Source organism: Amphibalanus amphitrite, unplaced genomic scaffold (assembly GCF_019059575.1).
Source record: "Amphibalanus amphitrite isolate SeventyFive unplaced genomic scaffold, NRLGWU_Aamphi_draft 000395F_arrow, whole genome shotgun sequence".
NCBI classification, from domain to species: Eukaryota; Metazoa; Arthropoda; class Thecostraca; order Balanomorpha; family Balanidae; genus Amphibalanus; species Amphibalanus amphitrite.
The window spans coordinates 1-66,793 of record NW_024881889.1 but is presented as its reverse complement, the minus strand read 5'-3'; the positions used below and the strand labels follow the sequence as shown (position 1 = coordinate 66,793).

General features: G+C 47.2%; 3 protein-coding genes across 3 annotated transcripts; all 3 read right to left on the bottom strand.

Moving 5' to 3' along the window:
• Window positions 1-6,170: 6,170 nt before the first annotated feature.
• Window positions 6,171-7,502, bottom strand: LOC122390420 (glutamate receptor ionotropic, delta-1-like). Its single transcript, XM_043383343.1, has one exon. The coding sequence runs from the start codon at window positions 7,500-7,502 to the stop codon at window positions 6,171-6,173; it is 1,332 nt and encodes a 443-aa protein (XP_043239278.1).
• An 11,278-nt stretch (window positions 7,503-18,780) lies between these two features.
• Window positions 18,781-27,813, bottom strand: LOC122390404. Its single transcript, XM_043383310.1, has 6 exons — window positions 27,198-27,813; window positions 26,728-26,873; window positions 25,780-25,915; window positions 25,248-25,420; window positions 23,801-23,986; window positions 18,781-19,908 (listed from the first exon to the last, which is right to left on the bottom strand). The coding sequence occupies exons 1-6, from the start codon at window positions 27,800-27,802 to the stop codon at window positions 19,460-19,462; spliced, it is 1,695 nt and encodes a 564-aa protein (XP_043239245.1). The 5' UTR covers window positions 27,803-27,813; the 3' UTR covers window positions 18,781-19,459.
• A 1,806-nt stretch (window positions 27,814-29,619) lies between these two features.
• On the bottom strand, window positions 29,620-46,607 carry LOC122390403. Its single transcript, XM_043383309.1, has 13 exons — window positions 46,262-46,607; window positions 45,835-45,877; window positions 45,136-45,436; window positions 42,075-42,493; window positions 41,627-41,853; window positions 39,322-39,427; window positions 38,789-39,067; window positions 37,611-37,812; window positions 36,128-36,246; window positions 35,725-35,824; window positions 34,072-34,304; window positions 30,017-30,238; window positions 29,620-29,807 (listed from the first exon to the last, which is right to left on the bottom strand). Exons 1-13 carry the CDS (start codon window positions 46,349-46,351, stop codon window positions 29,635-29,637), a joined length of 2,514 nt encoding a protein of 837 aa, XP_043239244.1. The 5' UTR covers window positions 46,352-46,607; the 3' UTR covers window positions 29,620-29,634.
• Between the last annotated feature and the right edge of the window lie 20,186 nt (window positions 46,608-66,793).

The following is a 66,793-nucleotide window of genomic DNA, read 5'->3' as shown; positions in this document are numbered from 1 at the left end:
CTCGCCCGTTCCTCGCCGCGTCCCATAACACGCCGGTGGTGATTGCCACTTGCACCTTACTCACTCATGTGATCGCTAACGGCGATTCAATATAGCATACATGATAAGAGTTTGCCCCCATCGCGCCCCCCCCCCCTAGCCGAGGCCGGGCGCCGTGCGCCACATTACTGACCATAACGAGCCCTACCAGCCACCAGGTCAGGTCAATGACCCGAAAACCGGGAAAATCGGGACCTGTTAGAAAGTCGTAAAGTGTGGCTGCTATTTGGTTTTCCGGGGTGCTGATCACGAATATCGTGTTAGTTTTGATCAGAGATGATGTCTTTAAACATTTAGACCAGGTCGGGTCAGGTCAGGTCAGGTCAACCGGTAGGGTTTGTGACGGGTATTCGTAATACGTGTCAACCGCCTCTGACAGCTTCGTAACATGTTACAAAGGCACCAAAACTACTTCGTAAATGATCAAATGGTTGCTAAATTCGAATTCAGCTCCAAAAACTAGCCTCACCAAACATGTAAAACTCGAAAAAGTGATCCGAGGTCACCCGAGGTCACCAAAGGTCAATGACCTGACCTGACCTTCAGGTGACCTTGACACCCACCCTGATGTATGGGAGCAACATCAAATCACATATTTGAACGTTTGAAACCACGAAAAGCTTGCAAACGCGTGGCTAATGCGAGCCGACATACGCCGAATCGCGATTCCGGCCAAACATGGTCTCGGAAAAGAGGTCACATATCAAAGGTCATTTGGGTCAGGGTCATGAAATTTTCAGGGTAGGTGTAAAATTGATCAATGCGAGGGTACTGAAAGTTTCGTCGCAATCGGCCGTTTTTTACGCGAGTTATTCGTGAAAAACCTTAGGGGGTTGCATCAACTGTGCCGGCGAGGGTTAAGCAAAGTTTTGTTTCGAGATTTAAAAAAAGCTCATGGGCGTGTAAAGACTATTTTAAAGTCATGCAATATTTTAACCCGCGCCCCACTGGGGGGGGGGGCTATTTATAGCCCCCCCTCCCGTTTTTCTGCAATAACTTCCAAACCGTTTGACGTATCGACGCCAAAATTTCAGTACCTTCGGCTGCATCAATTTGACACCTTGTGTCAAAATTTGAACTTCGTACCTACCATAGGTCGGCCGGAAATGACGTCAGAGTGACGTCATGTTCGGCCGATTTCGACGCAAAACATTGAACCACGGCAATCGCTCCCAAGAGCTCAGTTTTTAAGCTAGATCCAATTTCTTTGCATGAGAGGACTCAGAATAGACTGCGCTATCAAACTGCTATCTCGGATTTTCGAAATTTTGAAAATTTCGAAAATTCTATATAATAATATTCAAAATTTATATTTTTACATTTTTTTCAAAAACGTTTTGACTTTTCGAAAAAACCGGAATATATGTGATAGAACGCATTATTATGACTAACTCTAGCAAGGTTTAGCCCAATATCTTCAAAAATGACCAAGTTATACGCATTATTGCAAAAAATTAACAATTATTAATTTTTCAAATCAATTTTTCAGCACGATTTCGACGTCGTACGCCAATATAAATAGCACCATCGTGTTCCTGAGATCAAACTGCATCCAATAGACACCTTTTTTGTTGAAAAATTTCAACTTCAAAATTTGACCTTTTTTGACCTGAAAGTGACCTGACCTAAGCTAAATTGGACTCAAAATGACCTCGAATGACACAGACGACATCACATTCGAAATGTTTGGCCTAAATGGACCATAAAACATGTGTCACGTGACCGACGGATGACATAATATTTTCGTGACCTGTGATGACCTGACCTTGACCTGAAAATCAAAGTACAAGTTTGGTACCCTCAGAGTATCTAGAGCATCTGTTCACGAGTGTGTGAACCAAAAATGAGCCTGATCTGACTTGTAAGACGGCGGCCAGAGCCCAAAACGTGAAGAAGCCAAAATGCTAATAACTTTTACTTTGACCTGACCTGTGACGTCATCGGTGACCTCGAGGTCAATGAAATTAGGTTTCGCTCGACAGTTTTTCCGGGGCTATCAGACGCCGTTTGAATTTTGACGATCGGCCCAGTAGTTTCGGAGTTAGGAGGGGGGGCTATGAATAGCCCCCCCCCCCCCCAGTAGGGCGTGTTATACGCAGACCCCAGTGGGGCGCGGGTTAAGGTTCCACTACACTTCCCAGTTCCCACTATCAGTTTTCTTTTATGGCTGCAGCCGAGTGAACGGTGCATCTGATCTGCAACCTCCCTTTTCTGCCGATGGTGCCGAGACGCTCCATTTGTACCTGTCCGACGGAGCGTCGTTCCGCATGACAGGAACACTAGCTCCGAAGGCATTCCCCACCGTTTCTGTAATCGAAAACCTTCTCTGATGGTCTGAGATGCGCCTCGCTCATCTTTGACCGGAGTGGATCTTGAGATCTCAATAAGGTTCGAGTACGTCATATGGAACTGTGGAGATTCGACTCCCAGCTGCATAGGCAGAGACGGAGATCAGCTACCTTCGGCGCAGCTTTCGGTCGGACGCGCGCCATCTCCGCGACGATGGTGCTCGTCTACGCCCTGACGCGTCTACGTCTCGAAATGCGTCGCTTTGAGCGACAGAGCGTCACTTTTGCGACCCGATCAATAGGTGCCTCTGCCGGCAGCCGTGCCACTGCTCGCCAAATATGACCATGTGGTACTGCAGCCAAAATATCCGCAACTGCGCCACGTTTGCTATGCGTCACGGACGAGCCAGCATCAGCCACTAAGCTCACTAATGTTATATACTAGCCTGTAGGGAATTCGGGGCCATCCAACATTCCTGGTGGCCGACAGACGGCCGTGGCGGCAACAGGCTGGCCGCCGGCCCTGGCGGCTGGGCGGGAGCGGGGGAGGTGGGCGGTGGCGGCGGCGGCGGCGGTGGCGGCGGCGGCACCTGTGTGAGCGCCGCTGCGGGGTCAGAGCTGGCCGGGTGAGGCCGCCGGTCGATACGGCAGCAGGAGACACCGGGCCCGGACACTGAGGTGTATCGTCACACGGAGCACGAGCAAAGATCGGTCGGTTGGCCGCGAACGGAGGGGAGGGAGAGAGAGAGAGAGGAAGGGAGTGGTGGAGAGAGGGAGAGGAGGGACAGAGAAAAAGAGTTAGGAAGGGAGCAATGGAGAGGAGACAAAGGGAGAAAGAGAGAGAGAGAGAGAGAGAGAGAGAGAGAGAGAGAGGAGGGAGAAAGAAAGTGAAGAGAAAGCTTAGATAGTCGAGCAAAGATAGAAGTCACAGCAATTGACGAGAAAGCACGTGACACGGGTTTCTGACGGCTGACGATGCAGTTTAATTAGCCTTGTCATAGATCTTTCATTCAAAAGGTTCGGGCCAAATTTATATTCAAAAAGGGGAGCCGAACCAGGTTTGGCCGGGTTAAACCCGGTTTGACCGGCGTCTTACACGCAATCATGGTCAGACAAAACAGAGGCTAATTTCGGTTCAAATATTTTTATTAACTGATCTTATTGTTTTTAGCTTACACGTATTTTCAGCTTTTTAGCTTTTTAGCTTTTATACTTGTAGCTTTTTTAACTCGAGACTTCATGCACAAAAATGTGGCATTCGTTCATTTTTCCTCATCGTCTCTTAACGACAATTGATTTGACATTAAAGACCCATCTTACCAGCAAAAAAAAAAAATCACCTGCGTGATAATTATTTGCCTACGCAAGAAACGCCAGCCGGTCAAAAAAGTGGCGAACGATACGATCTTTCTATTGCTTGAATTATATTCAATGAAGATTTCAGGAGACAATAAATAATATTTATCCTTATAGCTACTGGGCGCCCGGAGCATTCCCTAGCATTCCATTGCCAGCTGCATTAACAACATTACATTTGTCATTTGCATTACTTTGGGTTCATCATAATTGACAATTGACCATTGACAGTAGATGAACCGGCCACAGTAAACCCATGCCTCATTATCCTTCCAAGCAGCCAACTGCCAAGCTAACTGGCCGCCCGGCCCACCACCGCGATATGGAACAACGCTGGAGTGCGCCATTTGCCTGCGGCAGTGCCCCACCGCGCCGGGGCTGTTTGACAGGTCACCCGCACCGTGACCTCGACACCTGCCCCCCGCCCCGCCCTCCTCCCCATCGGACCCAGCTCGGTAATGACCTCTCCTTGAATCTCACATGGACTCGACTGAGGCCCAATGCCATCTACATAGTTACGTCTGGAGATCCTTACTAGATCCACTGTAGGTATATACGTACGCCGAATTGGGATTCCGGCCAAACATGGTCTCGGTTAAGTAGGTCACACGTCAAGGTCATTTGGGTCAGGGTCGTACGTAAAAATTGAAGAGAAGGTGTAAAATTGATCAACGCGAGGGTACTGAAAGTGTCGTCGCGATCGGCCGCTTTTTACGCGAGTTATTCGCGAAAAATCTTAGGGGGGTGCATCACCCCCCCCCCGTGGTGCCCCCGGAGACCTCGGAATGGTGCCCCCGGAGACTAGATTTCGGGATGGTACCCCGGAGACTTCGGGATGGTGCCCCAAACCTCGCCATGGTGCGCCCGGAGACCTCAGGATGGTGCCCCCGAACCCTCGAGATGGTGCCCCCTCCGACCTTGGGATGGTGCCCACGGAGAACTCGGGATAGTGCCCTCGGAGAACTCGAGATGGTGCTCCGCGGACCTCGGGATGGAAATAGCCCCACCCGAGGTGAGGGACAGAAATGGGTCTCCGGCTCCGGGAGACCCCGAAAACGGTACCCTATTCCAATAGATCTTCTGGATGGTGCCCCCTTAGGAGACCTCTGGGTTGAAGCTCCCATCAGTGACCTCCGTGATGAATTAAAAAAAAAATATCCGTGATGGTGCCCCCCGGGAGGCTCAATGGGGGGCTATGGCCCCCATGCTCCCCCCTCTGGATCCGCCACTTCTTACGGTTTGGCCCACAGATGGCGAAAATTACCCAAATAAACGGCTTTTCCTATTTTTTTCGTAATACCTCATTCTTCTTACTAAGAAGAATGAGTTAAGTTCTTACGAATTGGTTTTACCACTTATGTTAGTAAATATTACGATTATTGGTAGAGGAAAGTAGGGTAAGACTGGCACCTTAGCTTTGTAACCATTTTTCGGCCGGTTATATAAACATTATAGAAACGGGAAACTGAGTGAAAACCTTTTTTAGACATTTTACTTCCATTTGCCAGAAGATGAGACTTAGAGCTGATCCAACAAATAAACTACAGCTATTTTTGCAAAACCTTGCAAAAACCCGTCTTACCCCACCCCATGGGGTAAGAAAGACGGTCACATGGGAAGGGCAAGACGGCCAGCTTCTTTCACCAACCAGCGCAGCTCGCAACAAATGCCCGAGATTAGCCGCATTGATACAGTCGCTCGTTGGTCTCAAGTGCTTCGGAAGAGGCAGTACATAGACGAAATTCGTGCAGAAGGCGTATGCTCGTATATAGGCCCTAGTTCAGAAGCCTTGTAGAGCCGTTTTTCACATTCATTATTTGAGAATAAACTGTGCCGAAGGAATATTGCTAACATATGATCATGTCTGTGAGTATCGAAACCGAACATATTCTTAACAGAACTGCTTCTTTTTTTCCTATACAGCAACAAAAATATTTTCACCATTACAGACCCAGTGGATCCATAGTTGCCCGTCTTACCCCAAACTCAATGTCAGAAGTTCAGCACGATTTTTTTCTGTGGACAATTTGATCATGCAGACAAAGCAAATCCGCGGTAAATGAACACTGGTGGCAATGTGTGTACCACAAGTGATTGCGAGTTTTTAGCTCTATAGTGCTGCACACAAAAGCTTGCACAATATATGATGTTTTCAATGAAATGAGTGTTTTTAAAGAAATCAAAATAAAAGATTATTGACTGAACACAAATTCACCAGCCTTCAATGGTGGTGTGGTGGGAAAGGCAATGCTGGTCCTAATTTTTCTCGCTCGTAGCGCTATTGGTTTGGTCTGCAGAAGGGGTGCCCGTCTTAACTACCCTGACCGTCTTACCCCACTTTCCCCTATTATTCTGCAATATACCTAGCCGTGCTTTACACGAAAATTGTATAGTTAACGTCGTGTCTCGCTCGCCTTACATGCCCCATGTTGGTGCCTTGCTCTCGGTCTTCCGACCATACGGGTATTGTTGCCATACCTGGGAATTTCACTGGCACTTGGCCCAGAGCCACTCCAGCATGGAGAGGCCCACGCTGCAGATAATGCCCAGGGGGACCAGAACGAGCACTGCCAGCACATCTCCCAGAGAGAGCTCCTTGAAGCCGCCGGACGCAGGCGCAGCACACATATCCTGGCCCCATGGCAGCCACCGGGCCTTCAGCCGGGAGATCGTCCCCGCCTGGTTCATCACGCGCATCACCTGGTTGATGGCACTGTGCAATCGCTCTCTGCCCTTCGCCATCACGATGTAGGCATTGGCCTTGGCCGGCAACCGATCCAGCAGAGGGACAGTGATGCACGCGTCGTCCCCAAGCGTAAAGAGCAGTCGCTTCACGTCGATGTAGACGAGCACGTTCGGCTCGATGGACTTACGAAAGGCCTCATCGCTGCCATCCAGCTCCAAGTAGCCGTCCCTTTGTGAGACGCGCCGGAACAGCTCGCGTTCGTACGGGCTGCTGCTGACCTTCCAGTCGTTGAGGGTGCCGACGCCGCGCTCCAGGGCGAACTTCCAGCCGGACTGTTCTGAGAACTCCTTGAGGCTGCTGATGGGCTTGTCCACCGTGGTGACGGTTAGATAGGAGATGAGGTTGGCCGTGTAGTTGACGTAGATGAGGATGCCGAGCACCCAGCTGAAGATGGTGGCCGTGCGCGCCGCCAGCGAGTCCGGAGTGCTCGCCCAGCCCTGTCCGACTACAGACATGAAACTGGACAGGAAGCAGGTGCCCCAGGTCATGTCAGCCACCGTCTCGCGTCGCTCAGCGCGCTCGTGGTTGTAGCGCAGCGCGATGCGCAGCACCCACGAGACGACGAACATCGAGGCCAGCAGGCTCCACCATACGTTCATGTGCAGCGGCTTCAGCAGTGAGCTGAACATGCCGGGCGTGATCTGGGGCACGGCACCGGTTCCCTGACGCACGTGGAACGTGTTCTGGTACTGGTCCACGGGTACGGCCGCCACGTAGTCGACCGCCTGGGCGCGGTCCTGGCGCAGGCTGACCCAGGTGAGCGCCACGTCCGCGCGCCCGTACGCCAGCTCGCCGATGAGGCCGTTCCAGGTGCCGTTCTCGTCCATGCTGCCGTACCCCACGCCGGGCAGTGCCACCAGCCGGTAGGTGAGGCGCAGCTCGCGCGCAATTGTGTGCCACAGGTCCATCAGGTAGCCGTCAAAGTGGTAGGATCCGTCGCCCTGGCGCACCACGGAGATGTAGGGTGGATCGTGGATGGCCACCACGCGCAGTGGCTCCGTCATGCCCTCGCCGCTGAACGGTTCCACAGACCAGGTGCGGCCCACTGACATCAGCTGCCCGATGGCCTGCATGGCTGACGACCTTCTGCCAACCTGCTGAGGAGCTGCCACTGACTTGCTGCGGACCCACAAACCTGCTACGAGTCACTGCAAATCTGCAGCCGACCCGCTGACCTGTGCTTGACCCGCTGCTGACCCGGTAGCCAACACAAGTGCCTTGGTTATGGGCTGAGAACAAGTGTTCTTCGAGTAACGTTTTCTTTCGCTGACAGCCCGCTCCAGGAAGCTTCTGAGGTCACTGATCACCAGCTGATCATTTTGCGACAAACACCAGTGCTGATCGTCAGACTGTATCTGCTGTGAGCACAGCAGCTCGCTCTGTGAGAGCCAGGACAGGTAGGGCAGCTCACCCGATGAGAGCGAAGCCGGCAGACTGTGAGCAGCACCTCACCCGGCACAGAACTGGCCTTTTGGTGCCTGGGGCAGTCGCACTTTTAGCGGATGCAATCTGGATCGATATTAGGTTTGAATGCTCTTTACGCCGACCCGCGGACTGCTTTGGTGCCCATCATCCTCATACCACTGCACCATTATGCACAGTCGACACCAAACGGTGGAAACGCGTGAATGTGTTCGGCCTAAACGGCGCTAGAGTGACTGTCCTAATGGCGGAGGTGCAGCGAAGCACCGGTGATTTAGGCTCGCGCCCATCCTTTGTGTTTTATAATTACAGTCAGTAACGCCTGCCTAGGTAGTCATAACACACCACAGCACAGGCACTTGCACATTGAACGCTGGCAACAGTGGTGACCCTTAAAACCCTCGCGGGCCCGCGGGGGGGGGGGCGCGTAATATTTGCGATAGCTCCCAAACACTAGGAAAGCGAATCTTTCAGTACCCCTTCTCCCATCAATTTGACATCTTCTGAACGAAAAAATGAAGTAAAAAAGTAAAAACAAATCACAGGGTCGATTTTTCTAGACCCCTCTTAGTCCTCTGGGCGAACGACGAACCGGAGCCACCAGATGAGGCAGAACGGACCGCCTCCGTCAACCTTCACGTGCCGTGTGGCCTGGTACCGCAGTCGACACAGCCCGGGATAACGAGACATGAAGTGACGACGCAGGCGGCGATGCCAAGTGATACAGTTGAATACGAAACGACAGCGCCGTGTGAAGTGTCACCACCTCGACCTTGCCTGCGGTCCCCACGACAGGGTAGCGAACAGGAGACCCAGGGAACGTCACGGTCACGCGCTGAAGGATCTCCGCCGCGGCAGGTACGATTCCAGCTGCCAGCCACCACCGAGCCTTGCGACAATGGTCTGCGCAGATCTTCGCGAACTCGACGGCCGCCGCAGTGGCTAAGCGACAACGAAATGTGAGGCGTATTCAGGGGCACGTCTGTGCGTATAGTGTACACTGTACATACCGTACCTATGTGTTTTGATGCTTCGTTGTATGTGTTCAGAGGCGGCGTTGGCTGGCGGGGGGAGATGTAACAGAGCAAAAATGTTTGGTTCTTTGTTTCCAAGCCGTCTTTGTCACTGGCGCCGTGCGCCAGTGGGTATGTGTGTCGGAGTTTGCATCCCCACTGTCCCTTACCATGGCGACGCCGCGCGACGCGGCGCGGCGAGAGACGCGGCGGAGAGGCAGTCGAGCTTGGGAACCCGCGGGGGATGTTGTCGTGGTTTAACCTTCGCCCCAGTGGGGGGGGGGGGCATATGTTACCACCCTGTCGCGTTTTTTGCGTGTAGATAAAAAACCGCGGCGCGTAGCGCCGCGCCGCTTGGGGTAGCTTTTGGTACATCAATTTTGGACAATGTGTGAAATTTTTGACCCCAGGTCATGTCAGGTCAGGTCACCAGGTCAAGTTAACTGACAAAGCCTAAAAAAGTTTGCAATCATGTCCAGCCTGCAGTGTTTGTCAGAAAGGTTTTAAACTTGGTGGATTGCATGCTGTTATGGGCGCCTACAATTCGTATATCTCGGATTTTTTATATCCCTGACCTAAGGTCAGGTCAGTGGCGTGACCTTTCCATTACAAGTCAATGGAGAAAAATGAAAATGCCTCTAGATCCGTGTGTACGCATCGGAACAGTCCAAATATTTCAGAATCACAATGATTTAGTCCACTCGTGATGACCAAGGTGTCATTTTTGCTGATAGCCTCTAGACAGGTCATCCGAGGTCACTTGAGGCTACAAACAGTTTTTTGCCAATAACTCGCGATTGGAACGAGATAGAACGCTGGGGATGGTCTCATTGTGTTTGTCTTGTTGAGATGCATCGACTGATATGCAACATGACCTTTTCCGGTAAGGTCATGACCTTGACCTGAGGTCAAATTTTCAAGTTGACCTTTCAAGGTCAAATTATAGTTCATTCGACGCGTCGCGGCGAGGGGAACACGATTCTGGCAATAGAAATGTCGTGACTTTTTGTAGTCGAAAGTTATTGTCGAAAAACACTTCGTAAAAACAGCTATTTTTTGGAGTTTTTGCCCTCTGGGGCTAAACCGTTGACCTGAGGTCAATATTGATAATGACCTTTTCAAAAGAAGAGTTCAAAAGCTATCGATTGTTCTTCCATCCGTTTTTCTAGCTACCATAGTTACTGAGATAGCGGCATGTTTTCTGAAAAATATAATGACAATTGGCAAATTTTGACCTTTGATGACCTCTGGTGACCCCAATATTGCTCTAAGGTGAAAAATGACCGAAATACTTTCAAACGTACGCATTGAGAGCTATCGACTGCTTTTTACTGCGTCTTTCTAGCCCTCTTAGTTTTTGAGTTAGAGGTGGGTGGTAACATATGCCCCCCCCCCCCCCCCCACTAGGGCGAAGTTGGCTGAGACCGCCACTGGGGCGCGGGTTAAGTGGCAATACAGTTTGTTGCCGTTAATCGAGACTCTCGAGCTGGAAACCGGAAAGTAAACGCGACCAGTAACAACGTGACCGACCTGACCTCATGTGATCTTTAGGAAATATCCTAGAGGTACTTACAAGTTGTGAGACTTCTAGAAGATGCACGTACCTACTGTAAGCTTCATCCCCCTGTAAAAGCTCCTCTGGGACTGAAGGCGTTGCGAAGTTGCGGCATCTGCGGACCGTCCACTTATGACGTCATAGGTCAGTAACCTGACCTGACCTGAAAATCTGGTTGGTGTCACAAGATCCGGCTTGAATCAAAGGTCAGGTATCCTAGTTTCAGCTCTCTGTTGCTGGCGTGTTCGGAGTTATCGCGTGAAAAAAAAACTAGGTGGGGGGGGGGGGGGGGAGGATTAAGCTAGGCTGGGTTGGGTAAGTTTAGATCAAGTAGTAGCAGGGGCCCGGGAACGATTTTCAAGTTGGGGGGCGAGCCTAAAATACCTGACATGATGCATATGAAGCAGTGGCGTAGCTAGCGGTCTAAGGGGACACGTATGTACAGTGAATCTAGTAAGGATCTCCAGACGCAAGTAGATGGCGTTGAGCCTCAGTCGAGTCCATGTGAGATTCAAGGAGAGGTCACTTCCGAGCTGGGCCCGATGGGGAGATGGGCGGGGGGGGGGCGGGCGGCGAGGTCACGGTGCGGGTGACCTGTCAAACAGCCCCGGTGCGGTGGGGCATTGCCGCGGGCAAATGGCGCACTCCAGCGTTGTTCCCTTCCATATCGCGGTGTTGGGCCGGGCGGCCGGTTAGCTTGGCAGTTGGCTGCTTGAAAGGAAAGGATAATGAGGCATGGGTTTACTGGGGCCAGCTCATCTACTTTCAACTATGATGAACCCAAAGTAATGCAAATGTGATGTTGGTAATGCAGCTGGCAATGGAATGCTAGCGAATGCTCCGGGCGCCCAGTAGCTATAAAGATTAAGATTATTTAGGTCTCCTGAAATTTTCATTGAATATAATTCAAGCAATAGAAAGATCGTATCGTTCGCCAGTTTTTTGACCGGCTGGCGTTTCTTGCGTAGAGTGCCCTTTGGCAAATAATTATCACGCAGGTGATTTTTTTTTTGCTGGTAAGATGGGCCTTTAAAGGGACAGTATCACCATTTTGATGAAATTTGACATTGCATAGGCCCCACCTTTCTGGTCCGGGGACTGAAGACCGATCCTCGAAGCTCCACACCGTTATCCCGCTATCGCCGCTCAAAGTACGAAAGGTGTACTACACTTTGAATCGTGCTTCACTATCTTCACTGTTTAAATGTTTGCGCCGTTTTGAATTGGCCGCCAGTAATAAAACTTTTACCCTGGTCATTTCATCAAATTTTATAAAGCCAAAACGTTTTTCGCACTTATTCATCACCGTTAAATTCATTAACCCGGCAGGCGGTGGGCCTACCAGCCACCTTCCGCGCGGTGGGGGGGGGCACTTTTTTGCCCCCCCCCCGTATCTCCGAAACTACTGGACGGATCCGGAAAATTCAAACGGCGTTCGATAGCCCTGTCAAATTTGTCGAAGGAAACCAAATTTCATTGACCTCGGGGTCACCGATGACGTCACAGGTCAGGTCAAAGATAAAATGTTTCACCGTTCACGGGGCTTCTAGGGAAAGCGCTATAACACCGAGTAAAACGCATTTTGTCGAAAATCAGCGATAAGGCACCAGTTGTCTAGTACATATGTTGCTATTAGAGGTCACTGGTCATACCAGGTCAGGTCACAGGTCAGGTCACCAAAGGTCACCAAGGGTCACCACATGAGCCCAACTTTACTAAGGTTATGCGATGCATGTTTTATGGCTAGTTTTTCATTTCCAACTCAATGGTGTTGGTTATAAGACCATCAGGTACGGTTTAGGTCACTTTCTGGTGGAGGTCAGGTCAAGGTCAGGTCAAAAAAGGTCAAATTTCAAAGTTGATATTTTTGCATAAAATGGGTATCGATTCGATGCAGCTCGTCACGGGGAGTCTAATGGTGGTCTTTGTTTTGCGCTACGAAGTCTAGAATTGCTAAAAATTGAGTTTGAAAATTTGACGTCATCAATTTTGAACAGTTTTTTCGCTATAACTTGGCCAAAAAAAGAGGTATCGATCTCAAATTTGGTATGTAGATAGAAGGCGGTAGGGGCTATCACATATATTCCGGTTTTTTCGAAATTCAAAAAACTTTTTGGATTTTTTAGCTATTATATTCAAAAAATCTATTTTTTGATTTTTGGGGGTCAAAATCCAAAAAATTCGAAAAACTCAAATAGCAGTTTTGTAGCTCTTTTAATTCCACACCTTTTATGTCTAAAACATTTTTCTGTATCTCTAAAGCTGTAGGCCTGACAGCTCTTCCCGCGAAACCTTTTTTTGGGTCGAAAATGGGAAAAATGACGTCACTCTGACGTCATTAGCGGCCAACCTATCGTAGCCTTTGGAAAAAATTTTTGGTCACCATGTGCGCTAGCTGCTCCCGGGAGGGTACTGAAAGTTTGGTGACGATCGGCGCAGCGGTTCTCGAGATATATCGAAAAAACTAAAGGGGGGGGGGGCAAAAAATTGCCTCCCCCCCACCGCCTGGAAGGTTAAATAGTCGTAGGCAATTTCCGCTGTTTCCTTCGGATTCTAGCGGCTCAACAAAAGAATTCCTCCAGCTTGAACCACAATCTCCCTCCAATGTATGACGTTTATCACGTGATTGTCACGTGATATTTTATCCCAGTGTCAATTGTCACGTCCAATTGTCACTCCCTCCAATTGTCACGTGATATTTTTATAGGCAATACCTAAGGCTACCTCTCCCTAAGGACAACTCAATCAGAAGAACGACCGCGATTATTAACCCGCGCACCGACGGGGGTCTGCGCCAACTTCGCACCGACGGGGGGGGGGGGCGGATGACCGCCCCCCCCCCTGAGATCTCGAGAACGAAGCAAGATAGCGACAAGCGGTAAACGGCATCGGATACGCACGGCCAAGATCTACAATTTTTACAAAGGTAATTTTCAGGTCAGGTCAAAGATGACGTCACAGGGGTCGAAAAAGTCAAAATGGCGGCGCTAGATATGGAGAGAGTTTTTCTCGAATAACTTTCGAATTAGTCAAGATAGGAACAAACTAAGGGCATCATCGTGATCCTCTCGTCAATCCGCATCGAATGATATATATGTTGACATCGAAAGGTCAAGGTCAAAGGTTGACCTCAGGTCACGTGACCTCGAGGTCATCATGTATATCATTCGATGCGTCTTGACGAGCTGAACACAATGAGACCATCCACGCGTCTGTATCTTGTTCCTGTACGGAGTTATTGGCCAAAAACCTTTGGTGACCTTTGATAACGTCACATGACCTCACAGCTGCCCAACAGCAAAACTGACCTCAAGGTAGTGAAGGTTGATCGTATATGAAGTCATGTAAAGTATATGGGGCCATTCCGACCCGTTTTAGTGGTAAAAACAGGGAGTTGATTTTTCCCCCATTGACTTATAATGGGGAGGTCGCGAAATTGACCTGACCTTAGGTCACCGATATCAAAATTCCGAGATATACAAATTGTAGCTACTAATGACCTAATAATATCCTGCGACTTTCAAAGGCCTCCGACATCTACTGTAGCTGTGGCACGGTGACAAAGTTGCAAAAAAGTGACTTGAGGTTGGGTCATTCAAAGTGACCTGGTGACCTGACCTTAAAAGGTAGGAAGTTCAAACTTGCACACCATGTGTAAAATTGATGAGGTTATAGTCATACCAAATTTCGCGGCGCTACGCGCGCGGTTTTCCCGCTATTCGCGAAAAACCTCAGGGGGGCGGATATCCGCCCCCCCGTCGGTGCGCGGTTTAACGAAAAGAAGAGCGCCAGTTCTGTAGTAATTTTGCATGCTTCCAAACTGGCGGCCATGCTTGTATAGTGGTGATTCGCTCATGAAAATGAATCATGAAAATGAAATGTGGTTGCAATATTTTTCACCAAGTTCGGTCCTCAAACTATGTTTTTCTGATTCAGAAAAATAAGAAATGCTAGTAAAAAAAAATCAGCTCCATACATTGATTTTTTTTTCGATGATACTGTCCCTTTAAGTCAAATCAAGTCGCTATACGAGAAGATGAGGAAAAGTGGACGAATGCCACATTTTTGTGCATGAAGTCTGGAGTTAAAAAAGCTAAAAGTTATTATACGTGTAAGCTAAAAACAATAAGATCCGTTAACCCTCGCCGGACCTATTGGTTTTCTACATACGCGCCGGCCGAGGGAGGGGGGGGCGGGTACGACCCCCCCTCGCCGTTTCGCCCCTGGTGGAGCTAGCGCGTCGCGGAAAAAACGAGCGTGTGCGCCGTTACGAGACGCAGAGATTGGTACCCGATTTTAAGGTCCTAGGTCAACCGGTGACCTCTGAGGTCAGGTCAAGTGCCCCAAGGTACGGTTCAGTTTTTGGTAAATAACTTCGCAAAAAACGGCCGCAGAGCGCCGATTTTGGCAGCATCGTGTTCGTTTCGCTCAGGCGCGTCGAATGATATACTTTTTGCCCGGGTCAGGTCAACTTGGGGTGTTGACCTCAGGTCAAGGTCAGGTCAGCACCCCCAGGTCACGAAGTTGGTCGAAAGAGGTCATGTCGCATATCATTCGATTCGGCAGGTCTTCCTGAGTCCATTGGTGGCTTTCCCGAACCGCTAGCTCAATTTAATCAAGAGTTATTGACGAAAAACTAATATGACCTTGATGACGTCATAAATGACGTCACGCAAGGTCAACATTGCAAAAGTGACGCATCTTACCTTGCAAGGAGTGCATCAAATCACGATTCTGTGTGCTTGAGATAGTTGGAGATCGTTCCCGGCGCCAGAATAGCAGTTTTCATTTTTCCCCATTGACTTATAATGGTGAGGTCACGAAAATGACCTGACCTCATATGACCTTTAGGAAAAATCCGAGATATACAAATTGTGGGACTCATAATGGATACTAGATCCTGCAAGTTTCATTTCCCTGTGACATCTCCTCTGGCAGTGAGGGCGTTGCGAAGTTGCGACATCTGAAGACCGTGCAGAGGTTCACTTATGACGTCATAGGTCAGTGACCTGACCTGACCCAAAAATGCGGTTGGTGTCAAAAGATCCGGCTTGGATAAAAGGTCAGGTATGCCAAGTTTCAGCTCTCTATCGCCAGTGTGTTCGGAGCTATCGCGAAAAAACCCTATGGGGGGGGCGGCACCCGCCCCCCCCCCCTCGGCCGGCGAGGGTTAATAAAAATATTTGATACGAAATTAGCATCTGTTTTGTCTTATCATGATTGCGTGTAAGACAACAGTCCAACCGGGTGCAACCCGGTCCAACCTGGTTCGGCTCCCCCTTTTTTGGCCCGAACCTTTTGGAAGAAAGGAATCACGAAGATCAAGTCCAGTAGCGCCGGAAGTGGAACACCTTCAATTAAAGGGACCCTCCCATCTTAAAGGGACTATCCCACCTTCTAAAATGTTGTTAAAACCAGTTAAATTGTGCCCGACTTTATAGATTGGATGACCAGGAACACGGTTCTGGCATTTATTTTTCATTAAACATCTTAGGCTTCCCATATTCCAAACACAAAGTTTCAAATATGTGACGTCACAGCCCAAAGTTACATCCTTCCCCAGGCCACATTACTGTCATAAAGCTGATTCTTTTTACTCTGTAGGCACCACAACAAAGTTCAGACCAAGTTTTAAGCGACTTTTCAACGAACAAACCCATTTAAATCAGAATGACTAAACGAGGTGACGTCACACTAACGGTCGCTCCATGTTGAAGATAGGGCCTTGTACAAGGCCCATTTTCAAATGAAGGGAACGAATTTCTTTAACACCAAGAGGCCGCGGGGGTTGAAACCTAGATAGATAGTGGTTTCTGAACCTCGCCGCAAACTTGGCTATCTCAACTCAAACCCCATGTTAAAGGTGGGATAGTCCCTTTAACATTAGATTTGAGTTGAGATAGTCAAAATGGGGTCCCTGGCTCACAATTACCGGTTTTGGCACTCACAACACCGAGAAATGCCTTAAATCGGAAATATTGAGTTTCAAAATTGCAGCATTTTGATCCAGAGGGGCTAATGCATTTAAATACCCCTCTGAATGTGTGACGTCAGCGCAGATCTAACGATTTTCAAATGTTTGACTAAAACGTTTTGTAGCACGCGTTGATATATGCTGCTTTGCGCGCAACGAGTGCCGCACTTTCAGCTGCCAAACTATTGCTTCCAATTAAAGTCGCTAGGAACAGCGGAGATCCCAAAAAGTAAACAAAAGTAAAAGCCTAATATCTTGAAAACCGGTGAATATTTTTCGGTGAAATTTGGTAGATATTCGTTTTCGGTCTTTCTGAACCGAGCGACATCACTTTCATGCCAATTCATAATATTTTTTGAAGGTGAGAGGGTCCCTTTAAGGGGGGAGGCACTGCCGACTTTTGGTCCCATTCTTTCCATGCAACGCCCATAGGGCTAATTACGAGCGAGCGAGCGCAGCGAGCGAAGTGAGTCTTTTCAATATAACGGAAAAATCTCAGTATGAGCGGCCCGGCCCGGCCCGGCCCGGCCCGGCCTGTAACGCTTTTGAGAGGCTTATATCTCAGCAACCGCTGGACCGATTGGCCTGCGGTCTTTTTTGTTGGGTAGCCCCATCCCTTCTACCCCGTAATTGACTACTTTTGATACATCTCAGTGACCGTCGTGGCACGTGCCACGTGAAAAGTCAAGGGTGTTCAAGCTGTTTTGCAAAAGTAGTGATTTTGAGAGGCCCATATCTCAGCAGCGGCTTGAGCGATTGTCTTGCGGTCATTTTTATAGGGTAGCTGCATCCCTTCTACCAAAGGTCGGATACTCTTCATCTATGTGAGTGACCCCCACTGCACGTGCAAAATACAACAATAAGAGGTGCCAAATTAGTTCCCATTTCAGTAACTCGGTAATTACTGGGGCGATTTCGCTGAAACTTGGCATACAGGTAGGCACCCACCAGGCAATGCATTCCCATGTGTTGCGGTTAGGGTGCTACTGCACGTGCGCACGTGCAGGGGGCGTTTCCAGATCTCGAGAACGGCTGGGCCGATTGCGCTCAAATTTGGTACACGGTTGGGGACCAGTTAGTAGGGTGCCGTGCAAAAGTCATTTTGGACCCCGTTTGCACGTGCGCACGTGCAGAATGCCGCTTTCAGATCTCAGGAACGGCTGGGCCGATTGCGTTCAAATTTGGCACACCGCTAGCGACCAGTTAGAAGGGTGCTTTGCGCAAGCCCGTTGGAAGCACCCTCTCGCCCTTCCGCACGTGCAGGGCTCACTATCTCGCTCGCTCGTTCTTCGCCCAAAAGGCGTTTTACTGGTGTTAAAATTCCAAAATCAAAGGGTGGCACAGTGCCCCGATGCCCTCCCCGTTCCGCCGCCTATGACAAAGTCCCCGCTAAGCTGAGCTTGTTGCGTTGACCCTGCTCTCTACCGGTAGAGATTCGGAGGGTATACCCTCCGATCAAGCAATTCCTGGTCTATGGCAGAATTAAGAGTCCAAATTTTAACGTGCGCACATAGCCGCGCACGGCTGGTCCCCTCACTGACTTCGCCTGGCAGCGGCCTGCCACCAACCACAACTATACCCGTCAGGAGCCGCTCAAAAACGTCAAGCACACGTCGCGTTTCGAACCCGGACTTTTGCTACCGGGACGTGCGCTCTCACCACATGGCACATGGAGTCCAACGCTCTACCGACCGAGCTACCGGGGCGGACATTTACCTTGGGGTTTCGCCTCGTGACATTGACAGACGTCAGACACTTTGGCCGAACTTTAGCCGAAACACTGAGCAAGCTGCGCAGGGCGATAGGTGCTTGTAGCGTTGAGGTTGGGTAACCTGTGAGCTGAATACGATGTCGTAAGTTCGAGCCCCACTCCCGGGTCTGGTTTTATCTAGACACAAACCAAAACCTTTCCCTCTACTGCAACACAGATAAGCATGATGACATCTTTCCCCAATATCCTCTCCAAAAGTCAAAATTAATGCATATAAATGTTTAGCTAAGTTTCATTTTTAAGAAAATATTTTTGGTCATTTGTCTGGAGCCATTTCAACTCTTTTTTCTAATTCTTTTCGACCCGATAATTGATAAAACCCACCAAAACCGAACGTGCCAAATGAAAAATATCTAACTCAAATAACATTTTAGAAAAGCCTCATCTTGCATCATGAAAAGCATCATGCAACTATCGACTGAATAGTGGCATGCTATGAATACGTCCTAAGTAGATTTCAATTATCATTGTTCAACATTTTGGCTGGAACTGACGCTGCCTCTGGCTTGCCCGTTTGTTTGAGATAATGATTCCCTTCAGTCGCATTCGACTTGCCGGTTCCACATGAACAAGATACCACCATCCAAGCAGTAAATCCAAGCAGTAAAAAGTCAAAAAAGTAAATCAAAATATATTATTTTTTGATCATTTGCTCATGAACCATGGCATTACGAGAACACGATAAGTTCTTTTTTCCAGCGAGATTGTAGCTCATAGAATGATAAATGCATTTGTAATACATTTTATGAAACATTCTAAATGAATCCTAGCCTTGGATTTGTGCTTTGTTGTTAATTCTTGACACACAAATGGATTCCATGAAATATGCGAATAACCAGAAAATAGGCACTGAGGGAAGCGACTTTTGAACTAGCCGTACGTCCGAAATCAATGCATTTAAAACGTTTGACTACGTCAATTTGAGCACGGCTTCATTGATAGCAGCCCGTTTATGGATAACCTGTCGGAGGGCTGACATGTAGGCAGATGTATTCGTATACATTAATACCACTCAACCGTACGGCTCTGGGCTCGCATATCACTTCTATCAGTTAAGTCTTCTCACTCGAGAAACGAATATTCGATCGCATCGTGCTTGTATCACATTCGTCGTTATCGCTTCGTCCAAGCTCTCTGTCGACTTATCAGGTGTCAAGACATTTGCGCTCCCCATATCTGCAACACAGCTTTCTTTTCTCGCTTCGCCATCCATGCTTCTTGCCGTTGTGTTGCCTCCGATCCGCAGTGCCAAAGCTGATCCAAATAGACATCAATTAACTCTGAACCGGCGGCAGCTATGAACCGGATGCCCTGGATCGCCGCCTCCAGAGCAGCGCGCCGGCACAGATGGAGCTCAGCGCCGCCAGCACGCCCGCCGACGCGCCCACGGCCGTGCCCACCGCCACGCCCGGCTCAGACGTGGTGGCGTTAGCCGGCACCTCAGTGGTCCCATTGTCGGCCGGGGGGATACCCTCTCCGTCCCCCATCCTAGCCGTGCCGGCCGGGAGAGCCTGCTGCTTCGGAAGGTCACCAGATCGGTCACCTTTCCCGACCGTCTCCCGCCATCCATCGTCTGAACCACTCAACGGGTCGACGTTTGGTTGGGTCTGCTGTATTGTGATGTCCGGAGGCTTTTCGTCGCTCTTTCCGACCTCGGCCTCGGCCTTTGCGCGCTCGGCCTCAGCCTTTTCCGTCTCGGCTTTTGTTCGCTCAGCCTCCTCTTGCTGGGCTTCTTGCACAGATTCTGTGGGAACGGGGTTATCGACCGGGTCAGATAACAGAGCGCAACAGGTTTTGTCGCCCGTGTCGGCGATAGACCGTGAGTGGAGCAGTGGCATCGTATTGCCGTTAAAAGATAATAAAACATGCTGTACAATGAGTGCTGACTTCCCTGTACCAACTGAGTATTACTGGTACTTCAATATCAAATCGATACTTGTAAACTGCGAGGTAACAAACTGGACACTATGTGCACGTTCCAACCCCTCACGTTCTCACGTCCTAATATGTAAGGCCATTCCGTGTGAAACCGTGACACTTTGGATGTCAGTCATGTGCGCCCATCAAAGCTGGTCACGGTCCATCTCATTCAACTAACAGCAACTGCCGTTGTGACTTCTTCCACCAACCATAGACCATTTTTGTCAGGCACCTCATATATCGAGCGACGGAGCAACTTGATCTCCGGCTGTCACCCGGGATTCCAATACCCTACCTACTGAGCAACGGGACGGACAAAGCCTTTGTTTGATGTGTCCATTTGAAGCTCGGCACCTTCAATATAGCCCGCAAGCATGGTGAAAACAGACTCATATTGAAGTTGACAGCCGATTCATTAGGTATTCGCCGGGCGCATTGATGTGTTGGTGTAAATAACACGGGATCAATAGAGACGCCGAGAAGAGCTGAACGTGAAGCGAACTGAAGCAGGCTGGGTTTGCAGCGTTATCGTTGCCAGCAAACTCATTATTTTCAACACAGCCTTTTGTCTGGGTACCTAGGCTAGCAGGCTGACATTAGAGTCATGAATCAAGGTTGTTAAGGGCTGATATCCGAGATTTTAAAGATGTCTTCCAGGAAGAAAGTTTTGTCCCAGTTTTATATGTTTTCGAATGTAGCGCATAAGAGATCAGGCTCCTAAAATTGATCGGCAACCATGAAAGAGATGTTACAACTTTCAGCTCTGTTGCAATAAAAGAACATATTTCATTACAACACACATCACGCTACCAATTGCATCATATCGCGCTTTCGAAGTTCGTATTAGATTCACGTTTCTTCTGAAAACGTGGCAACTTATGTTGAAATGAATTCTTCCTATGTAATGCTACCTCTCCCTTATAAACATCAACCCGGCAATAACGTTCCACATATCCTTACACCTCTTGTCTGACGAAATCCGGGAGCCACGCAGTACATTTCTCCGTCCCGCTGCGCTTGCAAAGACATGACTGGTGGATACGGGTCTATGTATTCCTGACATTTACCCCAAGTCATGCTCTTTGGGTGAGGGTAACGCCCCCGTGAGGTACACATCAGGGTAACAATATACATAGCCGGGAGCACGTTCACAGTGCTACAAGATAAACGAGACAGGCGGCGGCGGGGTGGCGGTGGACAGAACACATATTGTCACGTGGCACTGCGGGCGCTCACTGAGGCCTGAGGGCCGGTGGTGCTCACGCCGTGCGGTAGGTGTCGCTACAGGCTACAGTTTGCGCCCGCGGGCAGAGAAAGGCTTTGCTGCGCGCCACTGTTAGTCGCGCGCATCAAATACATTTCTCCGTCCCGCTGCGCTTGCAAAGACATGACTGGTGGATACGGGTCTATGTATTCCTGACATTTACCCCAAGTCATGCTCTTTGGGTGAGGGTAACGCCCATCCACGGGAAGATAGAAAAACCGCGACAAAACTACTGTCAGCGGCTGTGCCGTTAGCGGAGTCAGGCGTGCAGGGCCGGGGTCACCAACCGGCCGCACTGACGCGCCGCCGGAGACGGGGAAGCAGTACAACGAGACGGCCGCACCGGGCCGTAAGAATAGGCACTAGATATAATCCCGACAAACGGGAAGGACTCGCCTGTAATTGAAAAGCGGCGCACCGCACTGTTGGTGCGCACCAGACGCAAAGGAATTCCGAAAGCACACAGAACACATATTGTCACGTGGCACTGCGGGCGCTCACTGAGGCCTGAGGGCCGGTGGTGCTCACGCCGTGCGGTAGGTGTCGCTACAGGCTACAGTTTGCGCCCGCGGGCAGAGAAAGGCTTTGCTGCGCGCCACTGTTAGTCGCGCGCATCAAATACATTTCCCGTCCCAGTCACTATACCACTAACACACCGCCCTCACATCACAATCTAGCACCTCGCTTCCCGTGTCTCTGCACAGCCACAGTTCCCCAGGTTCATCCCTGCCCGTATCTCGCCACCGCTCATTAGAAGCGGCCCTAATAGGGGCCTCTCGGCAGGGCTGGGAAAAATGCTGAATCTGCTACATACCAGATATTACGAGAAACTCTTATTAGCTACATTGCCACAAATCGGTTCCTCACATCATTTCTGCTAAAGAAAATGATGTTACAAGTCAATAGAAATTCTGGACAGAACTTTCCACTACCATTTTCTATCTTTTCTCAAAGTGAGCTTTAAATGTTTTGATTTAGTTGGCTGCACGCACAATAAAAGATACAGTGTCTTGCTTCTGCCCCCTGTGAATGTTCTTTTTCTTATTTCTTACTCATTGTAGGAAGCATCAAATACCAAAATAAGGTGCTGTGGGGTTTTCTCAGGGCAAGTTCCATCACCCCCGGAGCACCAGGAAGCTCCAGTGAGCCCAAGAATTTTCCTATCAGCATCCCAGCACCTTTAGGATTCAGAGGTATTAGCCTACTCAGGCAGAAAGTATTTGGAAGAAATCAGGTTGATTTGGCTAATCAGTCTGGTCAACAATTTACAATCATTGTGCATGCCGAACCGCTGTACAAATGTTGCCAGTTGTCACTTATCAAGGTTTAGAGGTAACATAATAATTGAACATTAAAGAAGTAAATAAAATATTCTTTTCTGAGCGTTACTTGATCAATATTTCAATCAGATCTCACCTGCGCAAATCCGATCATATCTCCCTATATCTTCACCTCTTGCTTTGCGTGCTGGGCGGCTACCTTGCTCTTTAACTGGGTACTGCACGCCGCTATACGGACAGTTGTCATTACGGCACTTGAAATTAGGCCTGGAACATCCCACTTCCCTAAACTAGAGGCAAAATGAAAGATACACTTGCCGAAATGATGCAAAAACACCCAGAAACACACTCATCAAAACCCATCAAACTACCCACGCGAAACGACAACTAGAATGGTCTCTAATGCGCCAGAACCAACGCATAAACCAAACACACAAACATAAATGATGCTTTTGTATATTTTTGTAAATGTTTCTTAATGTTACTTACAAAAGAAGGTTAATTGGTGCTTTGGAACTCTAATTCTATTTAGATATGTATAATTCAAAGAAAAAATACACAAGAAACTGACAAAAATATTGTATGACGTCATCAAAAAGAATTAAAGACGTTGCAGGATGCTGCTTCATAAAAGATGGCTTTTTAGAGCTGTCATAGGCAAAATGAGTTGATTCTTTTCGTATTTTTATTGCTCATTCAACAATTCCCTTTTTAAGACAATTTGTTTTGTTTCGTATATATGTTGCTGCAATATTTCACAAATAATAAAATTTATTTTAGCAATATTTATAAGAAATATAGCGCATAAAAAGGCGTAGCAGATACCTTTAGCTACACGACTCAGAGTATGAAGAATTAATGATTGCTACACTGGAAACTGCTACAAAGAGCGGCCAGATTCGTCATAAAATGGAGCACAAAGCTGACGTTTTGAACTTGTGTTGGCTTTACAGATGTTTTGTTCATATTCGCCGACGAGATCACTGACCGGTGGTACCTCTATTTCGAAAATGGGCGAATTTTGATGTTTTTATTGTATTTTTCTTTATGATCTACGGAAGAGAGAAATGCTGATTTTGCTACAATTGATGGAACAATAAACCGATATCTGCTACCTACTGGGGTATGAAAGTATGAGGGATTTCCCAGCCCTGCCTCTCGGCAACACTCACTGGTGCGGAATATGAAGGGCCGGGAAGAGACGAATCCGGCATCATTGACGAACATCAGCTGGACGGCGTATGTTGTGTTGGGCTGCAGGGGACCGTTACAGCGAGGGTCCTCCGACAGGACAGGAGTCGTAGAGGTGGAACAGGATGTGTTACCGCCCAACACAAACTCTGTGGGTTCGGTCGCGGCTGGGAAAGGAGAGTTGACATAAGGATGGCTTCATTTTGGCCTGAAATTGGTTATTGGCAAGAGACATTTTGACATAACGTTTCACAGCTGGAACAATGAACAGCCATGAGCCAAACTGAGTCCTTCTAAAGCCTTTGAAACATCTCATAATTTAACCCTATTAGTGGCAGGGGGGGGGGGGGTTGTTTTTATCCACCCCTCAGGTTTTTCGGGAATATCTCCGAAACCGCTGAAGCTACGATGCTGAAATTTTCTGACTTTTCCTAAAACTAAATTGGGCACATTCCCTGAAAATTTCAAGTTCATAACTTTACCAGGGGCGGCTCCAGAGCACTGGGAATTGGGGGGTCCTATTCGTGAAGCGAGTCATTTGGGCGAAGATCACGATGCTGCACCAGTTTTACGAACAGTGAATAAAAGGTATCATGTGATAACATATACAGTTATTGTGCATCCTCTTTTGACACGTTTTTGCTATAATAGGCGGACCCAGGCGTCCAAAAAGGGGGGTTATGTTTTACCTCCCAACATAGGTGCCCTGACACCGCCTATGCATTACCAATACAATTTTAGTCGTTCTCTCATAAGAAAATTATAACATAACAAGACCATTACCACCCTTTTTAGAAAGAGTACCAACAAAAACCTTATTTACTATACTTTTTGTGTACCCCCAATCTCAATGATCTGTATCCGCCTATGATTTTTGAAAATGCATATTTTTAGGATCCATGTGAATTCCTGGTTCATTCTCTATCGATCGGCAAAAGTTGCGTTAAGATTGGTTCAGAAACCTGGCCGTGATAAACAGTCTAAAATGTATCTGCAATTTGCCCGTTTTTACCCCCCTCTACCCCCCCTATTGACATTTTTTAATTTTTATTTTTTAGAAATGTAGATCACGTTGAGCGAAATCGAATGCCGTTTGAATTTTGAAAATCGGCCCGTTAGATCTCGAGATATCAAGGGGGGGGTCGTAAACAGCCCCCCCCCCCCCTGCCACTAATAGGGGGTAGCCAGGAGCCTGCCACTAATAGGGTTAAGTTGAGGGAAATACGATCATCATCCTATACTGACCGACATGAAATGCATTAGCTTAAGTCTTTCATTCCAAGACAAGCTAAAAGCCACGCAAATAATGATCGGTTATTTCACCGAGGCAGGCTATTTTCAAATCAATGGTCTAATTCTCTGCGACGCTATGCGTTCCGATGAGATCTCATCACCGATTGATGGAAACTCGAGGCACTCGCCACTTACCGCTATCTGGTATGAATGCGGGAGGCGACGCCAGGTAATGACTGGTCCGATTGAGCTCGAACTGTTGCCAGGTGGTCGCCTGGGGCAGCTGAGTGATGTTGCCAGACGGCGGTGGAAGGGGGCTGATGTCGCTAGTGGCGGCGCCGGGCTCGTAAACCACCACTCGAACTTCCCTGCGGGCGTGTCAGACTGTTGGTGATGATCTTACTACGTAATTTGAGGCTTCTAGGGATCCTGTAGAGTGTAGAGTGTAAATGGCTTGTATGGAAAATATGATATGCATGGTATTTATATTTTGCAGGTCGTTTAGAAATTTAGATCGATCGCAAATAGGTAGGCTAAAACGAGGGAGCTCGTTCCAGCCTAGACTGATAAACGTGGATTTCAGAATTAAAGATGGAGTACATGAAAAAATAATACATGTTTTTTTAGGATGCAGTAAACAACAACGAACAGGCTTCAGCAACAAGCGCCATGTGCCTCAGACGTTCTAACACATATGAGACCTTACATAAGATCTTTATGTCCTGACCTGAGAATTCCCGCCGCTGCGTCATACATGTGACTCGGCAGTCGCAGCAGGTACTGGCGGGACGGGTCCAGGTCCTCTCGCCAGCCGGACAGCGTCTCCAGCTGCTGCTGAACGCTCTCAGAAGGAGGCGACGGAACTGCGGACACCCACTGTACAGTTTTTTAATGCTTACACGGCACACCTAAACGACTACTGATGCAGTGCTGGCATATCATCCCAAATGGCTAACGTGTAATTAAAAAATGTTCGTTGTATTTCGACCTGCAATCCTCGAGGGATTTTTTATTTACAAGCTACTTGGATTTCTTTGATGCATCATGCATATTGCATTGCGTCAATTGTGTTTTCGGATGTCAACAATTGAGATTGAAATGAGAGGGCATGAAATGAGAGAATACCTGATGTAACATTAAATAGCAACGTTCCGTTTAATCTCTTTCACCCTTTTGCTAGAAATGTTTTATTTTTTAGTCTACCTTCACAAAAGAATTACGGCCACCCTCTGCTTTATTATTCACCAATTCGTGCTAATTGTCTCAGTTTCAATCAACAAAGCGCCGCGGCCTTTGCATGGAAAACCGGGGAGCTCCCCAAAAGCAGACCACATCGGGCTGGTGGTGTAATGAACTGCTGGAAGACAAACGATTCTCGGACAGCGGCACATTTCCACGAAATGGAGCCACTTGGCACATTCTCTCGCCGTGGCTGGTGTTCGTCTGCAGTCCCAATAGACTTCCCGACTGGTTTAACATCTCAGAGGTGGTAAACCAGCTAGAAAAGCCGAGACACACACACACACACCCCCACACACCCCACACACACACACACACACACACACACACACACACACACACACACACACACACACACACACACACACACCACACACACACACACACATACAGCCCGGGTTCAGTGGGGGAAAAACCAGGTGTCAGAGCCACACACCTCGAGCCGGAGACAGGCAGCGACTCTTCGCGGCAGGTCCGACATGCGGTGTGGAGTACACAGACTCTGCCGCTACCTCAATCACGTAGGTGATGTCGCCCTCCACGCCCGACCACGCGGCACGGCACCGGCTCTGGTCACACTGGCTGGCAACAGGCGTGTTTGTTTGGCGTCACATATCGTATCGGGCAACACTATTTCTGGAGGGTTTGTCACCTACCGATAAAGATATTACAGTTTTAGCCAGCCTGGATAATGAAATCGCCGTTTTCATTTTCTTCTGCAAGCTAATCAAAAAAGGAAAAAAAAACATTTTCAATGAAAAGCTAAAAAGAAAACACACATTTGTACGATTTTCTCCCAGTCCTAGGAAGTTCAGGTTGTAATAAATTATGTGCAGGCTTATTATTGTTAGGCGTCAGATAAAGCCAAAATCCAGTACTTACATTGTCCTGAAAACGACCACCTACCTCTCTCCCAGAGTTTCCTGGACGAACTTCTCCATCTGACCGGTATCTCTCGTACTCCGCTGGACATTCACATGATACGCCTTGGTGGGCACCTCCACAGGTCTCGGCACGTCCCAGGACAGGGTCAGCGTGTGACCCTCACAGCTGACCTTCAGGTCAGTGACCTTGGCCGTGTACTCTGGCGTCCGACACACCGCCAGGGCTGTTTCCCCGCGCTGCTGGAGATATTTCGACTCCGCCTGAACCGTCACCTGACACTCACTCCCGGGCATCACGGGTGCGTCAGTCGCTTCCCGCAGCTCGCACGTGCAGTTGAAGTAGTAGGTCCGCTCTCCCATGAAGTTGAACCGCTTCACCGGGTAGTTGCAGACGCGCTCGCAGGCGCCGCACTGGTCGGAGCGGGCCTGGGAGGAGGCGCAGGGACACTGGGTGTGGTGGCAGCTGTGCCAGAACTTGCTGACCACCTGGTGACCCGTCACAGGGTGATGGCACTGATACTGGCTCCGGTAACTGACGATGCCGAATGCGTTCTTGGTCGGGTTGGCCCAGCTGAACGAGAGGCCCAGCGGCTGGGACGAACAGTCGGCCTTCAGGTGACGAACCATCCCCGGAGCTGAAACGGGAGACAGCGACTAAAGCGCAGGATGCACTCGCATAAACTCAGCAAATTTGTAATATTTTTATTTTAGAATGCAGTGTTAGCACCAAAAATGAACAGGAAATGGACTCGGTCTTATCTCGTTAGCCGCCAGTTCTGAACCAGGGAAATATCATGCGTGGTAGTTTAATAATACATAGATAGCGTTATGATAATTACAATCATAACGCATAACGAAAAGGCTTGGAAAAAAATACCATGTGAGGCCTTAGAAGAGATCGGAGCTCGACTGGCAGCGGCTCTTTTCCAATATCCTGCGACGCCTAACTTTACATAGATCGGAGCTGGGAGTGAGGCACGTTCCGCCGTACACGGAAGTCATGCGGCACAGCATCATTCAGGCGCCCGCTTGGGACGCGAGCGTGCGGCACTGCGGTAGGCACGCAGGCAGATATCGAGTGCAAGACTGAGGTGGGAAGGTAGGAAAGGGATCGCGGGAGCGGGAGGGAGGGAGAGAGAGGGGAGGGAGGGAGAGAGAAGGACCAACTTGAAAAATAATATAACCAATACATCGATGATCCTAATTACCAGTTAGCCAGGGTTCCAGTTCCACTTCCCTAAAGTCCCAATCTATAGAAGACTGAAAGAAAATCCACTTAGTGCCTCGGTCAGGCCCTTGACGTCAGGGGCACGCTGCTTATCGATCATTTGATCAAACTGGGCGGAGTGAAGACCCAATAATGATCCTTGATTGGTCCTGACGAACGTGCTAAAAACAGCACGGACGGACCTTTCAGCAGCAGTGAAGTGCACTAACTCGACCCCTCCCCGCCACCCAGGACTTCCCCCCACCTCTCTAACACATCATTACGGACGCCTCCCGACAGGCTTGACATTTCGTGCCGCCTCCGGCTAGTGCGCTTTGTCGGCGCCACTCGAAGCCACCTCGGTTGGTGAGGAGTGTGCCACTGTGACACGTCTGCTCTGTCGTCGCCCTGTTATCCGCTCTGCAGCTCCTTCCTAATCACTACAGGCGTGCCGCGCGGCCGCGGGGCCGCTGGCTTTGCCGCGGGCGGTTAGCGACGGAGTTGGTTTGATCGGTCACGCCTGGCAGCGTGCAACAGTGGTCACCTGACCAAGCGGACTGACTGGACGAACGTATTTGACTGAACTAAGGAGCAAGAGAGAAAGAGAATAGAAATATAGGGTGAAAGAGAAAAGAAATAGTAAGAGAGAGAGAGAGAGAGAGAGAGAGAGAGAGAGAGAGAGAGAGAGAAAGAGAGAGTAAGAGAGAGAGAGAGAGGGGGGAGAGAGAGAGAAAGAGAGAGTAAGAGAGAGAGAGAGAGAGAGAGAGAGAGAGAGAGAGAGAGAGCGAGAGAGAGAGTGGAGAGAGACGTCCGTTGATCCACGGTTGCCGCTATAGCGTGCGTGACTTCGCGATAGTTGGCGGTCTTTATGGTGCTAGTTATGTCGTTGGCAGAGGCCGAATACGTGTGACTGTTATAAAAGTTTGGGAAACGGTCAAAGTTGGAACCTAATTGATTCCACTCAGAAGCTGATGGTCATAAAAATATGATTATTATTTTATTGGTATCTTTCATTTTACCTTCATGGGATCTTTATAACATTTCCAAGCTTCGCTGTTCGGTGACTCTCAATTGCGTTTATGTAGCTGCATGAAGAAGCTGTATTCGTGAAAGCATAAGTTGTATCCACCAAAGCCCAGTTATCTTTTCAAGCTCTCAACGAAATCGACTCCTGACGTGACCTGGCGTAAAGTGCAGCAAAAACCCAAACACAAACCATCGACATCTTCAGACTCCATATGCCTATACCACGTCACAACTCCAGCAACTCACGTGGTACGGTCATGGTAAAGTTGACGGGACCACTGGACGCCTGAGCCGTCCCCTCTTCATCAGCGATGTCGGTGTGCGCCACGATGCGGACCCGGTAGTTGAAGCCGGGCGTCCACTTGCCGTCAAATACAGAGAAGGTGATGTTGCGCTTCCCTGCACGGTGAACCACGAAATTAAGTTGTCTGCTTTTGTGATGATTGAAGTCTGACACGAAAAGAGCTGCCTTATCAGGAAGTCTGCCACACGACAAGTTTATTACATTGCTACCGGGAAAGCACACTGATTCAACTTGCTCGAGTAAAACTCCTGGAATTCGTTACGTAATGTAAAATCATATCAGCCTGGAGTTCGTACCAACTTACCTGAATAGAGCTGACGGATCTCGTCGGGTTTGAGCATGGCTGCCCGGACAGTCGACTGGTAGCCGGCCAAGAAGTCGACTCTCTCAAACTGCAGACGGTAGTCGTGCATGCCTGGATAGGGACACGGTGGGCGGAGGGATACGCTCACCGAAGTCTGTTCAGCATACCCGGGTATCCTCTTCACTTGTGGCGTCACAGTCACGTGACTTGGCGGCGGCGGCACTGGAGGCAGGGGATCGAAGAGATTATGTGGTTGCAGATCAATGGTGAGCTCAGCGTGAATGTCTCTGTCTGTCTGTCTGTCTGTCTGTCTGTCTGTCTGTCTGTCTCTGTGTGTGTCTCTCGCTCTTCTCCCTCCCCTCTCTCTTTCTCTCTCTCTCTCTCTCTCTCTCTCTCTCTCTCTCTCTCTCTCTCTCTCTCTCTCTCTCTCTCTCTCTCTCTCTCTCTCTCTCTCTCTCTTTCTCTCCCTTCTTATGCCTTCTCCGTCACAGAAGGCATAAGAAGTCTTTCTCATATTATTCTTCTCCGTCACTCTCTATTTTTGCTTCTTCCCTTACTCGTTTTCATAATCCAGTTATAAATCGTTTCAGCTAAAACATATGCAAGAGCACAAAAGAGCATCCCTCTAATCATTTTGCGACAATTTGCAAAATCTCGTTTCCACAGCTACTGCTCAGTAAGTTATCAGAAATGGCCGTTGTAAACAAGACGTCGTGTACTATTTCTAAGTCAATGCATGCTCTTAAAAATAAAAAAGATAATAAAAAAACTATATGCTTAAAACAACGTTGTTTGACTTTGCTGTGGTGTGCACTTGCTTTAAGATGTTAGAATTTTGTTCAATCGGTGAGCCATTCCCGAAAGACTCCGCCGTCAAGTTCCTCAATACACCATTCAATTCATTGAGATCGCAGTGTACCGATCGAGGCAACTGGATTTTCACCCCGGCGGCAGTGCCTCACCACGGTTAAAGGTTAATAACGCCGACTTGACGTGCCGCCTCTTCAGCCATGATGATTGAGCGCATCCTAAGCCGACGGCCCAAATTACCGCGGCAAGCCTCTGATCTTCATTACTGCGGCGAATGTCACGCAGCCGGGCCCAGAGCTTCAGAAGCTCAAAGCCGGGACACGTCAGCGCTTAGCGATCACGCAACTACATACGTTCCAAATAATACGGGCAAAGGCGGGTATTGCATTCCTTTGAAGTTTATTTGCTATCTCATATTCTTAATAACTAATCGTCACTCAAGATTGTTTGAATAATTGTTTCTGTCTAAAAGTGTTGCTTTTAAGCTGCGCATCTTATTATCAAATAGTTACGGAGCGAGCGAAGCGAGCGGAGTCTTACGTAGAATAACGGAAATTTCTGAGTATGAGCGGCCGGCCGGCCGGCCGGCCGTGGTCACGATTCTGCGACGCTTATATCTCAGCAACCACTTGACCGATTTACATGTGGTAATTTTTGTAGGGTAGCTTCATTCCTTCTACCAAGTATTGGATGATTCTCGATGCATGTGGGTGACCCCTTATGCACGTGCCAGTTGCCACGTGCAAAACGAAGAGGTGTCACTTTTGTAATAGTTGCAATATCTCGGTAACTACTGGGCCGATTGCGCTGAAAGTTGGCATGTAGGTAGGCACCCACTAGGCAATGCATATCCATGTGCCAGAGTTGGGGTGCTGCCGCACGTGCGCACGTGCAGGAGTCGTTTCCAGATCTCGAGAACGGCTGGACCGATTGCGCTCAAATTTGGAACACGGTTAGGGACCAGTTAGTAGGGTGCCGTGCACAAGTCAGTTGGGACCCATTTTGCACGTGCGCACGTGCAGGGTGCCGCTTCCAGATCTCGAGAACGGCTGGGCCGATTGTGCTCAAATTTGGCATATCGCTAGAGATTGGTTAGTAGGGTGCCGTGCACAAGTCAGTTGGAGGTACCCCCTCGAAATTTTGCACGTGCAAGGCCCACCCTCTCGCTCGCTCCGTTAGTCGCCCCAAAAGGCGTTATACTGGTATGTAGATGCATACATACAAGCATGCGTACCTAAACGTACATGCCTGTCTACAACATATACCTATGCATAATATAGACATTACACACAAAGCACATGTCCTAGCAGATAACATAAGATCAGAATTATGTTTTTGGTGCTGACATACTGCATTGATGGCAAAGTTTTGGAGGTTCGAAGGCACTGATTAGGCGTCACCAAACGTAAATTTTGTTCTACATGTTTGCACTTCACGATTAAGTATAGTGTAACGCTTCGCTAATAACATGTCTGGCTACTTGGATTAGTTTCAAGGCAACTTTGCCAAGTTAAACTTCTTACACCAATGGTGATCGAGTCTTGGCAAGCTTGCACTCTCTGTAATGATCGGATGACCTTACACCTTTCGAACTCAAATTAGGACACATCACGCCGAAGTGGAAAACGATATTGGTAAAATCCCATTAGCAGTATTCTCGGAAAATGTTCTACCTAAGCTTCTCACGTGCAGCATGATACCAATGCCACCACTGTGTAAGTACAATGAATCTTACATCCTGGCTGCGCTAGACGTTCATGAATTAGCAAGTAAGCGCCCGACAGTCGGATCAATACCTGCACTGCTGTGCAGACGACTGTTTCCAATTCCGTCGCCTCCCTGACGGAGACCGTTTCAGGGCAGACTCCGCCTCATTAGCCGTAAGCCATCTGTAATGCGCGCCCAGCCGACACGTCTGAACGTGACTGAGAAGTGAGAAGCCGTGACCCCCGCGGCGGCACCGGTTGACCTCTGAACCCTGCACTGTGGAGGTCACCCGAGTGGTCACAGCTAAAGGTCCCATCACCTAATGGCTGCTGCGTCCTGTTGGTGGTCCCAGGACTCTGGGAGCCGGATCCTCATCCATCTGTATGAGGATCCATTTGAGAGACTTTCGTCAGATGCGCGGCAAAGGAAGGGCGTAAGCAAAGTCTGCACCAGAAAGTAAGGTAGTGGTCAGCTGTCAATGTGTGTTTGGAATTTCAGAAGCTCTGATTATTTCGTGACATTATCGTCAAATTCAAAAAGGGTCTATCATTTACTAAATCTAGCGAAAGAATTAGATGCAATCACCTATCGAACGGTGTTCAATGGTCATATGGACTTCAAGGAATGAGCTTGTTCTATGTTTTCTTTTCTATCCCGGTGCATCTCGGGAAGCCGCCAACTACACAATGCTGCAGAATAGTCGGAAATTCGACGTACAGCTTTTACGACGAAGCTGAGAGTATTAATTTTTATTCTATTGAGGTTAATCTACCTGGGACATCTTCAAGCAAAGTCACAACATAGAATGAGTCTGTGCTCGAAATGGATTTTTCTTTTTTCAAACAACACCTATTGTGCGTTGAAGCCTCCTGCTTTCGAGCTTGATGCGAGATTTTACAGCCAACAAAGTGTTCTCTAAAACTTTCACGAAGACAACAAATGCCATATAATCCGAGGAGCAAAGAGCAGAAGCAAGAAGTTAAACCGCAAAAAACAACGGATGTTTCCACAACTGTTTCAGAAGTGCTGCCTTAGCAATTGCTGACCTGCTAGTAAGGCACGCTATGGGTTTTAAGTAATCTACAAAAATAGAAGATGAAAACACACAGAATAAAGAGAGTCAAAACACATAAAAGTGCAACTGCTCTTGGATTTCTAAAATTACTGTCTTCATTTCGAACAACGATAAATATTTTATTTGTTATTAGTTAGTCATAGTCATTAATTAGAAAGGTGCTTAAATTGTAAAGCAAATACCTACAATTATTTCATGAAAAGCTTTCAATTGAAACATTCTGTACCAAAACTATAAAATTAAAGCTCGCGATCAATAACTGAACCTATTCTTTTCTTATCCACCTAGTCCTTGAATTCATCCGCGATGTTTCCGGTTTCCCGCTCCTTCGAGCTCAGTTAAATGTCTTCTTTTCAATTCTCACCTCCCACTCGAGTGTCGCCGTTTCAGTTCTCACCTCCCACTCGAGTGTCGCCGTTTCAGTTCTCACCTCCCACTCGAGTGTCGCCGTTTCAGTTCTCACCTCCCACTCGAGTGTCGGCTAAGACGGGCCGACAGAACGGTCCCTGGCCCACGGCCGTGGCGGCCGCCACAGTCACGTGGTACCGTCGCGCTGCCTGCAGGCCTGCCACCGTGAAGGTCACGTGGTCGATGTCTTTACCCTCCAGAGGTAGCTCGAACCAACGGTCGACACACAGAGGGTCCGAAGTGCAGAGCGGAAACGTGCGAGGCTCGCATGTGACCGAGATGTTGTATCTGCAAAGTGGAGCTTGGACGTGACATGGTTCTCCATATTGTACTGTGATTTAGATGCGACGCGACGGTGGGAACTACGTGTTATTTAATTTTAACATTCAAAAGTTGTCCTTTGCTATGTATTTCACACTTGGTGAAGGCATCTTTTTATCTTTGTGCTCGTCGAATTGTGAACACGGCTAGCACACATAACATAACACACACGCGCAAACAATTTGTTTTTAACTTTTGTTACGCCACAATAACGAGCACACTCAGCACTGCCTCAGGCGACCTAACACAAAGAAAGGCAAGTAAACTCGCAAACAGGATTACATACAAACCGTCGGCACACAGAGGGCTTGTGCGTGAGTGTATTTTGCCCAACTGGGATTGCTAGTCGCGCCGGAGGCCGCGTCGACGGTCGAAGAGCTGGCGAATCTTTCCCAACGGGCAAAAACTCCGCTCCCTGCCTCAGAGTGGTCACCATTTGGGGAAACTGGCATCATGCCGGAAATGGACAGGCCGCCCCCGGCTTAAAATGAGTCCCTAGCGAGCTGCGCTGCGGATAAGAGCTGAGTGCTGGCAGTGATCCTGTGAGGTGCTAGTGGTTTGGTATGTAAGAGGAGAGGAGGAGTAGGTGTCAGGATGAGAGTTTGGCTAAGAGAAGCTGGCAATGATCGCTGGCTGCGCATTTCGTGCAACAAATGAATGTTTGTAGGACTACAAGGCAAACACTATACAATACATTGTATAATTGGCAGAAGCGGGAAAGTCGGCGACAGAATGAATTATGAAAACTGAATGCGCCTTGTTAGAGTGTCACACGTCGGAGCGTCTATATGGTCTTGGAATGCCTGAGAGATTTAAAAAAGAAAACTTTTTTGAATAATTTAGAAACTTAGACACCTCCCTCCCAAAAAAAATCCCAGATTCATTTAACCAGGCTAATGTACCTTATGGAGGACATCGCAAACAATGGTGAAAACCATTCATTATTTGCTGCCTTCGTGTTCAGTGCAGGGCTCGGGTGTGGACCATCCATTATTACTCGTCTTTCACCCGATAGCCGGGACGTGGTTGGCTGCGGGCTTTGTGGGCCATCCAATCAATATCGCAAAGTGTCCCGACCAGACACATCCACCAAATGTGACAACAAATTATTATCAGTCACAACATTGACTCTGATAATTACGAGCTATGAATAGTTCCGCTAATGCAGAACTATGTATGATGGCCGTCCACCCGCCGCGCTGTTGCTGCAGAATAAAAGACCAAAGTCGTTTTGACTATTCTTTTGAAGACTCATTTCGACTATCCTTTTGATGCGATGATGAATTATCAACCCTGTATAAAGAGCAGTCAATGCGGCTAACAAAACTCAGCCGTCGTAGTCTGCGCACAGACACTGGTCTCGGTAATGACTCGGAAGACCACTCACCTGATAATGACTCCGTTGGGCTGCTGTGGCCGGTGCCACTCCAGCGTCAGGCTGGTATGACCCGTGTGAGTGACATTCAAGCCGTGTGGCTTTCCAGGTGCTGCAAATGGAATGCGGTGACCCATTTATTTCTGCACTTGGATAAACTGTTACAAAGTGCACTATTATGATCGCATTGAACGTAACTGAATTAGAATACTTATTTACTAAGAAATTACCATCACGAAGACTAACTGATGCAAGAAGTCATCCTTTTAAGACGATTAGGTATTTTTATATCTCGATATATCCCTCATATTGAAATAAACGGAGGTCCCTCTGTCACTAAGCAAGCAAAAAAATGTAGCCATGAAAGGTGCTTAAGTCCCAGGGCACCATGAGCAATGCTTCACAAAAATCTCACCTGTCTCGTTCGTTGTCAGGTTGACAAAACGGATGTCTCCACAGGGTGGCTTTATCAGAGCTGTGTCTGCAGGTGCCGTGTCCATCAGACTGGCCAGAGCACACACTCCGCACCGGTAGCTGCGCAGAGTCATCGGGAAAGGCGGGTTTGGTTTTGATGAAAAGAACAATGGGTATTTAAATGTTTGTCTAACTTTTTGTTATAAATAATGCTTTTAAACATGCTCTTTTCATGGAAACTACCAATATTAACGTATATTCGTAGCTTTAACCTTCTCAAAATATAACGACAGCTACCTTCATTCAGATCCCACGCTTGTTCCAGCGAATTAGCTTTCCAGCCTTGCGGTACAGCATGCATTCAGGCGCACGTCACTAGTGGCATCTAGGGAGAACTTTATAAGTACACTGCCTCTCGTACGGTCTAATGCTCCAAAGAGTAATTGTTGGGCTGGGTAATGTGAGACTTAATCACCAAGCCATGTCGACATAACGAATATAAATCATGTAAGTGCATGACTGGAATATCATTTTGCGTTGCAGATCTGAGGACAGGGTGTAAATGAATGATATACAAAAATGCACAGAACATAGTAATTATTTAGGGAAGCCTAGGTTATTGAGAATGTCTGTATGTACAGTCTGTCTTAAAAGTACCGCGCAAATTGGCGGTGGATCCATCGAGCCTGACTGAGGAAGGGCCTGCTAAATTTGGGTCACCGAAGCAATGGACATCCTCGTCCATTCCCCAGCTCAATTGGTTCGGTGACTTTCAAATTAAAGCAGACCTTTCTCGGTCAGGCTTGATGGATCCACCGCCAATTTGCGCGGTACTTTTAAGACAGACTGTACATGTAAGACATATTGAACGGCTTATTCAAGGTTCCTTACTATTTCCCTTTTTCTTACCCTGACGAGTGACGATTATTGATTGAAAGAAATAAGGATGTAGTGATCAAGGTTCATTTAGCCAAAATCCTGAAAGTTCAAATAATGTCCAGTTTCCACAAAATGAAGATGGACAGTCTGAGATTAATTAGATGCTAGCAGGGTTCGAAGTTAATAAGATGGTAGCAGGACGTGCATCGGCTAAACTTGGATGAAACGCCCGCGCTCATTGTTTAGCGGTTTCATCGCAACCCACTTTGTGTATCAAAGTGCAGCGCTTTTAGTAAACGTAATTACCTGCCTTATCATTGTGAGACCCGTGCCATGCTATTAACTCATTGCCCCCGGCGTTATCTGAAAAGATAGCATTATCTTTATCAGATTAGCCTGCACTACCCCGAACACCAATTGGCACTTAGCGAAATTTACTGGAGCAGAAGCCATGACCCCCGGCTGGGATCAGCCCAGTCTCCCCTCCCCTCTCCCGGCAGCCAGGTGGCTGTGCAGTATGTGCACTGTGCCGATCCCCTGCAGTACGCTGTGCGGTCTGTGCTTTGTGCCGATCCCCTGTAGTGTGCTGTGCAGTCTACACTCACCCGACCCCCGGGATCAGTCCAGTGACGTTCAGGGCTCTGTCAGGTGACGTCACAGACACAGCCGGCACGCTCGCGGTCGCCCGCGCCTGACAGGTGACCCGATACTTGGCCTGGACGCACGGACTGGACTCTCCGGCCGCGTGGCTCCACTCCAGGATGACCCAGGTGGGGGCCGTGTCTAGGACGAGAACGGCGTCCGGGGCTGTGTGGACAGTGACAGGACACAGTATCAGTACGGTGTTTACCTTCCATTAGCCGTGCCCAATGCCCAGACGGCCCAAGACGGATGCAAAGGATGACGCTGGCGGCTCAGCGGGTAGGCATGGCGGGATTATACACTTGGTAACTCATGGGAAGGGCTTATGTGTGCAAGGAAATGCCACCTTGAATAATCGTATGCATTAGCAAGCATGGAGGTCCATTGTCCAATGCTTTACTGAAATAACGTAACAACCCAACAGATACGCTTACAACTCAGCAACCCAGCGCGGGCACTGGGTAGTTAGCTACGCTCCCTTGCGAGCGATAACTGATATTGATTGATACTATTTGCGGCACATGGCGTCGCACGCAAACTGGGTAAACACCCACTGATACAGGGCCAGTGCTCATCTCTTCAATCGGGCATTGATCCGAGCTCGTGTCCTGATAACGATCAGACCATTCGCAACAAAACGCAGCACAGTATACCGGCCCGGAGACTCGGAGCTCCAAGATAGCTGCCGCGCAACAGCAGCAACAGTGTGTTGCTAGTATTCACGATGCACCGGTCTAGATTGTGTTTCTAGAGAATATCCAATAGTAGGAGCACTCAGAGCTCACTGAATTTTGACAATAGACCGAAGCACCCTAGGGCGTCCAGTGTCCACTTGTTTCAACTGAGCGCAAGTTGATCAAGTTGTATATGTGGAAATTAAGCCTAGAACTGTTTACAGGCTGCGTCAGCGAAGAGATAGCTGGCTGGAATTGAGTTTTGCTGTGGGAGAGAGGGAGAGAGAGAGAGAGAGAGAGAGAGAGAGAGAGAGAGAGAGAGAGAGAGAGAGAGAGAGAGAGAGCGAGAGAGAGAGAGAGAGAGAGAGAGAGAGAGAGAGAGAGAGAGAGAGAGAGAGAGAGAGAGAGAGAGAGAGATGGAGCGACGATGAAGGGAGAAAAAGAGAGAAAGGAGCATCATATCTCACCTGTGGGGCCAGTAACGCCGTGAAGAGACCCACGAGCATTGCTAGTGCGTCCCAGCAGAGTCGCCCTCACTGATGCGTCAAAATGCTGGCAGTAACTTTCCAGATCGGCCTTGAGCTCGCTGACCCCGGGCTTCAGGGTGACCTTTCCGTGACCTCTGATGGTGATCACGTGATAGGGCTGACAGGGGCCGAGCTCGGTGGTGTTTTTTCTCTCCCAGGTTAGTGTCACCACCGAACCGCTGACCTCAGAGATGAAGAAGGAGTCGGGTGGAGAGGGATCTGAAAGAAGACGTTTCGGAGTTATCTGTGATTTTTTATAAGAAGCTGTATGTTTTACGCGTTCCATAATATAAATGAAAGCATTTGCTCCTTCATGAATAGCATTTGCTTTTATTTCCTTTGTTTTTCTTTTTCATACCGTTTTCTGTTTCGGTCTTTTTAATTCATCTCTTACAGCTCCAATAACACATGCACCTTTCTGGCCGCTTTTCTCAGCAGTGACATCTAATTAACGTCTTGTAAAAAAGCATTACCTTCCGGAGCCGGCGTCTGCCATTGGACGACATCAGGAGCAGCGTCTTCTCCCTTCAGTATGGCGCCCACTTGGATATACACCAGCGAGCACGGCGGCAAATTCAGCTAAAACCAGACCACATGAATACCTGACACGGTTGACATGCGGCTGTTTTATGGTTAGATATGATACATCTTTGACACTGCTCATATTAATTTGAATGTTGTTGTTAATCACAGCATACATGAAACCAGGGGCGGATCCAGCATTTTGCCAAGGGAGGGGCTATTCCGAATCGGGGGCCCCCCATCGATGGGGGCCCTACCTACCCCCAAAAGTTTAAGCCTGGATTTCGTCCACTTTATTTTTGGGGGCCCCCTATCATGCTTTTTTTGCAAAAAAAAAGAAAATGAGAAAGTCGCCCGGGGGGCGCTTTAGTCCCTATCGCCCCCCTGGATCCGCCCCTGCTAGGAGGCCTTGTATGTGAACTAGGAAGCCCTCTGTGATAGCTAGGAGGCCCTCTGTGCAGATGCGAGCGCAGGCCCTCAGTACAGACTTGGAGACCCTTTGTGTGGATGCGAGTGGAGGCCCTCTTTGGAGATTAAGAGGTCCTGTGTTGGCGAAGAGGATATCTGTGCAGGCTTGGAGTCCCTCTGTGCAGGATAGGAGACCTTCTGTGTGAGTTAGGAGGCCCTCTGTGTTGGCTAGGAGGCCCTTTGTTCGGATGCGAGTGGAGGCCTCTGTGTAGGCTAAGAGATTTTGTGTTTGTTAGGACATCTGTGCAGGCTTGGAGGCCCTCTGTGCAGGTTAGGAGGCCCTGTAAAAGTGGTCATCTCTGTGAGTATAAGAGACCTCCAAGTTATGAAAAGCTTTACCAATCTTCTAACAAAGAAGTCTTCTCAGCTAGTCTTCTAAGAAATAACTAAGTGGGTAGGTTAAAAAAAAAAAACTCATCGGATTTCGGCCACTTTATTTTCAGGAGGCCCCCTTTTCAGCTTTTTAACTTTTTATTTTATTTTTGAAAAAAATCGGCCAAGGGGGGGGCCATGGCCCCCATGGCCCCCCCCCTTGTATCCGCGCCTGCATGAAACAGTAGGTAAAACTACGAAAGTATGACTTATGAGGCAATTTTCACAATAGCCGTTTTCACGACAGCCATCTCTGGTACACATTTGGTGCACATCTGGTGCAGATTAGGTGCAGATTTGGTCAAATTAGGTTCAGTGTGTCTCTTAGTAGCTATCAGCTAGGGTTGCACTAATTGCTTATCTGCCTGCTTTGTCATATTATCAGAGAGCATCATCGATTAAAACACTAATAAATTATAAAAATAAAGATATTTGCTGTAAAAAAAGATTAGGTGCAGATTTGGTCAAATTAGGTGCACTCGCCGGATTGCCCGTCGTGAAAACGGCTATTATGTCCTTATACGTAGAACTGTTGAGAGAGATATTAGTAAAACAAGCTGCTAATGGCCCTTTTTCCAATCAACCAGCTCCAGCCCGAGAGAACAACCATCCCCGTCTAAAAAAAATCCTTTTGACCGTTGGCGTGATATGTACATTTTTTACTACTCGTAGCGACCCTCTGAGCAACGGAAGCCGAAAACCGCGCTTATCGCGTGGGACGGATTGCAGGCACTGACAGCTCAGAAGAAAGTTGTCAGAAGAATACACATTACACATAAGAGTTCAACCAAACAGATAACTTAACAACAGTTGGGCGTAGCATGACACATCTCCAGTTGGGTACTGATAGTTTCGATTCCGCCTCAAATACACGAGCGACCAGCTGCACTGCCATCAAAATGGCGGAAAGCGGCGCTGTGCACGTTGACAACCTATAGCACCTGCTGTCGATAGCATCGGACAGCATGCGATTGATGTTCTCTGATCTCACATCCGGAAATAGGGCTCAGTGGTGCAGCTCATTATCTGAACGGGTGGCAGAACGAGGTGACTGTCTTATCTGAACGAACCCAGGCGACTGAACGGACCTGCGTGAGGGTGAGTTGGGCTTGTTTCGTCTGATGGTCACATTGATCCGCCGCTGAGCGTGAACCAGTAATTGGAGGAGAGATACAGAGCTATTGAAACAGCGCTCCGGGGAACGAACTGCACGACTGGCACTTTGATCGCGTGAAGCAGCGATATGTGATTGACTGTTGCATGATTTAGTGTGAGACCATATTGAGCCGATTGACAAGGATATTTACTATTGAAAACTGTTCTGTGCTTCCTCAACTATGCTGGATACGGACAGATCCTGATCAGGCTAAACCTTCCATCTTTCTTTGAAAATTCAAGTCAAACTTTTCCACTGACCTCCATCTGGCAGATCTCGGTCGCCTGGTCACAGACGTCCTCAGCCTGCACCTGTGTCCTGATCGGTGTCCCCTTCTCGCCGTCAATGTGCTCACTGACGTAGAACTCTGCCGCGCGGCAGTGGGGCGGCTTCCAGGTCACTCGGACGGCCGTGCGACTACCGTTCACAGACTCGATGGACAGGTCTTGCACCAGCTGAAGGTACAGCACCATGTCGGCGTCGACGGCTGTTGGAGGAATGGCGAAAAGGGATATTGCATAGGTCAGGAGGCTGACTCAAATAAGGGGTGAACTAAGGGAGGAAGAGAGGATATCCCTGCAAATACATTTTCTAAAGAGACTGAGAAAGGTGTGCTAATTTTATAACACCACGCGGAACTGCTTATCAGTTCATCATGCACTAATCATGTTTTCCCTTTTTCATTAAAATTAAGAACAATCCACTCACCAAAACCGAGCGGTATCAACATCTGAATTTCATCGTCCGTAGTACTGAAGGGAAGCTCACACGCCACACTGTGCAGACTGATCGACTCGGGCTCATCTTTCAGCGCCCCGTGTCCCGCCAGCACTGCCCGCCGGTTCGTGAGCGGCTCCAAGTCGCCGTCGACGTCATCATGCTCGTCGAGCTCAACGTAGTCATCGTCAGCGTCCTTGTGGATGTGTACATGAGAGCCGTTGCGGGGCGCTAACTTCACCGGAACGTCGGACGTGAGCTCGATTGCCGTTGGTGAGCCGGGTGGCTGTGCCCAGACGGTGCGTGACCCGCTCTGCCAGTTGCAGGCTGCCATGGTGGCACAGCTGCGCATAGTTGAGTAGGCTGCACTGCCGGCAGGCGTCCAGCTGGCCGGAGACCTGCAGTCTTCTCTGTTGGGAACGGATAGCACGGAATATATAGTCTACGACATGGAATGGACAGGAGCTTCGATTAGCATTGCCACGTGTGTAACCAAAAATCAAGGATTTTGCCGGATGAATATCCGGAGATCCGGAGGATGCGGATGAATTTCTTTCCACGTGGGTGTACATTTTCATATATTTTCTTAACATTTCATACATTTTTTCTTAACAATCGTCGAATGATTCGTCTTCAACTTAAAGGCCCAAGTTGTGACTGTGACTTCGAAATGGTAACCGTATATTTTATTGGAAACTTTTAGCACACATTGTTACGGGAGCATTTATACATATTCATTGCATTAGAGTTTTAACATTGGTCTAAAATTAAATGAAATTCGATGAAATTCGTCTAAAATTTGATGAAGATGAGGAAGTGCGAGCATTCGCGCTCTACTTTCAGGGTCCCAGGACTATATATGGCCTTGGTCCCAGGGCGTATCGGTTCCTACAAAAACGGTACGTCCTTCCCCATCCTCGAACTCTGCGGAGGAAGATGGGAAAAATACAGATGCGAGCTGGCTTTCATGACGCTATCTTGGCTCTCATAAAAGAGAAGTTCGCCGGAGCAAGTGCCAAGGACAAGCTGTGCATCATTTCGTTCGACGAAATGCAGCTGAAACCAAGGTTGGCCTACCAGCGGGGTGATGACGTCATCGAGGGCTTCACTGATCATGGCTCTCTCTGCCGCGCCAATGCCTGCGCCGACCACGCCTTGTTCATGATGGTGCGGGACGTCAGTGTCACCAAACGCTGGAAACAGCCCATCGGTTTCTTTCTGAGTTCCGGAACGACCAAGGCCGTTGTGCAGCAGCAGCTGTTAACACAGTGTGTCCAACGTGTAACAACAACAGCGGGATTCACTGTGCTAGCTACAACTTGTGACATGTCAAAGAACAACCAGGCGACCTACAGACTGCTCGGAGCTGCGGAAACCGGCTTGTTCACCGTGGACGGGCACGAGGTTGCTGCTCTGTATGACGTGCCTCACATCTTCAAATGCATACGAAATGCATTAATGAAATACGATATTGAAGTAGACGGTGAAGTAGCCTCTTGGAGTCATTTAGAAACACTCTACGCACTGGAATGCGCTTCTTTCCCACGGGCTGCTCCAAAACTAAGCCAGAAACACATCAGGCCAAACAGCATTGAAAAATGAAAGTCAGCTATGCCCTACAGGTGATGAGCCGGACAGTAGCAGCAGCAATCACATTGCATGCGACCCACGGCAAGCTCCCGCGCACTGCACTCCCGACTGCTACTCTCCTGCTGCGCCTCAACGACCTGCTCGATGTGCTAAACTCTTCCGACCGGTTCGACCCCTGCTCAAAGCGACGCGCGATATCCAGCCTCCATCCAGCAACGGCGGGAGAACACCTGCAGTTTCTTCAGGAGAGCGACGCCTGGCTGCAGCGGTGGACGGTCGGTGGCGGCGCCAGCATCGACTCCATTCGAGGACTGCGACAAACGATAAAAGGCGTGGTGAAAATCTGGGACTTGTGTCAGGCTGCTGGGTGCACGTTCCTGTGCACTCGCCGCTTAAACCAAGATCCAAGCTACTGAAAATGAAAGTTTATCTCGGCAAAAATATATATTAGGCACATACACGGTGCCTGTGTACCTACTTATAATGAAGAAACATTATGACAACGTTTGAAACGTTTAACACAACCCCTCCTCTAAATGCATTTATGAAACGTGAGTGGGCCAATAAAGGCAACTAGTTTTAACTGTAACAAAAAAGCACTTCTGGGCACGTAAATGGGGTAAATGTGGTAAAATGTGGTAAAATCCACCACCCCATATCGCCTCTACCGGAAACCCGTTTTAACCCCCGAAGGACATTGGCAATTGAGCAGGATCGTTCATGTTTATCAAAACAGCCGGCAACTTTCTATCGCAGCGAAAGGTTGACTAGGACGAGAGTCATTGCTTTCACTGACTATGACAAACCTACTCGAACGGATTTTCACCTAGGAAGTTACCAAACGAATGTTGAAAAATACATCAGCACCATGAAAAAACCTTACCCACCATCCTCAGCAACGCCGCCTCCCGCCGGCGTCCACCGGAAAAGGGCGGCAAACGAGCGAAGTTTAAATGGTCAGAAGTGATTCCAGACAGCAACACCTGATTAGATAAAATGCACCTTCTCATATTGCCCCGGTACCCCGTTATGCCCCAGCTTCCCCTATTAGTTATAGGTCTGGCAACTATACTTTCATCCTCGTAAAGGAAGTAACCACAGCGAATCCGCACGACTAAATCATCAGGTCGCCAAAAACTCGGCAGTTACAGGAAATCTCGATCTTGTCCATTCCATGTCGTAGACTATATATTCCGTGCGGATAGGTACGAGTTTCGTTACAAGCCGGTATTGCATTTTTTAAATTAGGTATTGTTTTATGATTAAGAATTGATTCCAAATATTCAAAAGAACCTTCTTTCGCTAAAAAACACACATTTTTCTACATTCGCCGTTCGTCAGTGAACGTATATGTTGAATTATAAGCCACCTAGCAACGTAGGTTTTCTAGACACCAACTAATTCCATCTTTATAATTGAAAAGATAAGAATTGCGTACCTATTAAACTTCAACAGCACATACCTGCAGGCCAGATCTACCAGCGTGTTCTCTGTGAGCTCTGAAACCACTTGACGGCGCAGCTTACTCAGCACACTCAGTGTGCTAAGACTCGCAACCCGGGCCGGGGTAATGCGCAGGTCCATGGTCTTCAGTTGCTCCGACTTCAGGTACTGGCTGTCCATTGACGGGTCGGTGAAGCTCAGATGCATGCCCGACTCGCACTTGAAGTTGGAATCGTTGGTGCCAAACGCCAGGGAGTCGCGAATGACGCCGTAACAGGTTCGGTTGAAAAACTGGAAGCCGGCGGCCCGGGGACACGGCACTGAAATATTGGCACGCGTCATTTAATAGAGATTGCAACTTGTAGTGTTCGCTTTGCTTATCGCGGCGATCGGACCTATTAAGTCCTTTACTCATGCATCTGATCCTAAGCCTTAGGGTAATTTTACAATTGGCACCGTTCTTCCCCATGTAAATAAAAAGAAGTAATGTGTATGTACTAAGTTGTGTTTAGAAATAACTCGCTACGGTGCCTTTTTAAAGAGTTATCAAACCTTGAACAATAAAGACTACCATCGTTCTAAATTGAAGGCATATCCATAAGCCTTCAGTAAGAATTCATGCTACGACTCAATAATCAAGGCGCTTTCATTATACTTTCCCCTCTTCATCATTTCAGACATTCCGTATTATGATAAGCGACATTTAAAAAGATCTCACCGAATGCCTCTTCGCAATAGGTGTATTCGGCCTCCACGTACACCTGTAGAACAAAATATGGAAGTGGAGCACTTGCGATTACAACTGAAGAAAAACTCACGACATTTTCATGGATGAGAAATATCATCTCGCGTGCAGGAGCTTGAAACTGCTCGTCAAAACCCCTCATCTTTGACCTTAATAGTTTCGCATAGGTATGGTTACTGTACATATACATATTTCAATCACCAAATGCAATCGAGAAATCGAGAAGCCTGAATTTGCAAGTTGCTTTAGGGGTTTTGAAAATATGTCTTTTAATATAGTGTACCTACAATAAATAACCCCTATTTAGCCCTTATTTATTACGTTGTTCAAAGATCACGGCTTTTTGGAAAAGCAACACATATTGCAAACACATTATTTGCCATTTGTTGTCAGTACTTACCAAGGGAGATGCTAGTAAAGCCACAATGCTGCCAATAATGATCTTGTTTGCCATAATAATACGCTTATCGGCGATTGAGAAGTCTTTCATTGCTGATGCATTATCAATTAAACGTTTTTTATGACTGATTTTCCAGGTGATATATAAATAAAAATGTTATATATCTAGCAGCATTGTATGCACAATGCATATTAATTGGCAACAAAGAAATATCATGTACCTGCCAAACGTTTGACCATTACATACATTATCAATATCGGTGCATGGTGAATCGGCCATTGACCTCCCACGGCAACCTACTTTTTCGAACCCCAACAAGTTGAACACCACGACCCACTTTGTCGATATTCGCAGCATTTGTCGAAGAAATATCCCCTTGAAAAATGTTCAAGTCTCTCGAACTAAATTTTGTAAATGGTCCTCTTCTATGTGAATTTTAATGAATCCAACAGCCAAAGAAAAGAGAGCCTTGTTGCTGTTGGGTATCATCATCATCGCCAAGATACCAAGCGGTTAATATCCAAGTATCTGTTGATATTGCACTGCACCACGCCAATAACCATAAAGAACTAAGCGCCGATACCTAAATTTTATCAACATTTGCTCGACGTTTTCTTTTTGTAGCCACGATACCAATGATATGTACTTTTAGCCAGAGTTACTGCTGCTCAGTGATGTAAGTACATGACAGCTTCCGGAGAACGTGAACTGGATAATTGGAATTATAGAGGATATAAATTTCATTGACAGTGCTATAACTTTACCCGACAACTCGCATGCCTCTTTCACTGTGAGCAGAATTGCAAAGTTGTAACGTCCAATCGGACGGCTAACATGGTTTCAAGCTTATAATCTTAGCATCGGTGCCGGGCTGAGTTTGCCAACGCTCACTGCAGAAAATAATATCATATATTCACTGTCCAGGATGACAGGTCTGCCGATCGAAGAAGCATCAAACTGGGCAGAAGTACAGCGGACTGAAATAGGTACACTGTATTTTTGTAATCAACTCTAATGCTTGTACTCATACTGCTGATCTACAAGACGACAAATTTGCCGCCGGCTGTCTTTACCTCAAACGGTTTTAGATGATGACTTCGTTTCCCAAAGGCAATGGAAACTTTCATCGACATTCATGGCACTCAAATAGACAAATATTTTATCCACATTGGTTTTCGCCAGTTTGTGAATAATTTTGATCTCTAGTGAAACGGACAGTCTGCGGTTTAAGCTCGGAGGAAAAGTTCCATACAATTGATTCTGTTCTGAAATACGATCATGCATCTTGCAGAAATACCCCATCGGACACGAAACAATACAATGCATTGATGCAATGGAGTGTGCAGGGCAGTTTCATTCAACTGTTGGGTACATATATCGTTGGTGCTTGCTTTGGCTTCTTCCTTCTTTGTCTTTTGTCTTCATTTTTCTTCACCTCCAACCTTTATTAGAATGGCCATCAAGTTTGTTCTTAAAACGAAATTTCTGAACTTCCCATTACATTATTTGTCGCGTGACTGTCACTTTCGTGACATTTACGTGACGGCACGCGACAAACATGTCCTCAACAGCTGGGTGCAACTGTGCCTGAACTCAGCGGGAAAACACGGCACATATCGCGTGAAAATATATACGTAGCTGCAGGAACTGAGCCGATCTGAACGATCATTGCGCTGTATAGAAGAAATCTGTTTATCCCTTTTTGAGAAGTGTTGGCAAAGCTTGGCTATGACGCCGTGAAAACTGAAAACAAGAGTGAACTTCACCTCCAACCGTCTCATATTGATGCCACCTTTTAATTTGACCTTGATGACTTGCTTTTTTGCATCAAACCAAAATTCATCTGTTTTATGCTTATTGTTGCAATGATGATTACTTTTCCTTTTCCTTACGACATTTTTCGTTACCATCATCTGTTCCTGAAGCTTTCCGTTGCGTGTCCTTCAGATTTCAGCTGCGTCCAGTTGCGGCCGCACCGCCCACTGGGCTTCTGTTGTTGCTGCTGTGTATAATGGTGGCAGCGTGCCCGCGACGGCTAGCCACGCCATAACATTAGACCATTATGTTCACGGCCCGGCATTTGCGCTTCGTGTCGTGGTCTGCGGCTGCGGCTCCAGAAAAAACGTCAACAGTTCGCTGTAGCGTGCAGCGTCACAGTTCGCTCCACTCCACAAAAACAACTCGCCTCTTGTCCATTTATTGCGCTCAGGCTCAGATTCGATGCAAATATGTTGTCCTTCTTTTCGTTTCCTCCTTGGGAGCCGTTGACACCAGACAAGGTGACCCCTGGCGTCGGGAGAGATGGAACAGATAGCTCTCTTCGTGCGAATCGGTTATCGTTTATCTCCGATGCCGAGCTGCCAAGACGGCCGCCCGAGGCACACCTGCGACTGGGGCCCACCCCGCCCTTCCCCGGCCTCTCCTCCCCAGCTTCTCCTCCCCGTGGCCGGTCTCCCCTCCCCCCGCCCCCGGGAGGGAGGCGGCAGAGGGGCCCGCGGCGCGGCGGCGGCGGCGGCGGCGGCGGCGGCGGCAGCGGTCAGTCGGCGTTTGACAGCGGCCGTGGAGGCGGGAAGGGGAGAGCCGTGGAGTGTGTGCGTAGAGTGCGTGGCGAGTGGCGGTGGTGGCCGTGGGGCTGGATTCATACACGTAGCGGTGAGTACTGAGTCACGGGAAAGGTGGTGGTTTTTGTAACTTTTGGAGGAAACTGAGGATGTCTTATTTTACATTTGATGTTACGGCTATTGCTTTCTGTCACATGACTAGTTTTTTCTGCTCGAAACATGATATTTTTTGCCAGGCGTTTATCATAGCATCAAACACATGTCAAACACGAATAAACACTTGTAAACTTGAATATCCACCATCGCTTTTTACTGACATCTTACAAAAAAAATTGTCACAGCCTGAGACTATGTTCCCTCAACACTGAAAGCACACCACAGATAGTGCATTTGAAGCACGCTCTGTGCACATCCGAGGTCACTAATCTCACACTATCGCTCTGTGAAGCTTAATAACCGGTTTCTGTGTCGTGTCTGCACTGTGGGCTGGGCCGTAGAGCAGGGCTCCGGGAGCCTTCCCCGCGCTGCGCAGACCGGTTCCACCGATACGGTGCACGAAGGACATGCTTTTCATGTATACAGGGACTGCCAGCGCGCACCTCACGGGACGCAGACCGTGAATGTGTTTGGATTCTCAGCAAATGTTTAGAATGTCTTTTGAAGGCGATTGCCAGTGTAAACGGATGATATATGAGAGATGGAAAGGAAGTGCCGTCAGTCATCCGCTCTGGGCAGATCACGTCTCACGAGATCAATATCTCATCGATGACTTTGTGGAAAAGAAGCATTTTGGTATGAAATGTTTAATGCGTATTTACTTTAAATGTACATACTCGTAATCCTGTCTTTCCTGCAGTCCACACGTTACAAACTTTACCTTATAACGGAAGAAGGAAGAGAGGAAGGAGAGAAGGATAATCATCAATATGATACTAATAATATATAACATAATATATAACTAATGATAGTAACAATAGATGGTGATGAAAGTGCAGTTTAATAATTAACAATTGAACCGCGAAATCGACTCGCATAAGGGTTCAAACCGTTTCTGACACTAACAAGCGTACCTCCTTTAATCTTTAGCATTTATTAACATTTAGTCTTTAGCAAATTTTTTAACATGGCAGTGTAAATGGGATCTATTCACTTATGCAATAGCCAGCAGACTACAATAAGCCACACTTGCCACATCATATTGTCGGCAAACTGGCGTTTCAGTGACGAAATGCCCCAGCTTGTCGGTTAAAAGGACACGCATATCTCCTCATGGTGTCTCCACCTGAGGGGCTCGCTAGTGGAGAGGTGACCCTGGAGCCTGCCAGGAGGAATCCTCATCCCGTCACCTGCTCTTACTTATCCAGAAAGGTCTCGAGGCACTTCGCCTTGCTGGTTTAGCATATACGTATGGAGGCAGGGATCTTCAAGTGGACTTGGGGTTTAGATGAGTAATGTGTGCACAATAAGGCTTTGTCGCGCTAAGCTCAATGTCGTGAGTTCATGTGGAATGTTTCGGAGGAAAGGTGCTTTTGCTGCACTACAAAAGCTGTTTTTATGCAGCTTATGCTTTGTCCTGCAGCCTGCTACGTCATGGCACTGCGCACATCGAACAATGTGCACCGTTTTATGCTCTGCAGCGCAGCTAGAGAGCTCAGCTGCAGCCTGCATTTGGTTCCCTCTGTCCACAGTTTGAGAATTAGAATCCACCTCGGCTACCGTCAGGGTGGATGAGAAAATCTAACGTGAATTTTTTTTTTTTAAACTGACGCTACGGTTTTTCAGTTTTCGATAAATTATTCACCAAATTGTTTCATTAAAGTGCGATCCAAAAAATTCGCTAATCAGAGGAATGGCTTTTGAGGCTGTCGTGTTGCAAAAGAATCTCCAGTACCTACCTAAATAAAGTTCTTATATAATTAATCAATCACCTAGAAACAAAGTGCATTAAGACCGACATAGTCTCGCTATTGACCTTATATAGTTATTTCATAATTAATTAAGGAAAATAACAGTTTTTATTATAAACATAATTTTATATAATAGCATAGATTGTTCTGAAGCTTAGCGAGGTAGCCCCAATCTTACAGCTAGGTGAAGCCATCAAACATACCTAGCTAGAAGCCCCTTTTTGCTGCAACACTGACCAATGGTCTTTGACCAACGAGCCACACTTGCAATCGACCACATGCACCACAAGTCTGTCCACAACCACTCATGAATAAACGATGGATGGGCGAAGCCGCGACTTAAGCCGCATGCACCTGTAAATGAAAGAGCGCGGGCCTTGCACATGCACCTTATATAGCCATTTCCTTACTCAAAAACTCGCAAGCCTTGAGGCCTAATGTAAAACAAAGTATTCATGTTTCGAAGCTTCCCTGGTCAATCTTCCATGACTTGCACAATAGGTGAACGACCACATTATCAGATTCTCCCTTAGCTATCACGTCTGGCACATGTGCGGCGTGCATGCCTGGCCCGATATGCAGCGTGGCATCGCTCTCCCATCGCACCCGCATGTGCAGCGTCGGAGCGCTATTTTTAGACTGTTCCGAGTACAGTCACTGATGCAACATGGCAGTTGGCAGTGCCACATTGCGAGAGATTGATAGTGTACGCTACCTCTCTCCTGCATTTTCGGCAGAGTGGCGGACTGCAATTCTGTTGTTTTGCTGCTGTGTTGTGATGTTAAAGCATGATTTGTGTTTGTGTTTTGATTTCGAGTTTCTTGTTTCGTTGTGAGCATGGTTGCGTTGATTAGTGATTGATGGTAATTGATTGAAATAATTTGAAGTGACCATGTGACAAGCCACACAGCGATGTTTACGACATTTTACATACTCTGTAACAGAATTGCTCAAAGTCGCCATAAAGTTAGTTGGATGCATTTCTTGGTAAGGCGAGTAGTGTCCGAAGGCTCTCTTGTTCAAAGTGACTGTTTCGCTCTGTTGCATTTTAAGTTCGTCCATAGACCCGTGGACTGCACCCAAGTGGTGCAAAGGTCTAGGTTCCTATGGTTCCGTGATACTTTGTGGGTTACATTTGATTTGGGAATTGTGCCTCGGTCCGATTTTCTTACGTTTGTGGAACAGTGAGTGTTAGAATGGTGTCAAAGTTACGTTAGAATGATGCTAAAATAATGAGCGGTTGTGGCAGGCTCGGCAGGATGGTTTCTGACTGTTACTTGATGCGCATTGGATGGCGTCTCGGCACTTGGAATATTTAAGTTAGAAGCGCTCAATTGTTGACCCAATTCCAGTTTTCGATCATGATAACCCATCAACCGTCTGTATTCCATGGGACTGGAAGAGTGCGCCAATTTTATTGTCCGAGAGAATTTCCAAAGAGGAAGGCGAGACCAAAGCCAGATCCAAACGTGTTATGCTGCGTGTGACGCGTCTGAAGAAATACAGACGTGGGGATGTTTTGTCGTTATGATGCTGTTTTAATAGTAACGAGGCAGCCCATAATTTATTTTTGTTCTTTAAGTGGGACAGAAACTTGTAGGCATCTATGTATTATGCATATTTGAGTTGTTCATCACGTTTATTGCTCAGGATAATTGAAGATTGAAAGAATGAGATACCGGAAATTGGTGATATTGTAACACGCCCAGTGGAAGGGTTCCGACACATTTACGCCCAGTGCAAGGGAAGAGGCGAATGTCACTTCCCTCCCATGAGATCTCAGCTCCTATGGAGGCCAAAAAGACGAACAGTGGAGGGTGAACGGGAGCGGTGGGGAACTCGAGTATGTGTCAATTTCATGACACTAGGCCAATATCTTCAGGGTCAAATAAGGTCAAAAGGGGTCAAATTTGCCAGATAAGGTATTTTGTGTTTACATGCTCATGCCTCAAGAAGTAACCGGCCGATTTTCTTCTTTCTCCACTTTACGAAAGGCACATGCATTTTTGATTATATATTGAGAATTCCTAGTTAATCAAGCCATAATAATTGCAATTAGAACTCTGCTGAGAACAAGATGTCTTGTCAAAGCTTTCACCAACGGGAGTCCAACGCTCGACTATCAGAATCAATTTAAATTATCTTTACTTTACAAAATTGTTGTTATTACGACCAAATATTTTGTATTACTTTGTTGTTGTTTGATCCACGTTAGACAAAAGGCTTCTGTTTGGTAACGTTGGTAGGTATGTTTCTGACCTACGCCAAACTTCTTCATTGGTTTATTTTTTTACTTCCTCCAACTCCGTCAACCCATAAATAAAGTTTGCCAAAATGGAGTTTCTGGGAGGAACAGCCAACGGCTCACACGGTATTTTACAGCCCACTAAAGTACAGCCCTGACAATACCACCACAGACTCAATTTAACCAAGAAGGCAACACTAACTAGACCTGTCGCTCCGTCTAATAGGGACTTTATGTTTCCGTCTAAACTCGGGCGCATTTTCGTTATAAAGTTCATGGTACACCCGGCCGTGGCATCTGATCATAGGGAAGTAAGGTAAGATCAGAAATTTGCTAAGATCTTGGACTATGCTTAAACGTGTGCACGTTGCTCATCGTTTGATAGGCTGGAGTTATCTGTAAGTGGGTTATTTGAGAGGTATATCTGCATTACGGATCGTTTTCTGAAGTGTTTGTTGTGAGAGTCCAGATTGGCAGGGACCGTTATGCGTATCGACCTATCCCGTACCATGCGGGATGAAGGAACATGGCAATAACGAGTCAATGAACCATTGATGACGGAAACTGGTTTGAAGAAGTGTCAGCTTTGGGTAACCCCTGCGTGGAAAAACTTGTGACAAACTATGTATGTAAATGTTTGCTCCGGAAGTGAAGCCTAAAAAAACTCTTAAGTTTGTGAGTCGCGAACTCTGAGTTCCGTAATGAGTTCGCTAGCCCTCGCCCGCACATGGGGGGGGGTGGTTGCCACCCCCCCCCCCCAGGTAGTCTTTCTGCTCTGCACTCGACATTTTTAGAGCTAGAAGGCTAATTTTTCGTATAGCTGCTCCTCTATCCTTTCTTGATGTCCGCTGAAAATTTCAAGTTTCTGTGATTTTTGGTTTCGGAGATATGACCTTGTTTTTCAGGTCATGTCATGACCCAAATGGCCAATTCTCAACATCTTGCGTTTGCCATGGGCCTTGTGGGCTTCTGACACCCTGATTTCGGCCTTTTTTGCCAGTCTTACCTCCCACCTATCATGGAACATGTTGTTCGACGATGTACAGGGGTCAAGGTCAGGGTCAAGGTCAACCTAGGTCATCTAAGATAATTGCGTTTTAGGCAAGCTGAATTTACTTTTTGTGAAGTTTTTTGACTGCATTTTTGGTAAAAGCTTCTCAGATCATGATTTCATGTAATATGGACCCAAAAACAATCGTTGCACACATCAGTATACACACAGACACACACAGACATACAAACACATATAATTGACCTTGACCTAACTTGACCTGAAATGACCTCAGCAGCAAAATTTTGGTCGGGTAGTGTGACAAAGAGGTTCTAGCTGGCTTGGCACCAGAAAACAGCATCGTCATCGGTATTTGATAAGCAGCGCACTTGATATCCAACGGTGACCCAAAACAGCAACATTTTTTAGTTTGACCTGACCTGGAAGGTCAATGACTGACCTGAGGAGGTAAAACTGGGTATCATTGGATTCGTCTCTTCCCAAAGAATCTTTTTGGTCTTTACCGCTAAGCTCTATCTCCAACAGGAACGAAATGGCGCGGGGGGGGGGGTGGCAACCACCCCCCCCCCATGTGCGTTCTAGGATGGGAAAATGGCATGTGCGGGCGAGGGCTAGTTCTTGTTTGATTTGTCACTGGCAACGACCTTCCCTTACCTACCGTCTTTAGCACCTCAACTAAACTATGCTGCGTAGTAACATACGCCGTGCTAATTACGAATTACGATGTGTTCACGTCTACTCATATCCGCCAGGGTTGCTGGTGTGCTGCTGAAATTCATCGCAAAAGCTAGCCAAAGTTTTCCACTCTGTCTATCAGTAGACGTTTGACATTTATGCGTGACTTTTTGAAAGGTGGCTCTATACACCTATTTGCAGTTGGACTTCAACAACACTCACATTGCTTTCATTGCAGCACAGCAACCATGCAATGCTTGCGTACCAGGTTAGTTCCTGTAAATGCTTAGCCAGTCTTGATGAATAAAAACGATTCGACAACTCAACGATGAACGATTCGGCGAAGCTCATGTAATTTACCCCGATTCCCGGCCATTATAGTCCTTTTCATTTCAGAACATGTATCACCGATAGCAGAATGTGGCCTCTGACGTAACATATGACAGTCGCTCACCGTCCCCCTGTCGATCGGCACGATCTAAACTATAAGCTAAGACAACGCGTAATCTAATTATTTGAAATGTCCTAAAACGCGGCCAGTTTCGCGACAGCTGGCTGTCTTTTAGGAATGTGAGCGGAAACGGTCACTGGTCAGTGATCATGGGCCTGTATCAGTTGAGAAGACACAACACAATTCTGAATAGCTTGCGAAGACAGTTTACATGCCCATGAAGTGAGTCTCTGGAGGAGACGACATCCGTATATATGTATACGCATATGTAGACAGACATATGTATAATGTGTGTCCTGGAATCATGCACCTAATTATATGTTTTAATCAACAGAACTCAGAAGCTCGATCTAAACACTTTCCTCTAAAACATAAATTCATTTTTAACGAGTTGTATAGAAGCACCGAATTCGCCTCCCCCCCAAAAAAAAATCGAAACAAACTATGTGCGACAACGCTGTGGGAAGGAAGCGAGTTATGTTTCAAGCTGCGGTATGTGGTTGCAGACTGAAATTGGCTGTGTTTGTGCGCAGCGTTCTTCCGCAAATAACCCCCGTGATTTGTGTGGACAGCTGACAATTTATGGCTGAGATTCGCCGCGCAGATTGTTCTGGATTGTTAACAAGATTATGATGCAATACCAACCGTCACTTTAGGTCTTTAGGAAGTCACTCTGTTCCATCGTCACTCTATTCCTGAGAATCAGAAGTTTGCTTTTCCGCCTAACTATTCACAGCCATTTCCAGATTTCACACCCCACAACGACCACATGCATAATATCGCCGCACGGTATGCATATTCGTATCAGCGACTTCACGGCCTCTTTCCCGACTCAGCTGTGCGTTATCTGCGGTACCCCGTGGTCTCGTACGTTCCTAGAAGTGCGAGCGCGTATCTTTGCGGGGGTAACGGCTCGGCCGTCCCGGTACTGACCCAGCGGCAACCACTGAAATGACCCCCTTTAAAAGTTACTGTCGTTGGTGCCTGGGACACGGGAAGTCTTCTGCCGCGGTCAGCATGCCCCAAATCCGCCGAGTTTTGCCAGAGATTGGTAGAGTTTTAGCTTTAAATCCGCAATGACCTTTCACGCGGCTGCTGGAATCGGTGGATAGGTACTACTGGAAACTACATGTAGAGCGTAAAACAACAGTTATTCAGTGACATGACTGGAATTCTCTGCAGTTATCGATTGCCCTGCATGACACAACAAAATGTTACGCTCGGAAAAGTTAAGCTGGGCTCTTTCAAGGATGAGTGATGGGATGAGAGGTGAATCAAGGGAACAAAAGGACGGGAAAAGATCACAGGTTTCTGCCAACATGTGGGCATACGCAGTAGAAATCGTTGCAGTCACTGAAATCAATAACATTGTACCAGATTCATTCAGAAGCATGAGTTTGGCACTGGATAAAGACTAAAAATAACGCCGTTTGTTTTGGATCATGTTCAAGCGTAGCAGCGTGTCGGCATGTGTAATGGATGGTTCAACTGAGTTTTAATTGCATCAACTCAGGTTTTATTGTGTCGGTAAAACAATCTGTGATACGCAGCGTGTGTTTTAGCTATCAATAAAGGAAAAACGAGCTGCTAACCTCTCGCTGCACGTTCTCTTAGAAGTATTGGTACGGATAGGTAGAAGTGTAGGTGTTACAGGCAATGTGTGAAATCAGGCATTCTATAGAATGCCTAGGCATTCTATAGAATGCCTGACCGACCAGGCATTCTATAGAATCCCTAGGTATTCTATAGAATGCCTGACCCACCAGGGATTCTATAGAATCCCTAGGCATTCTAAAGAATGCCTGATTTTCAGGCATTCTATAGAATGCCTAGGAAATACACGAATCTTTCCAACATATAAGTGTATGTTGTATAAGATTATGAGCACAGGCCGACATGTAACATTATTATTTTCTGCCAGGCTACCTTGCGTTCAGCTATTTATGTTCATTCAGTCAAATGTTCATTCAGTCAAATTTTCCGGTCAGGTATTCAATCTGACCTTATTAGGTCAAATTGTATCAGGATTTCATTCTGAGAGTACAGAGTATTTATCTTAACGCTAGAAAGACGATGGTGGTAATGTCAATATCGGAAACGCCTTTGGTAAAAAAAAATTACACAGAAAAAAATTGACAAATCGTCCATTTTTGGAGGTGTTTGCCTTCTAAGGAATTGATTTAAGGTCAAACTGGAGAAAACGGCTACGAGCCAAAAATGGACAAAAATTGGGCTGACCTAAAAAATGGCTTAGCTATTTGTTTTAGAAATGGCACCCTTTCGAACATTGCCAAAGAAGAACTGAAGTAAAATTTCATAATTTTGAGTCTTTGACGACCTTTCGAATACCGCATGGCCCAGAAGTCAAGCTGGAAGGGGAGATCGAACAACACCTAATCCGGCTCTTGTTACGGCCGGGCCACCGCCCAGACGTGGAATAATGAACCATTTATTCAGGTTATTCCCTGACATTACGGTGTAGGTTGAGCTGTCCATGTATGCATATTGAGAGTCGTTACACGAAGTGCTTATGACGACATAAAATGTGACCTTTGGTGTATTTTTCACCTTCATTTCTAACATCAGAACAAAGCCATCGTCATTCCCAATCACTTTCGATTCAAGCCTACGGTCCACCATCCCAGCCAACACTCTTCTAATGCAGCTTCGTATCTGTAGCAGCATAATCCTCCGAGGGTAACCGTTTAAGCGACTGGCTGGCCTGTGACTCTCCCGCGTGCCTTGCGCCGTGGCTCTCCCGTGCCAACGGAATTGGATCAGCTGCTGCTTGCGGCGCACCATTTGGTGGTCGGCATAGCCCAATACCTCCCTCGCTTCCTCTCAGCTCATTGCCCTGAAATGGTGTGAGGTGACGACCGGCCTAGGCCAACAATGAAAATTAGGTAAACAAATAGCATTACTGCCACTGACCCCTAATTTTCGAAGTGTGTTTCGGACAATCAAAATACTTAGGCATTCTATAGAATGCCTGGGAGCTTAAGCCAGGCATTCTATAGAATGCCTAAGCAGTCAGGGATTCTATAGAATACCTAGGGATTCTATAGAATGCCTGGTCGGTCAGGCATTCTATAGAATGCCTAGGCATTCTATAGAATGCCTGATTCCACACATTGCCTGTAACATAGGTACGGATAAAGTTGGAAGGTAAGCTACGTTAGCAAATACAAACGTGTGCTGCCAAATTGAATGGCACATCATTAGAAATGGCTTACATATTTAGCCATACAGCTAATAGCTGTGATTGTGAAATCGCTCACCGAATGCTCTTACTTCGGATGTCAATGTGATTCCACCGAGTTACACGTCATCAGCAGTAGGAGGCAGTCTAAACGCCTTCTCGTTTGTTTGCTCTGAGTTCGGATGATGTCAGGAATGAAGGCATCGCTTATTTGGCTCATGACTGTGGGTTTAGGTGCGAACTGCCGCTGGTCAGGAATCTAGTCGAGAATCTAAATACGATCTGCACAAACAAAGATAGTTTTTGTGCCCTGATTGGCAAGGGATGGTTTGGCATTGGGTTATTGCAACTGCCGCTAGAGATTCAGAAGTGTGAATATAGGAAATGACCCCACTTACTGTAAGCTCACTCACTGTAAGCTGTAAGCTCTTCTTACTGCTTGGCTTCGCACTTGCTAGGAAGCATGACAAGTTTGATTTAACAGCACGATTTGATTTAAGATTGACTTTGAACATACCAAGCCCGAAGACGAACAATGGTCATGAATCATTTTTCTATTTTGCATTTATATTGTGTTTTGTATTTATTTTGTATTTATCTCAACATAATCGGCCATCAAGTGCAAAAGACAGGCAACATGAGGTTATCGCTCATGACAACAATTTGGAGGCCACGGCCATTGGCGATAACCTAAGCGACGACGAGACAGACCTGAATGGGTAAACATCGACCGAGAGTCTCATAAATGGTCTAGTTATCCGATACACCACATGCCAGGGTAATAACTCACAGACCATTGAGCGAGTCAGTGCCATTGAGCCCAGCTGGCACCCGTCACTGAGATCCATATACCAATGCAGACAGCCTGCATTTAGTGCGTGGGCTTTGTTGGACGCGGCCATCGACATGCCCATATTATCATTGGAACGCTAGACCGGACCATTGCCTCTGGTGGGTTTCCGCCAGCGTTATTTTAGGAACAACCATCTCGGCTATCGAGGTGGAACCAAATCGTATGCCCACTCAGCTATACACGCTGCTCTGGCTGGGGTCAGCAGAGGCAAATCGGATTTTGTCCAATTTTCTCCCGTGGCTGCCGTCGGTAAATGGCCGGCCCTCTTCGGGAATACGCAGCTGCCGCATTCAATTTGTTCCCTGCTAAATGTTTTCCATTGTAGGTTTCGAGTTTTCTGAAGCAGATCGGGAGCTTAATCTTATGTTGAATTATAGTCGGAAAATAGTCGAGCAATCGTAAAATGATCAAACCATAACAAAGAAGCTATTACGCCATGCTATTATACACCGATGGTATTATAGGGACTCTGATTTAGTGCGCAGGACTTTTTACCGACGCTGGCAATGTTAGGGAGTCAATTCCGTTTTTCAACTGAATGATTATTAACTTTAGAATCTAACAATATTTTCTGAAAATACAGACGAATATAAAACATTATTACTGTTTATCTCGCACCCAGCCATTATTGAAGCTTACGCGCTCCTTGGGTTTCGGTTTTAACTCTAGGTTTCTTTCCAGCCATGCGCATTTCGTTGAGAGGGTTTCATTGTTGCCTATTACCTGAGATGAATACATAAGCGCCATCACTCGTTTTCATAAGTCTCCAAGATACGGGGAAGACTTTCTAATTCCGTGGAAGAGCCCTACGTGTGTTGATGATGGTGCTGATCGGTTTTGAACCGAGATCGCAACAAGACAATATGTTTGCTTGCTCGATAGAATGTTGTAAAAGTGTGAACATTCTGCAGTTATCTGGAAGTGATTCAAGCAGAAGAAGCACAAAAAGAAAACGATTTCAGAAAGCTGGTATTGAAAATGATACTTAGCGTGAAGTAAAAACAGGAAGAAGGTGTGCCATGCGTCTTTGGTTAGTGAAAGTGGCCAGATGTCTAGCAAATAAGTAAACATTTGACATTGTGTTACCTTTAATTTTCATCGTTAGCCATTTTATTGACGCGGTTTTCGAGGAAGCGAATGAGTTGAAAGGCCCTCGCAGGTTTGTGCGTACTTGCAGCACCGGCAGCAGCCGCTAGCCCAGCTCAAGGGCTACTGAAAGCGGCGTATAACGGGCGATTTAACGCGGTAGTTCGTCTCGCTGAAGCGGTTGACCCCATGCCTACGGATTAGCTCAGGGGCACTGGTGTCATGAATAAGCGTGAACGTCTGACATTACAGCTGCCAGAGCCTGCCAGGGTGGAGTAGTCGAATATGCTGTGAGAATGGCGACAAAGCTTGAGCTGTTTTGGTGACTGAGGATAAACTTACTACATACTTTTTATCGAAATCGCTCACGCATGACCCGGAAAACGTGGCCCGCAAAAGTCACCGAAAAGACTACGTTCAGCCCTAACCAACCCGAAATTCCTTTCACCAGGTGCGGGGACGGCTCGCCATGAGACCCCGTCGCTGTTAGCCGGACGGCATGGCCGAACCCTGCGCTTCGGACCGCGACGGCTCGGACGGAACAACCAACACCGGCCCGACCGAGGAGGCCCCGACGGTGGAAAATTCATCGGCGACGACGGCGTCCGGTGTCGTCGGCCCGTCGATGTCGATACCGACGGGGACGGCTTCGGCACCGCCGTCGCCGGCCCCGAGCGGCGGCGAGGCGGGCCGATCGCCCGTGCAGACCACCGTCTCGCGGTTCGTCAAGTCCGTCCCTAAGCTGGAGAGGTGAGTGGGCCGAGTGGAGGGGGGGGGGGGGGGGCTTGGAGATGCCACAGAGGCAGGGGAGGGGAAGATGGACTGTAAAGCTGTTTTGGCTACTATTTCATTGGCTTTCAAGGGTGGATTGAAATGCTTGTGCAATGCACACGTCATTCCCAGTGTTCATCGCTAAAATAGCTGATCTCTGAATTGCGAGAATTCCAACGGCTAGAAACGAACACGGGCCGCTCCTAATTTGCTGGTGCTCCGTTCAGTTTTTGTTTCCCAAAGTCAGAATCTTCCTGCTGAGGCAGGGTCGACGGTTAATGAATGTTTAAGGCCGATGTGCCCTCGAGCACGTGCATGGCTCATGCACGTGTCGGCTATTTGCATAGTTTATCGTGCTAGGACAGGTGGCAGACCTCTGACGACGTCACTAAACCTTTGATGACTTGGCACCGAGAACGTGAAATGGAGTCTGATAATATCGCACATGAACGTGCCGGGCATTTGGAGAGGAGGTCTTAATATTTCACACTACCTTGGGCGCATTGTAGACCTGTGATATGCCACGCATTTGTGACATTTGACGGCGGGATGGTATTGTGACATTCGAACTATTATTTTTGACAATTTGACAACGGCTCACTTTCAACTTGTTTCGTGGAACCAATTTTACAGTCTGTCACGCTTGGTCGTTTCTTGGCTGTCACGTTCAACATATCTGTGTGGGTACTGAACTACATTGTGAACAGGAGTATAATCCTTTCGCCATCATGCGGTAAAAAATAACCCCCAGCCACTGTTTTACAGCCATCACATTAATGCCTCGATGAGCCACTTTTCCGCATTTACCTTCCGATTATTACAACTCGACCCATCGACCGAGCCATTAAGGGGACCCGCAGCAATCGACCGCACCATTAGGCGCATCGATGGCCGAACGTACGATCACACCGCGTAATCGGTGCCACCAGTATCGCTGGCCGATTTTCCGTGGCCATTGGAAATCAGCTCCCTCTCACGCCCGATTGCACGCCGGACCCACGCTTGCATCGCTCTTCGCTATCCGTCGACGCACTAATCGGTGGGCCCCTCGGGCTGGCACCCCTTCCTCTCGCGGACATCGACGGGCCGGTCTGGTTCCTGTGCTGCCACGGGCTGCTGAGAGAGCATTGTTGGCGAAAACCATCATTTCCTCGGCGCGGAAGTGAGAAGGAGTGGGTGGGGGTGGGGGGAAGCGCAGCGCTCCTGATTGCGCCCGTGTCTGGCCAAGTGGGGCTGCCAAGGGACGGCGCTGGTCGCGTCTGTCTGGTCTACCGACGGCACTGTGGCGCGGCCGCAATCAGCCCAGAGCCTCCAGCCGGGAATTAGCTTCGTTTGAGCCGGGACACGGCGGTGCAAGCTCGACAGATTGACACGACTTTGACCTTACTGAAATGGCGCACTGGGCCTCGGTTTGTGGCTGTCTTTTACTGCGTGTTGCGAAATGGCAGCCCTCAGCTGGCCGATGCGACTCGGAGACTGTTTACGTCGAGTCCACGTCCCACGGGAGAGCTGTGTCCCAGTGACGTCACTACTGTCCCGTGGTGACGTCCCTGGTCGCTGTATTGATGCCGGCAGAAGAGTGGAGAGGGGTTGGACGCATCTTGCCAAGTTGCAGAAGCTAAAGCCAGCCTTTAGAATTCAGCAGAGTGGCTATTTGCATATCATTGGAACACTCTAAATTCCATCATGATCCCTTCGTTCGTCGACTTCTAGAAGAGATTGATAGATTTGAGTACAAAATCAGAAATGTTAGCCATCAGGCTTCCGTTTTTGCCTTTTCCTTCACTTTCTTGATATAAATATCATCAATCGCACATTACAGGAAACCCCTCTAAAAACTGCATATTTACGTCTGGACAACGAGTTGCGGGGAAAAGTGCTGATTGTGTTGCAGTTTTAGGAGCCGGTGATTAGGCTGGATTTTTGGTTTTTTTTTTCGTTCCGATTCATCTATTTCATAGTGTTTGGCTTTTGAATATTTTAGTTCTTACATATAAATATTACTTGCCTTACAATTTTTGTAAAAACGTTTCATTTTTTTATAAGCCGACGTTCAGAGTCCTAAAAATACATCAGCACTAAAATCATTGTAAACAAACAAATGGAACACCACTTGGCTCCTTGCTTGGCTCTGTTCCAAGGCCATTTTTTAGTTTATCTGGTGGTTTTCGTGCTCTTGTACGTCGTTTTGTTGGATGTTTTGAATCCCTTAAGATTGACTTATATCATATTTAAGAAGCATGTTGACTGAAAACAATCTGAAGTATCCAGAAGGCTGACAGAGGTCCTGACTACTGAGCAATATCAATATCAAGTTGAACAAGTTATGAAATTTTGGTTGATAAACGCAAGTTGATCGGGCTCATATATCAGCAAGAAAAAGTAAAATTAAAAGAGCTTATTGTCCAAAAACAAGCTATAATATTGCAGACCTTGGAGCAATACTGAAGAGCACGCTGAGCAGGATCATGCGATGAGCGCATATTGATGTATTGGTATGAATATTGAATGATAACTTACAACAGCAAGATAAATTAGTGCTAACTATCAAGTTAAAATCTAGAATGAATGGACTTGGGCAGTTTTACTATGCTTAGATGCTATGCAGATTGTAATGTGCATCAGGTTCTCAGTGTCTGGCAAATGAAACATGTGATCATTCCATTGCTACTGGAGGAGAAAGCTTGGATCACTAAATCCACTTTATGTTGATTTTGATTTTTGATTTTAATCATCATCACTGTATTTCTTGAAAAAAGGATTGTAGTAAAATTGTCAATGTGACAATCCATGCAACGATGTGATCATATTATGTGTTCATAGTCATTCGTGATAGTCATTATTGGTCCAATATACAATGGGAAAGCTCTCAGTCTCAGCGTTTCTTCCTGTGGATGGCCGGCAGTGACTCAGAGCTTAGAAGTATTAGTTTTCTTCACAGGGCTGGGATAAAAAGTACTGAGGGTTATCTTCCACCAAGGAACTCTACTTTGACATGGTATGAGATGTAGGCACAAGTAGGTAGGTGCTCAGTTCCTATAGTCAGTAGTTGTGCATGTTTAGTCGGGTTAGCTTAGATTAGATTGTTAGTTTTTTAATTTGCTAAATGTCCATAAAAATGTGACCTGAGCAATGAGCATACCTGAACCTGACTAACCTGACAGCTGACCTAACCTCAATCATTACACGACACACATATTTGCAGCCTACCCAAGACCTGCATGGCAGTAGCACCCAGTTATAGGTAGGTACTCACCCTAACTCAATCTTACCTGCTAACCTTCAACTTGCCAAAAGTTAGCTCACATTGCCAAGCTGCGTCCAGGGAAACAGTCAACTGAGGAACTGGCTCATTGGGTGGCTGGTGTGAGTCCGTGCATTTAAAGTGTTTCTTCTCTGAAGCTGCTCTGCACTGCTGTATGTCATGTTAGATGCTCAGAAAATGTGGGAAATGATTACTAAGCTACTTTAGTGCTTTGTTAATGCTCAAGACATGAACAAGTACAGATCCTGCAGGGTACAGCTATGAGTTAGGTGCTAGGTGAGTATGTTATGTGAATGTGCTGTTCCCTGTTAGACTGTAAGTATACAAACAAGCACAGGGTCACAGTTATATTCAATCTCCACATAAACATACAACAAAAACTGCCATATAGCCTAACTCCGAACACACCACAGATAACTTAAGCCTTTGCAGGCACAAAAATGTTTTGATTAGCAGGACAGGTTTACAATATCTCCTCTGTCCTTGGGGGATCTTGCTGCCAAGTTGAGGTACGATGACTGAAGGTTAAGGTTAAGGTTAAGGTTAAGGTTGATGAGCTAGGTTAGACTTGGTCTATTTGGTGCTCATGTCCGGTAGGATGGTACATAGAAGGATCAACAGTAGACATATGTAGGATTGATGACTAGGAATGGCAGGTGGTAGCCCAGTGTCGGTCGAGTCTGTTCTTGAAGGCATTTGTAGAACTTCAGGATTGATCAACCTTTTCTTAGCCACTGCTTATAAACGAGAAAGACCACATGCTTGTTTGTAAACTGCGTTGAAAATTTAATGATCCACCTTCAATTCTGACATGAAGGCACAAATGAAATAGTTCCCTCTCCTTTTGGAATACACAAAGCAAAATATTTAATAAATTTTAGTGGATGGACAAGAGCAATTAGCATAGCTTTCCCTCAAGTTAACTTCTGGCACTGTTGATGAATTACACTGACGCTTATTCGCTTCATATTTTGTAACAAACGCGCTAAAACTGCAATATAACAGCACTATATGCTTCTTGACAAAATGCAAAAGTATTAAAAATTTAGCCCTGATGGCATTCATTCTTGGTGGAAACGTAATTACAAAATATTTTGTAGTAACTATTAAATTCCGGCCGAAAACAGTGCACGGTTTGAAAAAGAATCACTCCAATGACGGTCCATTCTTGCGGTCCTGAAATCGCCACTATTTCCGGCCTCTCCAACGCAACTCGTTGTCCAGACGTAAATATGCCTAAAAACTAGTTACAATTCATTCATGGGCCATTTGTAAGCACCAGGTTTGCAAAGCACGGCTGAGCTCGGATATTCGGCGCACAGCAACACGAGTAGGTATTCACACGTTAGAAATTTAGATATATGTGAACCTAGGTTGTGGAAATATGTCTTATTGTTAGGCCAGCTATAGCGGCGTTATTTTCATATCGCAATTCCTTAACCCTATTTGTGGCAGGGGGGTGTTTTTATCCACCCCTCAGGTTTTTCGGGAATATCTCCGAAACCGCTGAAGCTACGATGCTGAAATTTTCTGACTTTTCCTAAAACTAAATTGGGCACATTCCCTGAAAATTTCAAGTTCATAACTTTACCAGGGGCGGCTCCAGAGCACTGGGAATTGGGGGGGTCCTATTCGTGAAGCGAGTCATTTGGGCGAAGATCACGATGCTGCACCAGTTTTACGAACAGTGAATGAAAGGTATCATGTGATAACATATACAGTTATTGTGCATCCTCTTTTGGCACGTTTTTGCTATAATAGGCGGATCCAGGCGTCCAAAAAGGGGGGTTATGTTTTACCTCCAAACATAGGTGCCCTGACACCGCCTATGCATGACCAATACAATTGTAGTCGTTCTCTCATAAGAAAAATGTAACATAACAAGACCATTACCACCCTTTTTAGAAACAGTACCAACAAAAACCTTATTTACTATACTTTTTGTGTACCCCCAATCTCAATGATCTGTATCCGCCTATGATTTTTGAAAATGCATATTTTTAGGATCCATGTGAATTCCTGGTTCATTCTCTATCGATCGGCAAAGTTGCGTTAAGATTGGTTCAGAAACCTGGCCGTGATAAACAGTCTAAAATGTATCTGCAATTTGCCCGTTTTTACCCCCCTCTACCCCCCCCCCCCTATTGACCTTTTTAATTTTTATTTTTTAGAAATGTAGATCACGTTGAACGAAATCGAATGCCGTTTGAATTTTGAAAATCGGCTCGTTAGATCTCGAGATATCAAGGGGGGTCGTAAACAGCCCCCCCCCGCCACTAATAGGGGTAGCCAGGAGCCCTGCCACTAATAGGGTTAACGTCAGAGAGCCTTTAGTTGAAACGATCATTGTAAGTCATGCCTGGCCCCTCTTTTCCTTACTTCACATACCAACACTACTCTCGCCAGGCATTGGATTAGTGTTATCACTAGACGTTTTGTTGAGCCATATTGATCGGGGATCCGACGGACGGGCATCTCGCAATATACTAGCGTGGATCAAAACGGTT

Coding starts and splice junctions, on each gene's coding strand:
- LOC122390420 (XM_043383343.1), bottom strand. CDS start 7,502: ATGCAGGCCATCGGGCAGCTGATGTCAGTGGGCCGCACCTGGTCTGTG.
- LOC122390404 (XM_043383310.1), bottom strand. CDS start 27,802: ATGGTTCGTCACCTGAAGGCCGACTGTTCGTCCCAGCCGCTGGGCCTC. Junction 26,874..27,197: donor CAGGAAACTCTGGGAGAGAG/GTAGGTGGTCGT, acceptor GCCTGTTGCCAG/CCAGTGTGACCAGAGCCGGT. Junction 25,916..26,727: donor CTGCCTGTCTCCGGCTCGAG/GTGTGTGGCTCT, acceptor GGGTGTCCGCAG/TTCCGTCGCCTCCTTCTGAG.
- LOC122390403 (XM_043383309.1), bottom strand. CDS start 46,351: ATGAAAGACTTCTCAATCGCCGATAAGCGTATTATTATGGCAAACAAG. Junction 39,068..39,321: donor GCAGACGCCGGCTCCGGAAG/GTAATGCTTTTT, acceptor GTCTTCTTTCAG/ATCCCTCTCCACCCGACTCC. Junction 29,808..30,016: donor GATCCGTCAGCTCTATTCAG/GTAAGTTGGTAC, acceptor TTCACCGTGCAG/GGAAGCGCAACATCACCTTC.